Raw genomic sequence first — 72,089 nt, forward strand, 5'->3', positions numbered from 1 at the left:
ATGACACCACTCTCTCTCTCTCTCGCTCTCTCTCTTGAAATACAAGTCCCAACATGCACCGTTTAGGTTTACCTTCTCTCACACTCTAATGAATGTCCACTGCTTTTCTCTATTGATAATTACAAGAACCACTTTGAGGACTTCAAGGCATCTGCCACATCTCCAATCGGTCAATCGGGAATACAGACTGGATAATGACCAATTACAATTTTGGGCAAGGCCAGTTGTACCATAATGGTCCAGTCGTTTGTATCTAAGGCAAATTTACCTATGCAGACCCAATCATAACTAAAACTGATCTAGTATGAACCATCTCTGTTAAAATATTTTGATGCTGCGCTACAGCTCTTACCCTTTGTGGCATTGATGGACTGGGAGCGGTGTTAATCCCTTCAGGATTTTGTTGCTCCCTGCTGGACCTGTGCTTTAATTTTTAACTTTAGAAGATGAGGATTTCAAATTAATGTGTAGAACCCATTTGGTCCTACAAAAATGACAGATAAAGAAGTCTGAAACCTTAGAGGTTTTTTTTCTCCAAATTTGGTCATACAAAAATCAGTTGGAATTTTCAACATCTGTAAATCAATGAATCAGAGTGCAAAGCTCAGTAAAAGTACAGAAAGCAATCAAAGATCTCAGTTAAGTTCAGATCAACAAGTATCAAAGTATATAGGGGGAGAAATCCAGCATGAATTCACCTCCCAGGATCAGGAAGGAAAAGGTGCATTGTACAAGCAAATGAAAACACTTTTGTAGGATTCTAAACAAAGAATGTCATGCATTCATTACAGTTTTATATAGTTCTCATGAACTAAACCAATTAGAATTAAATTGAGTACAACTGTTGCAAATGATTCTGCATCATAAAACTTCTCTTGGATGCTACTTGGGCTGGTACAAATATTGTTACATTCTGTGCAATTCTCCCATCTAGATGCAACCTGGCAACTTTGCAACTCAGAATGGCTTGTTACGGTTGCTGGTCCTGCCCATGAAAAACATTTAAACTTTACTCTATGGATACATGGAAATGCAATTTTATCCATGTGGTGCAAACGTCACAAACATGATGGAATCTGAAGGCTAGAATCTCTATGTTAACCCGAGCTCAAGTTTTCATCTGTGCAAAGCATTATAATACAGAAAAAAACTGCCAAATCATTTGTTAGTTATTTTCTTTGGTCAATTTTGGGGGCCCATAAAGCGCTAGCAGATGAATCAAAGTTTGCTGCTGAGGCTTGTCAACAAATCATTACATTCAATAAATGTGAAGCGCATTAGGCTGCACAAGAAGCACAGAGAATAATTGCGATTTCAAACCATAAACATTTATTAAGTGTTAAAAGGTTGACAGAAAGCAAAAATCTGATTATTAATTGATTAATCAAATAACGATGCATGAAATAATATGAAGTTCAAATCAAATGAAACTCAAATAAGAAAGAGAACAACCTGTTATAAGGTTGCCTCAAAGGGAAAGGGCAACAGAAAATAGGTACTCCCATTTTGAGAGTACTCTAAATCTTCTCCTTTGAGCACCTTGAAAACCCAGTCTGAGCACTAACCTATACTGTACTAACTTAAATCACACAATTCTAATATTTGCTATACCTACACACAGTTTTCATGAAAAAAATCCAATCAGGTAAAAGCGAGTTGATACAACTATATGCTTGCTATCTTCTCAGAACCTTCCATAATACAGCTTCTCTCAACACCCTTTAAAGTTGTGTTATCTATAACAAGATGAGGTACTGGAACTAGACTGAACCCTGCAGGCGTCTTTGCTAATGCACTAATCATTAAAACATTCCATGTTAATCACAAGGAAAACAGAACATTTCAGGTGGGAAAGAAAGCAAGAGAATATTGCAATCGATAATTAGGACTCCAGCTCCACCTAGAAATAAAATGTTCACTGGTCACAAACCAAGATGGAAAGCAACATTAGGCATTTTAAAATGTAGGCCTACATTAGTTAGGGATAATCCAAATGTGAACAAATCATAGATAATAACACCTTCATGTCTATATGTTACTATCATATTAATGCAACCTTTTAATATGTGGAGAAGACCACACCACTTTGAACTGGAATAATAAATGTAGCTCAAAGGCATTCAAATATAAAATAATTTACATTAAGAGACTTTTTAACAATCATCTTATTAATGATCTACAGCAAACCAAAAACATGCTGCCCATCCTTGCAGTGCAATAAACCAGTATCACATATGAAGCATCTTATACATAGCAATTGACCACTCTAACATTTGTGTGGAAACTACCCCTTCCCAAACGTGGCATGGCCCATAGGCACATTAAGATCAGTGCACCTCCCGTGTTGATATATACGATTTCCAAATATTTTCCCATTACTTTAGGCACCCTCTCCTTTCGTAATCTTGTTTTTCAGCCAGTGAGCTCCAGTTCATGTCCATTTTCCATTGATCCAGGACTTGCGAGACTTGGGAGCCCCTCATCGCTGGACAATGTTTGTCCTGGCCACCATGAGACCCAACCTACAAAGACTTTTAGCATATTGCTGTAGGATTACATCTCCCCACCTGCCAAGAATGACCAGCTCAGCCTTGAGGGGCCCCATGTACCAGTTATGTCTGTAAGGCATCTTTCCACCGTGGATCAAAATTCCTTTAGTGCTGGACATTCCCATAATGCATATAGGAGACTTCACTTCTGCCCAAAGCTGCATAGGCAGTACATTCAAGAACGTTTTAAACAGGTAACTATGTTACTGATATTGGCTTGTTTCTTCTAGGTAATGGCACCACATTGAAGTCAATACTTTTGTTAATCACAGATCAGAAGTCACCTCTTTCCTTGGCACCTGTCCAAGACTTTCTGTTCCTCCAGATGATTAATGTGTACTCCGCAAGGAGCAGAATCTTCTTCCAGGTACTGCGTGTTTTTTTTAGGAACTGAAACAAAGAGAATTATAATCACTTCCAAAGATGAACCCACCCTAATGAGATGAACTGTCGCTCCCAAGAAACATGAAGCTGAAACCCTCTGATAGACAGGTGGGTGTAACAGGCATCTGTGCAAACCTCAGCATAAATCAGTTCCTCCTTGGCATACAGCTCTGCTGCTGGCGCGCACTCTGGGAAGGAGCAGATGCTTGGGGTGCCACCCACCGGGATAGGTATTTAAGGAGGCTCTGGGGCATTTTTCTTTGCACAGCTCAGGTGAGGTATTCGGCTGCCACACTGTACTCTGATAGTTCTTCGACTTATTACCACCATGTCCCAATACTCCGCTATTAGATTCGGTGGTTATCTTGGATATAAAAGTGCCGGGGATCATGCTAGTGATGGGGGCAGCACTGGGGTTGGTGGCAGATCTGCTGGAGGTTTTAGTTCTGGCGGGGGCCTTGGGGCAGGTGGCGCACAAGCGGTTCAGTTTGGCTATGGAGCTGGTGGAAGGTACGGATCTGGTGGGGGGTCCGGGGGTGGCTATGTGGAGGGAGATGAAGGTGGCTTTTTGCAGGGAGGTGGAGGTGGCTTTTTTCAGGGAGGTGGAGGTGGCTTTTTGCAGGGAGGCGGTGATGGCGGCCTCCTCGCTGGGAGCAATGAGAAAGCCACCATGCAGAACCTCAACGACCGCCTGGCCACCTACCTGAATAAGGTGAAGGAGCTGGAGGATGCCAACACTGAGCTGGAGCGCAAGATCCGGGAGTGGTATGAGAAGCACAAACCTACATCAAGCACAGGAGGCGACTACAGTGGCTACTACAAGACCATCGAGGAACTTCAACAAAAGGTAGACAATGCTTTACTCTTCCCTTAAATGTGATTGGAGATTCCCTGCACCACGTGACGCATGAGATCCAATGATATGCAGGATTCTAGTCTGTGCCAGTTTCTATCTGTGTACTGTGTATGCAGCTATTCGACTTTACTCTACCTCAGAAAATGAGCGCGTCCTTTGTGAATGATGAACTTTGAAATATGCATAAAGACGAGGAATGTTTTTTAGCACGTTTGTGAATATGTCTCAAGGAAAGGATTGTTTTATGCTAAAAGCTGAATTGGAGCAGTGCTTCTATAATGTTTTATTTTGGTGGAACTTGTCCACCATTGACGAATATGAGGGTATGATGTCATAAAAGGTTTTCTGACATACTAATGTGCAGTAATTGCCAACAAGATGAAACGGTGCCCCTAATTGGAAATTCACATTTTGGTGACAAAACCTTACGAGAACCCAGTGAAAGAATTTTACAGATTTTGACGCGAGAAGAATAGCGTGATTGTGAATTGTCTATAAGAATTGTCAACAATTTAAATACAAAAATGTTATTGGTTTGATAAAATGTGACTTTTGTCAACAGTGGAATTTCACTCGTACAAAATGACGTGAAAAAGCTAGGCGATTCGGGGTTCCATTTACTGTCTCTCAAAAATGGCTATTTTTGAACCTTTTACCCTTCTTCAACTCGGCTCCATTCTACAGCAAACGTTTGTGGAAAAAACTTGTTATATTTCTAGCAGCCCCAGAGCCGGCCCTTGCTCGAATAGCGCTCTGGGCGAAATAAAGTTGTCGCCCCCTCTGCAGCTGCTGAATAAAATTGGGTAGCAGGGGGGGCGTTTGTGTTCATGGGTCATAGACACTTCAGGGCAACAGGGCCCCCCCACCCCACACTTAGCATGCATCCCGCAAATAACACACTAGACACCAGTGTTAGGTTGGGGAAAAATTGCTGCAGGTTTATTTTATTACATACAACGTTATGTAATCATAGTGGGTTATCTTACGGGCAATCCAAGGGCAGGCCCCATTCTCGCCACCTGCCCACCTGATGAGCCAGGCAGCACCGTTGCGAACCACCAGGTTCTTATGGAAAACATATGGAAAGCACCAGGTCCTTATGGAAAACATAATACTCATGCCCCTTGCGGGGCGTACTAGGCAAAAACCCGGTTGCACAGGCCCACAACCACCCGAAGGACAAATGGGGCGCCGACACGAGTTCCCGGAACCTCCCATGAGGCCCCAGGTCTTAGGCTCTGGCACCCCTATGTGCCCGCTGAGGTCCAGTGCTGAACTTCTCTGCTAGCTCCCCTCGGGCTCCGCCTGCCCAGGGGAGGAGAGAGGCTAGAGAGGGGCGGGGGGAAGCCCTCAGTGTCTAGGGGGCCGCCCTCTTGATGGCCACTGCGTGGCCTCGGGTAGCCGCATAGACACTTCAGGGCAACAGGGCCCCCCCACCCCACTCTTAGCATGCATCCCGCAAATAACACACTAGACACCAGTGTTATGTTGGGGAAAAATTGCAATCCAAGGGCAGGCCGCATTCTCGCCACCCCCGGTTGCACAGGCCCACAACCACCCGAAGGACAAATGGGGCGCCGACACAAGTTCCCGGAACCTCACATGAGGCCCCAGGTCTTAGGCTCTGGCACCCCTATGTGCCCGCTGAGGTCCAGTGCTGAACTTCTCTGCTTCCGGATTGCCCTGTAACTCCGCCACAGCCCGGCCGTCGGCAACCGACGCCGGACGGGCCCCCTACTACTTAGCCTCCTTCCTACCTGCAACCTTTGTACGTATGTCTATCCAATAACCTTTCTCAGTTAGCAGTGCATCCAAAAACCGGACTGCTTCCTGCCAGTCAGAAGAAAGGTCCCTCCCACAAGGGGGGAGAGAACCTATCCCTGCAAAATAGTCCGACTGTTGCCCAGAATATTCTTGCCGGCCAAGGCCACTCAAGCTGACATAGAAGGACTATGTAGCCCCTACGCAGTGCACACTTTATTTACCTAAGACTGAAGGGTTGATACAGCTGAGTTGCCTAGGGATCATACTCTGACCCCCGTGAGAAGTGTGTAGCACACCCTGTCATCTCTAACATAACTGTGAGGTATGCGGCATAGCCTACGTTTTAACGTTAATGCCTGCACCGGCATCACACTTGTTCCAAAGCAAACGGCGTAGAGAGCCCAAGATACTGTCAGTCCGCGCGAGCCGGGGCATTATGTACCCCTGCTGCGCTCGAGCCTCTTACAGTCAACTGCCCACCATGCTTGCTTGATTCCTGTTAAGCAGACCTTATCGCCGGCCAAGGCCCAGGCACAAGTGCCTCAGGGTGAGGCTGTCGTACACAGTGCTTTAGTTCAAACGCTTGTGCTTCTATACTCAAGAATACAGGCGATTGTTGTAGGGATAAATACCAGAGTATTTGATAACTAACTCGTGAGGTGTATCTCCATCATATAAAACCGTATAGAAAGGAAAAACAGCTGGCTCCCCATGCCCTCCTGAGTTTCGCCTGGGGACTGCTTAGTCCGTGCTACCTCTAAGATAGCTTGTCTAAAGTTGACTTACAACCACCCGCGAAAGGGATTGCTTAGACTGGTACATGTTGCCTCCAGGAATTGGAGACATCAAAGATCAGGCCAACAGCTCACATTTGGGAGGGGCTCCATGAGACTAAGGTTACTCCAGTATACACACGAGGCTGTTCTGACACAGGCCAGGGGAGCCCAGCCACACGCAAATGTGTTTGTGACGCCGAGCGTCCCATTCCTGAAAAGAAACCCACTAAGCAGAACCACCCCCCCCCCCCTCTGAGAGAAACAAGCAAAGGGGTGAAAAGTTATCAGACCGAGCAAACAGATTCCCCGCACCAGCTGGGAAAAGTGTGGGGGGCCACTTCCCAATGAGTGCCACAGGCAAAAACGCCCTGACGCCCTGACGGCAAGTAAGTTAAATGTGTAATTTCAGGTGGCCAGGAAAATAATGCACAGCAGTAAAAGCTGCAAAAAGGCTGATAAGCGCCATACCAATAGCTAAATACACAGGAGTAACCAGCATTAATGAACCTCCGTGTACACCTGAGAGAAGACCGCGTGGTGTCCTAGGGGATTACAGGTCCAGGCTGGCCTCCCGTCTGCTCAGGCAAGGACGCCTCACACTCCGTTACTCATGGTGAGGCTGCCAGAGTCAGCATGCTTGGCCCAAGACCGCGCTGCTTGCCGACAGCAGATGCAATAATGCCCAGTCAAGCAGCACAATACCTGACACATGCAATGTTCTATAAGAGTACCCATGGGATATAGTACATGAGCTACCTCTGAACTCCGGGCCCGCATGACTACACAGTAATACTCCCAGGGGTGTAACCTGTTTACCCCACCCCATGGACCTAATGACACCTGGGGGGAACCAAAAGCAGACCCAAAACCTGGCGGGCAGCCCCTAATGAGCTAACCTTACACCGGATGGTGGTTCTGTTGGCCCCCCCAAGGGTAGGGCAGTTCTCCAACTTTGGTCCTGTATTGTAAAGAAAAAACCTCCATTAGAAGCACCGCCCACCTTCAAAAACCAATCTGTAACACAGACGCGGGAAAGGGTGCCGTAGATGCCCCCACGCTACCCCAGGCCCGGTCTGATTGTCGGTTACAAGTACTAGTACTAGTACTAACACCTTACCCTCCCGCAAGGAGATGATTGGGCAAGTGTTTACGTACCTCCAGCGCCTGATGAAGAGGTAAGGTAAAGGCGTGGCCTTCAAACTGACCCAACAGTTCTCCCCCAAAATGACACCTCCAATGATATTACCTGCCCTCACCAATATCTGATGGCAGACCTTGCAATCTGGAGAATTCTACTTGCCTACAGTGTGGAAGTGTCTTCCCAGCGAATTCCTGTTGCAACAGAGTCCGTAAAAATAGTGGAATACTCTTCTACCAGTCTAACGGACTCATAGTAATATGCACCTATTACTAATCTTTTGTCACGCCTGTGTGCTACCTATGCAATGAGATGGTTACCTGCAAAGCACCAGTGACACCCACGCCTACGTAACCTCCGTTCCTGGGTGTGCCTGTCGCCAGCAGTGAGGATTGGGATCACCATGCGGCCCAGGAACCCCTCGAAGAAGTGGACCACATGCCCAGCCAACAACTACCTATAAACAGCATAAGGCTGTTCTCGCAGGGCTCATAATTAGCCAATGATTGATCCTATCAAATTTTTTAAAGGTCCTAGGAGCAACCACATAGGGGAAAGCCAAAGCACGACTTAATGGCTGTTGAAGTGATGGGAGAAAAAAGGCCGGAAGCCGAGGCCAATGTGGAGCCGGCCAGACATGCGCTTGAGCTATTTAGCCACTTATATGCCAAAACTATTCTTAGTACTAATCACAGGGAATTGCCACACCAATCTACAGGGCGCTGACCTTTCCCCTCCTAAGAAGCGATTTAACAGCTGTCAAGAGAACTCAGAGATAATTCTCTTGGGGGGGGCTGGAAATCCGCCACGATTACCCATAGTTACCAGCGCATGTTGCATACAGGAGTGCTAGGCCTGCATGCCTGTCAGCGACCCCAAACACACTTTGCCATGAGGAATTACTGGTGTACAGGTAACAGATGAGGATACCAACCAGGATTATATTACCCATATCTAAAATGCACTATGCTCAGATGGCAAATACTTGCCGAAAGAGTATGGTGCCCTCGACAAACCTATGTGTGGTACAAAATTGGAAGACTATATCTATGGTATGCAAGTGAGCAGTGTTTAGTGCATTCCATAACTCGAGCTCTTAAAAAGAGGATCAGATTAATACTCTGTAAAGCTGGAGGGTATACAAAATATTCTGGGTAGAGGATAGGTCATTGAGACTTGAAGTGTTAGATTAATAGCAGTGGAACCACTCTCACCCTCCAATGCCGACAGTGTGACTGTTTTGCTCAAATTCCTGCTGAAGCTGAAGAATATTCAATATTATCTTGGATATTTTGATCGTGGACATGTCATTTGTTACCTAAATGGCTGATATTATGGTGTAATGGTTGGACAACTTACAGCAAGATACCAGTGGGACATGATATTGCACATAAACGTCAAATTCCCACTATGCCGTGCTCCCAAACAGGACAAGTTGGCGTTCAGGAGACAATGAATTTCGATAAAATTCATGACGGCGCATCCTACCAAATGAATACTGGTGACGTTTAGAGCTTGTGCACTCGCCCCAGTACCTGTAAGCTTGAAAAGGGAGGCACCACCGTTATGAGATGAGACTTTGGAGAAGTAACAGGTATAAGGATTAGCTCAGTCACAGCTGACCCTCCCACTCCGAACATCAGTAGCGCTCTGTCAACCCTCATTCAACCTCGTATTGTGCCTTTCTTATAAATAGCCTGTCCTTTAACCCAGGTGCATGGTAACAATACCAGGACAAGTTATTTGAGCAAACCGGTATTCCCCAACATAAGTACAATGTTGTGGGGAAAGGGATTAGGAAAGCAGTCGTTCGCAACTGGAACTTGGTGCATAGTAGTCTAGTTCCTCATCTGTAATTAAATGACTTTATTACGCTTACCCCATAATAGATGAGATGTGGGGAGAAGGATTGTTCTGCTACAGGTATGACTGCTGCTGCTAAAGGGCAAGTCTGACGAGTCCCATGTATGAGAGCATGAGGAAAAGGGGCTCAGGGTGTGTAGCAGCGTGTTACAGATGACTCTTCATGTAAACTAGTGTTACCGTGGCATTGAGCGCTTTAGCAAATGTAGAGCTTCTGCTACAGCTTACGTTATCTGAACAGGAGAAGAGGAAGATATATTTACCATGATTGCGTATATTATCATTGAAATGCCATCATAAAATGCATTTAGCCATGAGCGCGTCCTGCGTTCCCATTAATAAAGCGAGGCTGCAGTTCAAAACCCCTTTCGCAACGTACTTGGAGGTGGGCCTGCTAAAATCGCCTTACCCAGGAGTTGCTACAACGGACTTTTGTTATGCGGTGTACCAGAAATGCTTGCTGTCGCGTATAAGGCTGGGGCCTAGAATGAACCTTTACCAAAGACACATGTGCACCTTCGAATAGTCCCCCCCCACTCAGTGTCGGGGCATATGTCTTAGATAAGCTAGAAGACCAAAGAAAACATGGGGGGTTGACCATGGGTGCGAGGGCCGAAAGCCGCTCCATGAACCGCGGGGAGCAACTTGAAAATTGGCCAAAGAGAGGATTTGCAGAAAAGCGCCCGAAAGGCAGCAACCCAAAAAGTCCTCACGGCAAGCGCAGCGAGAAAACCCGGCATGCTCCGGGGCGGGATGTAAAGTGGGTCGCATACGTGCCTGGCGGGAAAGCCCTTGCCACCACAGCACATCACCTAAATTATGGTTAGGGAAGGGCGATCATGACGAACCCCCTCCCACCTGGGCGTGAACAATGAATGCTCTCCGAACTGGGCTAATTCTGGCACTTAAAATTGCATTCCAACCATAGTTGTTTATTTATATAGCGCAAAATAGGACCGAAGGTCTTTGCGCGCATAACCCGATCCCCGGTTACCTACCATTCAGGCGCGGGCTAAAAGTGTATGATTTATTTTCACTTCTTGTCGGCATGTTAATAATGGTAGTGATCCTTGAACGGCAGCTGTAGAACTCAGGAGCCACCGTTTACTACCCCTACAAGGTTACCCGAACAAAATCTGTAGACTGCAGCGGGATGCTTCACGGCCCCCGTGGCCAAGGCAGCTCCTCCTCACAGTATGGGTAAAGGAGGCCATGCCAACGTAGCGCACACCCGACCCAGATACTGGACGCGTTTCGATTGTGTCCAAGATGCACCATGCATATGTGATCACAGATAGAGGGAGCAAATACGAAAATTACAACTCAACGGGGACTAATAGAACCATGACTGAAGTACCATGTCGGATTGCGGCGACTGCCGGGCGTACAACCTAAAATTGATCAAAGGTTTACACGCATCTTAACGGTAGCTTCTGATATTGATACCAAGGGTATTACAAGTATGTATCCATCATTAACGAAATTATATCACATGGTAAACAGTGTACCCTGCAGGAAAGACATGACCCTCCGAGTCAGGGTGGAATCGTAGCAGCATGGCTCGACTTTCTCCCTCCTCCCCCTCCTACTTTGCCCCGCATGGGGGTGGGGCGGTCAGGTAATTGCTCCGAGGGAGGGGGGGAGGCGAAGCCCGGACTAAATGCTCTCGCCGGCCAGAACACTGCACTGAGGTGGCTCGCACAGAATATACATGTGCTGGGGGGGGGGGGTCCGAAGGCCATGCATGCTGCACGATGACCACCACTGCTAGTCCCGCAAGCAACCCACACTGCAACGGCTGGCCGTGTACTCTTGGAGTGCGAGGGGGGGCAGGATAGTGTTCCACCCGCTTGGCTAACACCCACCTGGCCCCGGTGAAGTGCCCTGACTCTCGGCGCTGGTGCCGGGATAGCACTGCCGCTTTGCCCACGCCGCTGAATGAAGACTGGCCTCTACCCACGAAAATTAGACGCCAGTAGAATGGGGAGGGGGGTCAAAACCGCCGGTGACTGTGGTCCTGTGGGCCATGGCAGGGCTAGTCTCCCGCTGGCCAACTTGGTAAGGCATCCCAATGTGATGTAGTGTGACGCGCTCGTTCTCCACACAACTACCTCATGTTAACATTTTAAGTGTGGAACAACTTCGAGGTGTAAATCCATGGTCCCCCATGCTGGAGCTTGCCTAGTACGAGGAGCAGTGACACAGTGCCCTCCTGTGGGCTAAACAACAGCGTAGCATCACTTTAGAGAACCCTGCCCCCCCCCCCCGGAGAAGGCCGGGACAAACCAACTGAAAGAAACCGTAAACAATGACGAGGAGCCCAGGCAGAACCAGGCCGATCTTGCTCCCCCCGTATAACCGAACTGCGCTGAAGAAACAGTACGGCATCCTGTCTGCGGTAGTCCCATGGCACTCTGAATGTACCTATGAAACCTGGCAGTCGCATGCAGGCTGCGAGGGAAACTGAGCACTGGTATATGTAGGGGACAACCACCGAAACACTAAGGGGGGCCTCCCCCTTAATTCCATTCATATCATATCCCCTCAGCACCCTTACGTGGTGAGATCAGAGGGGGAGAGAGGGGGACCCGTGGAGGACTCTGCTCAAGCACGAAAATAATAAGCCTCGGTCTAGTGGCAGACACCCGCCCAGCCCCCCACTCCCCCTAATAGGAATGCCCGAACCGGTAGGATCGGCATGCCACACATGAAGACACCGCCGGAGCTTAATTTTTTGTCCCAGCTATGGCGGTGCAAGCAACCTAGGTAGCCTGCACGTGGGTCCTGGCAGCCCTCCCAAGATGGCCACAGGTGGAGGGAGGGGGGCCCGTCGTAAACCTTCGTGCACACCGCAGTCTCGAGCCAGACAAAATTGACCCCGCTATCCGACAACGATGCAAGTGTGTGGACTCAACCCCTACAACAAGCATGCAGTGAAACCATCACCGATCCTGGGACCCCACATACGAAACCCTTTAAAACAATTCACATAAACGCCGAAGCAAAAGGGGGATCGCGGGCCTCCCAGGCCCCAACCCTGCCCAGCACTACCAGTGCGCCCAGACTCCCACAAAGAGCCATGGACAGGAAGGGGGAGAGACTCATGCCTACAGTGCCCACACTCACCGTACAAAACGACGCCAGACCAGATACGGCGCGTCACCAGGACGAGCCACGACATCAGGGCAGCAAAGACAAAATGTGCCCCCCCCGATGAGGACACTACGACGCGTCCGGTGCGGCAAAGCTCCCCTCGGGCTCCGCCTGCCCAGGGGAGGAGAGAGGCTAGAGAGGGGCGGGGGGAAGCCCTCAGTGTCTAGGGGGCCGCCCTCTTGATGGCCACTGCGTGGCCTCGGGCAGCCGCAGTCACACATTAAAGCAGTGACTGGCCTCTGAGCACAAACTACTCGGCATCTCCCCCAAATATTCTGAGTCACTCGCAGCTGTAGCTCAAGCACTCTAGTGCCAAGGTGCTGGTGGTGCGAATGGCGGTGTTTGTGTGTCAGCAGGTCGAGAGAGGGGGGTGGCTAGGGAAGTAAGGGATACATGGCGTTGACCCTTCCAGGTAGGTCGCTCCCCCTCCGCACAGCACCGCCTGTGCCTGTTCTCTCCCTCGCTGCCCCCGTGTCTCTCTGCCCGTTTTTTCCTTCTGCTCCCCTCGCGGCCCGTGTCTCTCTGCCCGTTTTGCCTTCTATTGCTTAGCTGCCCCTATATTTCTGTGACCTTACTGCCCTTTCTTGGGACCTTTCTGCCTCTGTGCCACTCGTTTCCCCGTTTTTTTGTAACCTTTCTGCCCTTTCTTGTGAGCTTTCTGCCTCTGTGCCACTCGTTTCCCCCCATTTTTTGTGACCTTTCTACCCTTTCTTGGGACCTTTCTACCTCCTGTGCCACTCGTTTCCCCCGTTTTTTTGTGACCTTTCTGCCCTTTCTTGTGAGCTTTCTGCCTCTGTGCCACTCGTTTCCCCCCATTTCTTGTGACCTTTCTGCCCTTTCTTGTGACCTTTGTGCCTCTGTGCCACTCGTTTGCCCCAGTTTTTTGTGACCTCTGTGCGCTTTTTTGTGACCTTTGACCCTGCTCGCAGGCCCGTCGCCCCCACGGCGCTGCTCGTCACCTGACTGCCTGGTTCCTTCCTCCCTGCTGCCTCCTTGTTTCCTGGGTTTTACCTCCCCTCTGCCCTGTGCGCCAGTTCCCCCTGCCCCCCGCTGCTCTTGATCCGGCCCTTTCCCGCCGCTGCTTCCCTGCGGCCCCGCCCCCCTGCACACCCATTCGCCTCCCCACTCCCGCCTCTCAGCTGCTCCTCCCTCCCAAGCCACCTTATATGCAGGCCAAAGGCAAGCCGGTCTGCGCCCGTCCGCGCCTGGACCGCACCCAGGGCCAGAACCCCTGGACCCCGTGAACGCCACGACACCAGAATCCACTACGATGCCAGCACCCTCCACGCACTCAATGCCAGCCGAAACCACACCTGCTTCCAGGCCACCCCGAAACGGACGCTTCTCCTGCCAAACCTGCAGCTTCACCTGCGACAGAACCACCAAACCTCCAAGGACTGGACCCAACCACCTCCGCTGCATACTCCTCAACACCCGCTCCGCACGCAAACACGCCGTCGAGCTCTGGGATCTGCTCGAGTCGACACCTCTGCCCAAGACGTGGCCTTCCTGACCGAGACCTGCTGGAACGACTCCTTGGCGCCAGGCATCGCCATAGCCATCCCAGATGGCTACAAGATCACCCACAGGGATCGCGCCAACGGAATCGGAGGAGGAATAGCCATCGTCCACAAGTCCACCCTTAAGGTCGCCACCCACGCAGACGACACCCTCAACACCGCCGAACACCTGCACTTCCGGATCCACACCGACCCCAACACCACCCTACAGACCCCACCGGACCCCGGGCTCAGTTCAGCGACTGCATCGCCAACCTCACCAGCACCCAAGTACTCGCCTCCGCGAACTACATCCTCCTCGGGGACCTGAACTTCCACCTCGAGAACAACAACGACGCCAACTCAGCCACCCTGACCGACAACCTCGCCAACCTCGGCCTAAGACAACTCGTCACCGCATCCACCCACGCCCCCGGCCACGCGCTGGATCCCGTATTCTCCACAGGCTCCCATGTCGCCTTCGACCACACCACCGAACTCCACTGGACCGACCACCGCTGCATCCATTTCACCTTCAAGAAACCAACCACGCACCACCGCACCCAACAGCTGCCTTGCCACTGCTGGAGCAAAGTCACCGAAGATCAGCTGATCACCTCCCTCGCCAAGAACCCACCCACTGACCCCACCAACCCAGACACCGCAGCCCGAAACCTCAGACAGTGTATCAATGACTGCGCAAACACCCTCCCCCCGCTCAAGAAACCCTCCAACAGCCACGACAACAAGAGAGCCACCTGGTTCGCCGTCGAGCTCCAGACCTCTAAATGCGCATGCCGGAAACTGGAGAAGACATTGCTCCACGAACGCACACCGGACAACCACGCAGCCCAGAAGGACACCACCCGCAGACACCACCACCTCATCAGATTAGCCAAGATATCCTCCTTCAAAGACCGCTTGGATAACAAGACACACGACAGCAAAGAGCTCTTCAGCATCGTAAAGGAACTCTCCAACCCCGGCACCAACGCCAACGACATCCCGCCCTCACAAGAACTGCGCGACTCACTAGCCATCTTCTTACACCGCAAGATTGCTGACATCCACGACAGCTTCAACACCACGATCGCCCCGACTACGCCAGACTCCACCTCCCCTGTGAACACCACCAGCGGCAACCGGCTGACCTCCTGGTTCAACATCAACGACAATGAGACACGCAAGGTCATGAACACCATCCACTCAGGATCTCCGTCTGACCCGAGCCCACACAACGTATTCAACAAAGCAAACGCAGCCATCGCACCCCAACTACGAAAGGTCATCAACATATCCTTTGAAACAGCAACATTCCCGAAAAGCTGGAAGCACGCCGAAATCAACACCCTCCTCAAGAAGCCCAAAGCGGACCCCAAGGACCTCAAGAACTTCCGGCCCATCTCCCTGCTCCCGTTCCCGGCAAGGGTCATCGAGAAAATCGTTAACATGCAACTGTCCCACCACCTGGAAGACAACAACATCTTGGACCCGTCCCAGTCCGGATTCAGACGAAACCACAGCACCGAGACAGCCCTCATCGCCGCCACAGATGACATCAGGCGCCAACTAGACAACGGCGAAACATCAGCCCTCATCTTCCTGGACCTGTCAGCTGCCTTCGACACGGTCGGCAATCACACTCTAAAGACGCCTCCTAGAAGCTGGAATCCAAGTGAAGGCTCTTGACTGGACCACGTCATTCCTCTCCGGCAGAAGCCAGAGCGTCTGCCTCCCACCCTTCCGATCCGAAGCCACCAACATCATCTGCGGCGTCCCCCAGATCTCATCCCTCAGCCTAACGCTGTTCAATGTCTACATGGCCCCCCTCGCACAAGTGGCCTGCCATCACGACCTCAACATCATCTCCTACGCTGACGACACCCAGTTCATCCTCTCCCTCACCAAGGACCCACACACCGCCAAAACCAACCTCCACGAGGGAATGAAGGCTGTCGCCAACTGAATGAGGAGCAGCCATCTGAAGCTGAACTCGGACAAGACGGAGGTCTTCATCCTCGGACCCACACCCTCAGCCTGGGACGACTCCTGGTGGCCGACCATACTGGGAACAGCACCAACACCCACTGACCGTGCACGCAATCTAGGATTCATCCTCGACTCCTCCCTCTCCATGTCTAAGCAGGTCAACGCCATCTCCTCCTCCTGCTACAACACCCTCCGCATGCTCCGCAGGATCTACAAGTGGATCCCGACCGGAACAAGAAGAACGGTGACACCGGCCCTCGTCAGCAGCAGACTGGACTATGGCAAAGCACACTACACAGGAATCCCAGCCAAACACCTAAGACGACTACAACATATCCAAAATGCCTCCGTCCGACTGATCGTCAGTGTCCCCCACCGCACCCACATCACCCCCACCTGAGAGACCTACACTGGCTCCCCATCGACAAGAGGAGCCCCTTCAAGCTCCTCACCCACGCACACAAAGCACTCCACAACGCCGGACTAGCCTACCTGAACAGCAGACTCAGCTTCCACATCCCCACCCGCCAGCTCCGCTCTGCCAGCCTCGCCCTCGCCGCTGTCCCCCGCATCCAACGAATGACCTCCGGCGGCAGATCCTTCTCCTACCTCGCTGCCAAGACCTAGAACACCCTCCCTACCCACATACGGGAGACCCAAGACCTACTCGCCTTCAGAAGACTCCTAAAGACCTGGCTCTTTCAGCAGTAGCAGCAGCCCCTCTCCCCTCAGCGCCTTGGGACCCTCACTGGTAAGTAGCGTGCTTTACAAGTACCCCTATTGATTGATTGATTGATTGATTGATTGGTGTTCAAAATGTCAACTGCAGCAAGTAAAAAAATTATTAAAAAGACTAAGAACAGTTTAGTCTCATCCATTGGAGTCAAGTAAGAGAGGCGCTGCTGTCTGCAGGACTTTAATGCAGACAGCTCTCTGCGCCCCTCTGAAGATTTGCGCCCTGAGCCATGGCCCAGCTCGCTCATGCCATAAGCCGGCCCTGATATTCACCCATTAACCGCCAACCATCATTCTTTTGCAGTTCTCATGGCACAGGAGACCCAGCTAACGCGGCGGGAAAAAGTAGAAGCGTTGCTTACCTTGGGTGACGTCACAGGGGTGTTTCATCTCGTCGGTTGATTACTGTTGCGACGTCACTCCAGTGAATAACCAAATTCCAATCTGGTTGTTCTTGCTAAAGGCTTCAGGTGGGAGCCATGTACAACAATAATAAGTGATAACAGCACTTTGCATGCTGGGGCTAAACACTTCATTTTGTCTCATTAAACGTTTGGCCTATAAATCCCAGCATGCAAAGTGCCCTTGGCTAGAAAGTCACCACTAACTAGGATTGTGGCTGTTCATGCTATAACATCTTGAGTTGCTTTATGGCGAGTGTGTGCTCAGTTGTGGCTCTGTGGTATATACAGTATTGATTCTTCCATCCATTATAAAGTCAGGATATCACTTTGCAAAATGCCCTGACAAAACAGAACTCACACCAGACACTGGACATTTGAAATCTACGACCCCATTTCTCAGAAGTGTACATAATATACAGCTGCCAAGTTTACAAGGTTGTTACAGTCAGCTACTGTAACCCAGGTAGTTACTTTGGATTCTGGGACTTGTACTCTTGGTTTTGTAATGGCAGAAACCCGACTACAAGAACCTAGTCTACAGCAGGTAGTAAGTCATTCTGGAAGGGCTGGGGGAGTAGTTCATATGACCGTGAGGCACTGATGTGTCTAGATAAGTGTTTCCCAAACTGTGAAGATTTAAGTTGCGCAGAGTTTTAGTGGGTTGTGAAAGTCCAAGGAAAACATTAAGATGTCCGTCAAATTCGGTATTAACCTTTTCACATTTGCTGCTTCAAAGACAGGTCAAATGCCAGTCTCTGTATATTGATAAATAGCTGCATTTCTTTTTTGCAAGGGGGTTAGTGTTTACAAACTCCTCTCACTAAGCAGTCAGAGAATGAAAAGTAAGGTGAATTATGTCACAATCTGTTACATAATTCCCTTTATTGGTGTGAAAGGGAAGGCTGTATAATGTGCGTTTTTTAGGTCTCGCGCCGAGCGTTGCAGTGCGCAGCATTGTGGTGCAGGGCAAGACATTTAGTACCTGAAAAAAAGGGGTTTCAGCACTGACCTAGGAATCGCAAACGCTTGTGCATGTGCTTTTCCTTTTGTGCGACGCGATTGGCCTTTGCGTGCGTCTGTTTATAAAAGATTGCACGCAGTTGGCCAAAGGCGGGCGCATTGCTCCGCCCATGGCCTATTGGTGTCTACTACGCACTTGGTGCACGTAATAGACACCAAGAGGCCATGTGGTTTCAATTAGCGTGCCGAGACACAGGCGCGATAATTGAAACCGCGGCTCGTTTTAACAATCTCTGCAGAGGGATCGAAACCGCAAGTGGTGGACAGTTTGCCGCCCTCTGTAATTAATGCGTGATAAAGTCCGCTCCTCTGCATAAACTTCTGCTGCTCGGGTCAAACCTGGAGAAATTTGGTGGTGGTAAAATGGTCTAGTAAATACTGTGCGATTAGTTGAGAAAAGCACCAATATTTGCATGTTATGTCCTATTCTTTAGGTAAAAATTGTGGTGTTTACAATACCCAATGAATTCTAAGTCCCGGGGTATTAGATCTCATCGGGTGCAATAAATATTGCATCGCCACTTAGGCTCTCGTGAGGGAGGCCTTAGTAAAAGTCGATTTTAACCGCCAGTAAAACAGGCTGGGGCAGCTGTCCCGTGTGCTTTGTGGTGTTTGAAAGCTTTGCACATCCCCAGCTGCAAGCGGTAGCCTGAGCCTCCCTGGGCGGCTGCAGGTCGGTCAGAGATGGGGGCGAGGCCTGCAGACCCCCGGCCCCTCAGCACTGACACTCCCAACTCTCTCGCCTACCACCATTCTTCTCGGTTTCCGCTACCTATATGTAGTACCGCCCACACTCAGCTCCCAGTACTGCCAGCCCCCCTGCACCACTTTCGTAGAGGCAAAGACTAAACCAGCAGTACTATCTCCCTGAACTGCCCCCTCTCATCCAAGGTTAGACCCTCTGGTACTCAACTCGTGTATTTACTCTCTCCTCACCTCTGACTTATAGAACATTATAAAACCCTCAAAGCTACCCACACCACGAACCCACACCCTGCCCAGCTGTGACCTGCAACCTTGGCACGCACCCCCTCATTTAAAAATCCCAATACTGCCCCCCGCCGCCCCCTGCACTGTGACCTTCCAGAGCCCCTCTTCCACCACGGTCCACGGACTCCCACAGGATGGCGACGTGGGCTGCTTCACCCTCTCTGCCCGTACCTGGGTCCCCCGCTTGTTGCCCCTCCCATTCTCCCCGCCGCCCATCCTAGGCCTCTCCATTGCCGCAACAGAGGAGGGGGTCTCAGGATACTTCATACCGAGGACCAGGTCTCAGAGCGACCCCAGCTTCCTCCATCTTGTCACTACCTCCGAGTCCAGGAACAGCCCAGGCAAGGCTTGCCTGCATGCGGCACAAGGTGTGGGCGTCAGTGTGTTGGGCCAGCACCCGGGGTAACTGTGCGGGAGAAGTGCGCATGTTTATTCACAGGTTCAGGGGCAAGATCGTCGTGCCACAGATCACTATGCAGGGTAAGCGCGCCGTTCGGTGCCCTGTACCCATCTATAGTCAGCCTCCGGCATCAATGTGCTGGGTGGCGTCTATGATCAGTCTCTGTCATCAGTGGGCAGGATAAGTGTATAGGCTCAGTCCCTGTGAACATTGTGCAAGATAAGTGTGCAGATAATGCCATGCATCAAGGTGCTGGTTCAGGGCCCTGCACCAATGTGCATTGTCAGTGACTGACACCACTATGCAGTATAGGCGTGTGTGGTCAGAATAAGGATGCAGCTTCACTCCCTGGAATCAGTGTGCATGATAGATGTGTAGGTAATGCCATGAATCACTGTGTGGGATAAGCATGCTAGTTTGTGGCCTTGCACCAATGTGCAGATCAGTCTCTGGCATTAACGTGCAGTATGAACACATGGGGACAGTCTCTGGGATCAGTGATCAGGATAAGTGTGCAGATAGGTGTACAATGGGTCATTGTGTGGAGTAATGAGTGTGCAGGTTCATGGCCTTGCACCAATGTGTGTGATCAGTCCCTGGCATCAATGTGCTGTATAAACACACAGGGACAGTCTCTTGGATCATTGATCAGGATAAGTGCGCAGGTTCAGTTCCTGGAATCAGTGTACGTGATAAGTGTGCAGGTTCAGTCCCTGGAATCAGTGTGCAAGATAAGTGTGCAGGTTCAGTCCCTGTAATCAGTGTACGTGATAAGTGTGCAGGTTCAGTCCCTGGAATCAGTGTGCAAGATAAGTGTGCAGGTTCAGTCCCTGTAATCAGTGTACGTGATAAGTGTGCAGGTTAAGTCCCTGGAATCAGTGTACGTGATAAGTGTGCAGGTTCAGTCCCTGGATTCGGTGTGCAAGATAAGTGTGCAGGTTCATTCCCTGTAATCAGTGTGCAGGTTCATTCCCTGGAATCAGTGCCAACAGCTCAAACATTTAAAATGCAAGACCTATTGCATTGCAAATGCTTGTTTGTAATTTACAACAACAAAATGTAAATACCTGTGAATGAAGTGTACAGATTTATCAGTTCGGAAAGCAAAAATGAGGCACATTTTTTTTGTAATTCTGAAGTGTGTTTGAAAAACACACTTCAGACCAAGACTCTTTACTTGGTGAATCGCAAGTGATAATATTCACTGAAACCTGATTTTCATACATTACGGTTCGTGTACAATATAGAAACCAGCTGTGCCCTCATGCAGTGGTGAATAAGACGGAAGGATGTGGTACTGAAGCTACTGAAGAATACTTGTATAACCCGTCAAACAACAGGGAAACTGACAAGGAACTCGGTGTCACGTCGATGTTACTATCTGGGATTTATGTAGCGCCCATTCTCCCATTAGTATAGCTTCACAGCGCTTCCGGAGTAATTTTGACACATTCATAATATTATATCTCCATTCACAGGTATACAGCATTTTCGAGGGTTTCTTTTTACAATAATTATTTTTAGGTATGTTAGTTCTTCATTTCAAGTGAGCCAAACTGCAACTCCCAGAAGGCATTGAGAAGTTAGCTGAATGTCCTGGAGTGAAATCTGGGTGTCTCCGTGACATGGAGTCATCTGGAATATTTCACTTTCAGGTGCCCCTGGCACTGTAACCACCAGCACTTAGCATTTCCGGATGTACAGCCCCACAGATATGATGGGAGAAAGCAACCCTACCCACAGTGCAATGCCCGCAGATTTAAAGATGGCGGGCGCACACGTGACGTGGGGCCACTTGGCATCATTGCAGATGTGCCCTTGGCTATGGAGAAGACAGCGAATAACCCAACAGAAGGAATATCTCTTAAAAAGGCCAGTAGGGCTGGGGAGGATTCAGTCACGCCAGGGCCAGGGACGCTTCTCCTTTGGCTGCTGTATTGTGGCCTAAGCTAGAACAGGAAAAAAGTCAAGCCCTGGAAAGGAAAGGCACGTTGGCATAAAAAGCAAGGACTGCTTGAAGGGGGCACATGCTGGCATCTATTCTTACATGCTGGCTCCCAGTAATCCTCGTTTCTCCCTTTAGATTGGCAAGCAGAGGTGCACACAGTACAAGAAGGGCTCCCATGCCCAGAGATGCCAGCACATGTCTGTCTGATCTCAGCCTCACACAGTCTTTTGCTTCCTAGATTTTGGCCGCCACTTTGGACAACGGCAAGGTTATTCTGACTCTTGACAACGCCAGGCTGGCTGCGGATGATTTTAAAATGAAGTAAGTGTTGTTTTTCCCAGCTAAAAAAATGTAGTGCATTATTTAGAAACTTGTTTTCTACGTTTGATGTCCATTGTGATTTTGCGATAAAGCAAGATCTTGTGTAAGCACAAGAAATTACACATCAGTACAAAGTTATGATTATTACATTTTGCTGAGCAATATCCATTTCTATTTTTTTATTTGCCTGGGACTGAGCTTGAAGGGTGGGCTTGAGTCACTGTCGCTCTTCTATTCCCCTCCAGACCTGGGGTTGACTGTAAACACGCCATGCTGCACAACTCATGCCCTGCCTCATACCAGACCCAGTATGACATCATCATTCAGATGACATCTGTGCCTGAGCTTGGGCGGGGCCTGGACAACCGACAGCACAGACAGGGGATTTGATCAGGAATGCTGCTTGTTGTACAATGTGAGAGTCCCAGTGGGCGGAAAAAACAGCGGGTGGAGACCAATGGCTACCACCAGCACAAATTAGCTACTAACCAAGGCCAGTAATGTTTGACTGGCTAGACTGTCCAACCAGTAGGAAGAGAAAATGTTTAATTGAGGGTGTTGTTGTAGCTTACCTTTGTTGTTTTCTGCCTCCTATGGCAGGAAAGCCTGATGTAGCATCTTGTCTGAGAAACAATTATCTCATCTGGATTGTTGGGTTAGGAGAATTGCTGGGGTAGTCACGTGGAAGATGTGTGCCCTGCTGTGTGTTGGTGGTGCTGCCTTCTAGGACTTAATGAAAATTAAACATTTGAAGGAGCCATTGCTTTGTCTGGCTCCTTCAAAAAGGAGATTGCACCTGGAGTCTGAATAGGGGAACCTCTCTCCTGCCCACTCCTCTTAAGGAAGACACTGTTATGCTTCTGTTACAAATAAGATGAATTGTTGCAAGTTATAGATGTAGGTTTATTTAGTTTAGTTTCAGGTAAAGTCCTGCCAGGAGCAGCATCCTTGCTGCTCAGCCCATCCACTCCAACTCCATCGGCACTAGTTAAACAGATCCAAGGGTTGCCTGCAGGCGGTCAGATGTAGTAGACAGAGGTGGGCCTACCAGGCGTTCTTCTTCATTTCCAGCTTCAGTTTCTTGTACTCTTAGTTTCTCAGTAGGTTATTCTTGGTACCTCAGTTTCTCTCAGCAAATCTTCTTTTTCAATTCGCCTTTCACACGTAGGTTCATTCTTAAATCATCACCAGTGTTACAAATATGATGGCTCCTTGTAAGTTATAGATGTAGCTTTATTCAGGTTAGTTACTGGTAACGCCCCACCAAGAGCAACATCCTTGCTGCTCAGCCCAGCATCCTTTCTGCTCCTGGTGGGGCCTACCTGTAACCTGATATAAACCTAACAAACCTACATCTTTTATAACCTGCGAGTATCGATCCTTGATTACAACAGGTTCTAACCGTCTTCACTGGATCTTTGAGGCAAGCGAATACGGAGTCAGCAGAGGTAAGTTACCACTTGTAACTTGGCTGACTTTTGCCTGGTGTGAGTCACCAGCACTGGGGTATCAGTGCATCTCAAATTCGAGGTTGGCATGCTGGGTAAACTTCACTCAAGTAAATAGTGCGGAGAGGAGACAGTGAGAACCCCACATCCCAGATGTTCCCTGGAAGAAAGGAAGAGTTAAGTGCACTCCATTAATGTGCTGTTTGTGGTCAAAGGGCATAGAGAAGTCTGAAGACAGACTGAATCAGTGTTTGAGTGAGCCTGTACTTGGGATGCAATTCTAGGCATTAAACGGTGGATCTAGGCAGTGAATGGACAATGTTTTGGACCAATGGTCCTATGGTAACCACTGGACTCAAAATGTCCCTGCCTAGACAGCAAGCACTTAAGTCAGGAGGAGCTAGGCTACTTGTGATGTAAGTATTTGTAATCCCTCCTTTGTGTGATTAGAACATACCATTCTTGTGGAACAATTCGAAATCGTTTACTTCTTCCTAGAACTTAACCAGGACATGGTGTATCCTTGGGTAATTGATGTTTGCGTTGTTGGCACCCCGCTAGCACACCTCTATATATGTGTAGGCCTCAGTGTGAGGGTTGAGTTCCTTCAGTAGAAACTTACTGCTGATTCTTGCTGCTATTGTCTGTGGCCTCAGTGAGTCAATCATTCCAGCCTAGCTGAGCCCTCAGCCCCTCTCTCTCTCCAAATATTGTTCCAGGTATGAGAATGAGCTGATACTTCGCCAGAGTGTTGAGGCTGACATCAACGGGCTTCGCCGAGTCCTGGACGAGCTGACCCTGGCCAAATCTGACCTGGAGTCACAGATTGAGAGTCTGACGGAGGAGCTGGCGGCACTCAAGAAGAACCACGAAGACGTAAGACCATTTCAGTTTTGATTAGTCCTGTTAGTTCATGACTGCCACCATGAAGGCCTACATTTGCTTTAAATGTTTTTAGACAACTACTGTTTATGTAGATGACTTCCACTGAGATCCGTATTAGGCAAACGTATTGCATGAGCCAGGTCAAGTCAGACAAGCTTTATTCGACGATTGTCATAAAAGCAAACAGTACATACAAATAGAGTTTAGACATATAAATAAAATTGTACAAATTTTTTAAAAATTGTGAATATTTACATGTAAAACCCATAAATTCATTATGCAATTAAGACCATTACAGCTATGGAATTAAATAAGTACATACACAATTAAAATTTGATTTCGGTACAGTGAATACATATTAGTCTTTGAGCATTCTACTTCTGATAACCCAGGCCCAGGCCAAGTATTTTGCCACAGCTATACAAACTACCATATCAGTACAGGAACGGATAATACGAACTGCCACCGACCCCCGGTCGGTACCCATTAACCTGCACATTGGGCGAAGCCACATCCTCGGGGGCTCGATGTACACTGGGCATTCGAATAGCAGGTGTCCAATGGTTTCCGGGCGAGCTAAACATGATGGACAAACAGTCGTAGCCCCCGGAGACCACCTACTAGTGAATGCCCCTTCTGGTAGGCTCCCAATCCTCAGTTGGAAATATAATTTACGATCAAGAGGTTTTAAGATAGCATCCCAAAAGGCTTCCAATTTTGGGACATCCTTAATATCCAAAAACATTCCGGTCAAAGACCCAGGGTCAATAGACCTATAAGCCCCTGAGGCCACAAACTGCCAATAAAGGGTCTTTAAAATCATTTTGGGCGGGAACCTTGAATTTGTAGGATCCTCCCACAGATTCCGTAAACGCATGCTAGTCAAGAGGCCCCGAATATGCTCTAACCCCTTGATCTTATGAAAGATGTCCCTACTAATAATATCAAGCAGGCCCCTTGCAAAAATCTCAAGTTCCGGCGTGGTCCAGATCCTCCTCCAGTATAGAACTGGACGAAAGGATGCTATGAGCGCTATTGGGGATAACCCTGGATCATAATAGAGGGGATTCATAGGGGTACTCTGTGATAGTTTTATTAAGTTCCTTAAAAAGGAATTTTCAGAGATTGACATCCCCCTGAGGCTTTCGCATCCCCACATTTCAACCCCATATAGAGCGGAGCTGACTGCTTTACCATTATAGACCGCCAGTACCGGAGCTATTGGCTTGGTAAGCGACTTCTGATGTTCGAGGCACAAGGCTCCAGTTAACTGCCTATGTCTTAGAGTGGCCAATTCAATTTGTTGTTTCCAAGACAAATTGCGGTCTATACAAACACCCAAATAGGTAAAGGCTTGGACCCTTTCCAGAGGACACTGATTCATGTTCACAGTACCCTTAAAAGATTTAGAAGCATTAAAAGTCATAAACTTTGATTTCTGTGCGTCTACTTCTAAACCCCGAGCGGTACAAAAATCTTCAAAAAGCTTCAAGCCTTTTTGAAGCCCGCTAGGAGTTTTTGAAACTAAAAGACAATCGTCGGCAAACATTAAAATAGGGACTTTTGCTCCAGCAAGAATCGGTGCATCAATATTGGAGTCAATTAAAATCTTTGCCACATCATTAATATATAAGGAAAATAGTGTTGGCGCCAGGACATAGCCCTGGTGTACTCCAGTTTCCACTGGGAACTGCGGCGTAACATTCCCAGGACTCCCCCCCTGATTTGCACATAGTTTTTTTACCAACGATAAGTGGGGCCCTGGCAAACCCATGCCGCTAAGGACACTCCATAAGGTGGAACGAGGAACCAGGTCAAATGCCGCTCTTAAATCTATAAAAGCGGCATATAAACTTCCATGTCCAATCAGCACGGTCTTCCAGTACAGCATAGCAAAATGCAGCACCTGGTCGACCGTGCTGATTGAAGTTCTAAAACCTGCCTCAAGTGGGATAAGATCTTTTTGTTACATTCCCAATCAAGAATTTTATTTAGAACCAGCCTGCCAAATATTTCTTGGGAGGTGTCAATCAGGCTGATTGGGTGATAATTACCTGGCTGCGACTTATCTCCTTTTTTAAAAGCGGGTATAATCTCAGCCCCGTTCCAAGAGCTTGGTATGGGGGCTCCCCTGGCAACCATATTTGCCAGAAGAAGTATATAACAGCCCCAAGAATTATGGTCTTGTAAAAAAAGATCTGCAGGTATGCCATCAATACCTGGCGCTCTACCAGGGACCACTAGATCTAGTGCACACTGAACATCCTTCAAAGTGAAAAGATCTTCGGTCTGGGGTTCAAAAGGGACTTCCACTATTGATTGTGTGTCCTGACCCTTGACATATTGGGGCTGAAAGTGTTCTACCCACTTTTCTTGGGGGACCCAATTCTGTGGCTTATCCGGGTTACCCTCCACACCCCACTTGTAGACATTCCAAAATCTACGCGTGTCTTTACAGGAACCTGCTTCCTTCAATCCATCTTTTCTCATCCCAGGCACGCTTGGCTCTTGAAACAGCGTTTTTACACTTCAGCCTGGCTCCTCTTACATTCTCGATAGACTCAGATTTAATTGCTTTTCCCAAATCAAGGCGGGCCTTCCTGCATTCACCAGAGTACCAACGTGGTGCTTCCGGTGCGCGGGGACCTTTCCGCCTACAGGGCTTGACAAAAAGACTTTTTAATTCACCAAAAAGAACCTCATGGATCCTAGTTCCTTTTTGTAAATTTAAAATATTATTGTTCCCTTCCGATATCAATAATAAATCTAATTTCGCCTGACCAAGCTTACTAGTTATAAAATCCAAATTCTCTTTATAAAGGGAAACTTTGGGCCATCGGACGTGGCGCATGTCGTTTGATATCACAGTATCATGAGTGGGAGTAGGAGCCATTAAGGCCCCGGGATAATCGGGAGATTCCCAGTAAGTGAGGTTCATAGACAAGGGGTTGTGGTCACTCTCGAGCCTATCTATAATCTTCATGTCCTGAAGATATTTCACAGGCCCAAGTTGAGCAGAATATAATCTATTCTACTCTTACGTATGCCACTTCTAAATGTGAGTGCCCCAACCTTATCACCTGCGGTCCTTCCATTTGCTCAGGGGCGCAGCTAGAGCTCGTGGCGCCCGGGGCTATCCTTCAGATTGCCGCCCCCCGGCGGGTGCTGGGGAAAAAGGACGGCGAGCACCTGAAAGAGGTCTGAAAAACACATAGTATCGCCGCTGATAGTCAGGTGAAGCTCACAACTTCACCACAGGCAGCCCGCTGCTAAGCTGAGCTCTAGAATTAGGTGTGAAAGAACTTACGTAGGACGAAACAAGCAAAAACAAATCACTTCCTGTGCTCGTCCTTGAAAAATGTACAGTAGCTTGAGGCATGTTACCTACCTATGCCTTCCAAAGCTAGAAATGGAAACATTGAAGCGCAGGCACCCTGTACCAGAGTACCTGCTTGTTTCTGAGAAGTGCTGGTACTTAAATGTACTAGTCACTCTTTGCTGGTACTCTCCAATTAAACGTATTGCGCATAGCTGCCAATGTTTCAGATTACTTATGTGTGACATTTTCAGAATTTCAATGTCATTATGAGTGACATTCAACGACTATGAGTGACACTTTCTCGCAAGCAAAATCAAGAAATGAAGACGAGGGAAACAATAATACAAGAAATTACACCCATTTGAGCAATGAGAAACTTTAAGATTATCTTAAAACTGCTGCAAAGCACCAGAAATGGAAATGCAGTTCTCCTCAACAGGTGCCAAAAGCAACACAACACCATTCTTCTGCTTTCTCCCATGCACATACTCCTCCAAAACACTTCTTCAAAAACGCACTCAGACTTGTGGAATCTCCTCTCATCCTACACTTTACACCTGCAGTTAAAAAACAGTCATGTGCAAAAAGCTAGGAGCAGCAGTTTATACACTTCCTAAAATAAAATAGCCCGAATGGATTTTTTTAAAAACGGAAAGCAGACAAGTGGTAAAAAGTTTTTGTTCATACGTTTCTTGGGTAAAATGACCAGGAGTGGAAACAAACCATGTGAAGTGCAGGTGGAAGTTTAAAGATTGTTATACTTCAGCAACCTAGCAAAAGCAGGTTGCTGGAAGGTATAATAAGGGCAACATGGTATTCAAAATCTAAATGAAATCTCTAAATAAATCACCGGAATGGAGCGGAGCCTAACCCACCGCGGCACCACCCATGAGCCTGGAGAGCAGTGAGCAGAGCTACAGGCTCGGTGTTTCTCAGGCTGTTAATTTCAAAAATATTTATTAATACCTCAGTGAGCCAGGCAGCGGCCTCTCTGATGACATTCTGTGACCTCTCTTCTCCAAACAGGTCCAGTCGGTGGCCAATTTGGCACAGGCAGCCCTGCGAGCAGTGAGAGGCTGCCACTTAAACTACAGAAACAAATCGTAACTACAGCCCGCTCGCACTGGGGCCCTGCCTGTCTCAGGAGTAACTGAACTTCCTGTCACCCGACTCCAGTCCCTCTCAACACGCTCTTGCAGTCCTGATGCCATGTCACGTGAAAGCAGCTAACACTCGGCTGCGCAAAAGTCAGCATAATGACTTCTGCGCAGTCAGTTCAGCCCATGGCCAAATAAATTATTACAGGCCAGTGCCGCACGACCGCCGCCCTTAAAATCGTGCTGCCTGGGGCTGACCGCCCCCCTTGCCCCCCCTAGCTACGCCAGTGCATTTGCTGCTCTTAAACCTTTATTTAAACAAATAGAATTCATTTGAAACACTATATCTGACCATTTACAAACCGGTTCAAGATCCAATTTGGGAATCCCCCACTCTCTGTCCTCCTCCTCCGGCACACATTCCAGCTTCCCTTCATAAGAGGCTCAAAATTTACATTCAAATCCCCCCCCACAATTACATTAAAAGGAGAACAATGGCTTTCTAGTGAATCTTCCAAGAGCACAAGAACCTCTGATTTTCTGCCCCCCGTACTTCTCACATACATGTTGTAGACATAAACTGGTACAAGATTTGGAAACTTAAGTCTTAGGACCTGGAGATATCTGTGGTTAGTGGGAATAGATTTTACTACTACCCCCAGGTCCTGTCTTAACCAAATAGTTAGCCCTCCAGATGGTCTCCCCCTCCCTTCCTTCACTGCAGGGATGCTATAATTTAAATAGCCAGGTAAGTGTACTTCCTCCATTGCCCATGTTTCCTGGAATAGGCATATTTCATGTTCTTGAATAAATAATGCCCACTCAGGTGACTCTCACTTAGTCTTTAGGCCAGCTATGTTCCATGAAAGAACGGATCCAGGGTTACTGACACGAGGCACAGAACAGGCCTACCCTGAAGACTCTAGGTAAATAATGGGGGGATAGATTCATCAGTGGGACAGGCCCCGAGAGTTTGATTTATAAGGGAATTTGCTAAGATACAACGAGGATCCTCTCCTGTTGTTTCATTTTTGTCTTTTTTACTGGCTAGTTCAATAGGGGATAGGATAGATTCATCAGTGGGACAGGCCAGTAAAATTTGATTTATAAGAGAATTTGCTAGAGTACAACTAAGATCCTCTCCTGATGTTTCCCTGTTGTCTACTTCACTGACTAATTCAATTGGGGGTAAGAATGGGAGTCAATCGTTCAAGTCTAGTCTCGAACTTTCCCCATATGAACTATCGTCCTGATTCCCTCTTATAGGCTTCCAGGACTGGCAGGGGGGTTGCTCTCATCTGGATCCTGGAATGATCTGGGGAACAGAATCTAAATTCTAGATTTAATAGTTCTCCAGCTACCATTGGGTTTTTTAAAATAAGTTCTATGCAGTCGTAGGCATCACCCTGGGAAGTTAGCCTGCTTGTGCACAGGATGTCCTCCCTGATCACTGATCTACATCCCCTTACATACCTAATCCAATGGATAGCTTTGTTAGTCAAAGAATCGGGAGTTTCGTGTTCCCTGCCAACATGGAGCTTAGGTATGTTAATCAAGTATACTGGTGGTGATTTGGCAGGGTTACGATTGGGTATGGTGAGACCAGTGTTTGATCCTGTATAGCCCATTTGATGCCGGCTTGATGGGGGATTGTACCCAGCCTGAATTAGTCTGGGTGGTCGATTATCCACAGATTGCCTTGTTGCGCCCCTTGTTGGAATTAAGTTGTACCCATGGGATTGGCGATTCTCCAAAGGCACTAGATTCCCTGATCTAGCAGTCTCGTTTGTTCTTGAGCTTTTGGGTGCAGCTGCATCTGGTCTTGATTTTTTATTTAAGAAGGAGATACCATTTCCTGCGTGAGTTGATGCGCTTACCTGGTTAGAGCTAGGGGCTTTAGATATTACAGCAGCTTTATTTTGTTTCACCTTTAGACTGTTTACAACAGTAGTTAAGTTATCAATCTTAACTTGCATACCCTTGATTAGGGCCCATAAATGGGTTACTAAGTTGAACAGAGGCTTATCACGATGATCAGCTGCCTCTGGTAATATCTCAGGGGTATTTTCTGCTAAACTTAAACCAGATCCTGTCATGTCCAGCCCACTATCTAGATGGGAATTTTCGATATGGGCTAAAACAGTAAACTTATTAGTACAGGGTAGACTTAAGAAGCGTTCTGTAATCTGATCTACATTTGATCCACACACATCTAAATTATCCTCAGTAATCTTAGGTGCTGGTGGATTTGCCTCTACAGGTGGTTTACCCATAAACATTCTAGGTATAACTGCTGGCCCCCTTGTTTTGCTCTTTCCACCCTTTGTAACCCCTAAGCTAGCTACCTCGCCAGCATCTCCCCCTGGATTGGGTGTGGCTACTAGCAAATCAGTACAATCTAGGATCAGTTCATCAATTCTATCAATCCGGTCCATAACACAATTTTCCCCTGCGTTTAGCTGGCGCTTTCTGGCGGGCTTGCATTTCTGTCTCTTAGCGCGTTTTCCTCCCTTGGTAGCCCCTCCAACAGAGTCAATAGGGTCCTCCGGGATTTTCCTTTTCACCATTGTCCACAAACTATTGGAAAGCAAATAAATGTACAGTACCTTTTGTTGGTAAATGTAAGGGGGGGGCCCAGCCCTGCCTCCTCCTGCCCTGGACTGTCACAGACTGTCCCGCCCTTGTCCCGGGCTTCTCCCGGGCGCGTTCCCGCTCGTGTTTCTCGTAGCGGTTACGGGTCGCTGCTAAATAATTGGCTGAATGGGAGGGTGGGCGGGCCTCTGGCACAGGTGGAAGGCGCACAGACTCCTGGGAAGTGGAGTCCCGTGCAGGCATGCCTCTATTGCCCCCACAGCAACCTCCAGCCGGTGAATGGAAGCGGCTCTCCCCGCCGCGGTCTCCTGATGCACTAGGACTCCCTGGTGTTAAGCCCGATGTCCGCTGGTGCAGCGATGCATGAGCATAAACCAGTGACAGTGAAATCCATACCCACAAGTCAACCCAATCCAGTCAGGTGAAATAGCAACAGATACACAGTGAATGATATGGTATGTGATGTGCTGAACCTTGCGGCGTTCTGGACCACTCAAATCAGAAAGGTGGTTCCAAGAACGAAATGCGTGACACAAATGCCACGGCACTACTCAATTAAACTCAGAATAACAATTTAGCAATGCTGTACGTTTAGTCGAGAAGTTAATGCAGATTTAGGAATAGAAAGTTTTATTATACGAAGAGAATTTCCATCTGTTGCACAATGAGCAAATGCAGCGACCATAAGATGTCCATATCATGAATAATAAAAAACATAAGAAATGTTGCATCTGTGCAATCTAGTAAAACATTAAGGTAAAAGTCTGGGGCTAGGATTAGGCCTCTGCTGAATTTTGATTCGGCTGGAGTAATCAGGGTAATTTACGTAATTCTGTGTTATGCTGTGACATGAAATTACCAGTAATTAAGTAATTGCTCCTGCTCGCCTAATTAAGAATCATTTGGGGGAAAATCATAAGATTTCCATATCATGAATAATGAAGAACATAAGAAATGTTGTGTCTTTGCAATCTAGTAAAATTGTAAGGTAGACTTCTGGGGCTAGGATTAGACCTCAGCAGAATTTTGATTGGGCTGGAGTAATCAGGGTCATTTCGGTAATTCTGCATTATGCTATGGCATGAAAATACCAGTAATTACATAATTAAGAATCATTTGGGAGATAATCCTGCTGCAAGCACATTTAGAGAGCGCGAGCAGCAACTTTGCACTCAGTATTCCTTTTCTGCTGCATTTAGCATTGTTTCTTAGGAAAAAATGCATGCTTGTGTCCATTTTGGTTGAGCGGGTGCATTTCGTGCTAAGAAACTAGCACTATATGCTGGTAGTAAATTGGGTAAAAATCCTACCCCCAGAGCACATTAAGTGTGCTCGAGCATCTGCTTGCACTCACTGTTTGTGTTGTTGAATTTCATTGTATTTCTTTCAGCTAAATTCCTCCTCATGTCAATTTAGGATGCAAAAGGGCATTTTTGCTATAAGAAATGGTGCTAACTGCAGAATTACTCTTCTTGTGTACTTCAAGCGTAATCTTGCAAACTTCTTAGGTTATTCTGTATGATTACACTACACAGAATTACGCAAGCTACACCCACCCTTAGTTAGGATCAAATAGTTGTTGATCCAAAATTTGCAATGTGGTGATGGTTCATAGACTTTAAAGGGTGAGCCCGCATGTGAGTTCGTCCTGGCGGAACTTTTTAAAGGCAAGAAAACTGTATCCAAAACAAAAAATCAAAAGCTCTCAAAAAGGTAGGGCAGCAGTTGACTAAGTAGGGGTTCTCGAAGAATATGATGCTTTGATATTCTGAGAATTTACTGTATGGTCAGGGAAGCTTGAGTTGAAGCACTAAAAGTGTGTTGAAGAAATATAAAAGGACTCTAAATAGAAGTTCGAGGTGGTCAAAACAGCCTAGTATTTTTGGATGACAATGAGAGCAAAAATGGGTATAGTACTGCACAAAATATAGACCGGCGACTCGCTTTCTATATTTGGCTTGGCAGTCTGTCACTCTTTGATGTCATTGGAATCTCAAGATACTGTTTTTTTTACTATGTCATGAGAATATCCTTGCAATCCTTGTGTGATCACAGTCCTTGATGACTGAAGTGTGGCAAATGTAAATAGGACCATGCACCCAACTATTGTCACTAGTGATGCACTTCGATTCCTTGACCGTCAGTACTTGAACTAGAAGCATAAAGGTGCAATTACTCAATATCGAAAAGTAAATTTTTGCTACTAACAAGTACTGGTACATTCCCAATAAAAGGGTTGCACCCCTACTGAGACAGCTGGTATGCACATTTTCTTTTAAATTAGAAAACACTGTAGGTACTCAGTACCTGTCAATTTAAAGCACAGACTACTTTGACTGCCCGCTCTCAGGTCAAAGCACCTTTAACAAACCTAAAGGATGGCCAATATCTATGTCTATTCCAATGTGATTCTCTAGTTTTATGGCTATTATGTACTTCTACAGATACAGGCAGTTTTTTTCTTGTCCTGCCACCCTATTCTGTATGGTATGTTGCTTCTGACACCTCCTATTACACAGCAGTGACACACACACTCGCCCAAATCACACTGTGCATTATTAGCAGAGATTTCTATTTGGCCCATCCACTGGTCACAAATCATGAGTGTCGCCTTCATCTAACATCCATCTGCCTGCCCTGATTTGTAGAGCAGTGTTTATGTTGTGGGAATACGAACTACACATCCCAGAATCCAAAGTGCTGTTGGCTCAAAAGTAGTAAAGAATCCACTCACTGTGACAGAATCTTCCCAAGCTGAGCCACTAGCAATGTAAAGTTTCAAAACAGAGCCAGAAAACTATCAATACACACTAGAGGTATTTGAAGAAAGCTTGAGTGTAGGAGATTACAGATGTCAGAGAAATGACACACTAGAAGTGATGTCAGAGGGTGACATCACAAATGTTACATCACCAAAGTGCATGTTCTCACAGATGCACTACCTATGCTTAACCAGCCCTTAGTCAGGCAAATGACCCTCTGAAGTTTCACACAGGAAATGAAGGGAGCCCAGAACCAGCAGGCCGGAAGCCTCAATGTTGAGATGAACGCGGCACCAGGAGCAGACTTGCTGAAGGTTCTGAATGACTTGAGAGTGGACTACGAGAAGCTGGCTGAGAAGTATCGGAAGCAGGCGGAGGAGCAGTACCAGGCTAGGGTGAGTAGACAAATGAATTGCTTCAACTATTTTATCTTGATCACCTTCACCTAACCTATTGGTGACATAACCCACTTGACATGGGCAAGGAGCACATTACATCACGGTCTTATTATCTACATATTTGTTTTATAGTAGAGATTATGTGTTGAGGTTTCAGTGGAAGACACCATTTTGAATATTTAGTTCCCTGGCATTTCAGTGTGTTTTAAAGGTTAAAGCAACCAGCTAGCCATGCTTTTGGGATACCTGGTCCCATGCTGGTGCACGAGCATTGACAGGGGATCTGGGGATTGAAGGTACAACAGAGATAGGGTCTATAAGAAATTAAAGAACACCATTGCCAAGAAACTCTTACCAACATTTTTAAATTATTTATATCAGATTTGCTTCTCTTATTTCAGAGAAAAGCTTTTTTACCATCTCCTCCCCCCACATACCTGTTAGTCACATCTGCCCATTCACACGATTAAAAGAATGGAATTTGGGAATGAAACTTTTTCTTGATTATGTTTATTGAGCTCATGAGTTTGTTGGGTATAGGGTACAGATTTTATATATGACACTCATAAAGCAACGTCAAGGAAGATTGCTTAGAAGCGAGGAACACTACATACTATTGGTCTTGTGTTTGAGAGAGCTCTATGGGCCAGATGTAGGAGGAAGGGGCCGGCCAAGAGTGGGTGCAAATTACGCATTGACTTTTTGAAAACCTGACTGTACATTCCAATTTGAAGAGGGATCATAGAACGACAGGCCTAAGGGATGCTAAATAGCCATTTTGAAGTTTGCAATGCCCTGAGATTGGCTTTGCACCTAAAAATGGCTTTCTGATTTACAAAAGGAGTTTAGTACATGGACAACATACGTTTTTTGCAAATCATTTTGCTTATCACAGGGTTTGCAAACGTAATATATTTGTTTGCATTTGCTATAGTAATGAGCAACCTGGCGCGAAGAACAGTAGAATGCAACACAATTGGTGTTCCTAGCAGTATTCATTCTTGGTGAAAACTGTATGGTAATCGGTGGCACTGAGCAGGCGATGTCTAGCCATCTCACCCAGCAGTCATTGGCCTCTGCATGATCCATCACATCTGTTTCATGAAAGATGAGGCCTTACAAATGATGCATTGTTTTCTTTGTAGAGCAAAGAATTGATTCAAAGCGTCTCTGCAGATACCCAAGCCGTCCAATCATCGAAGAGCGAGATATCGAGTGTCCGTCAGAGCTTGCAGAGTCTGGAGATCGAACTGCAGGCACAGCTCAGCATGGTGAGTTTATAGCATTGCTGTGAGCTTATGCTCCTCAGGAAGGCATTATGGGTAAAGCCACAATTCTATAATCAGTTTCATGTTGTAGCCAGTGCTCTGGTTTGGTTAGAGAGTCTTTGTAGAATTACTTACTCTTTTATAACGTTTTTGGTTCCAGAATGTAACCACTATTTTCAAACAAAAAATAAGACTCAACGTAGGTATATTGCACAAAACATGCAGAATCAGCCCATGAAGATTGCCGTTGGCGAATAATGTGAATACTATTCATATCTTCAAACTGAATAATAATCATTCCTTTGACCTTGGAAAGGCGAGTCGGCCGTCCATTGAGAAAAACATGTGGCCTGCATTAACTGGACAAAAAACTGAAACAAGAGTCTGTGATGCTAAGTCAGCTGCCTTGCTAAGCATCCACAGAAGTTCTACTGGAAGTTATGAGAGGAAACTTGTTAAAATAAAACTACCCATAGAATCTCATAATGCCCTCGTTGATAGAAACCCGAACCCATATTTGTGGCAAGTGCTTTAGCTGCTCTGTGGCATTCTTTAATACTGTAGGACAGGGGTTGCCGCTGTGGGTCGCCGAAACATCGATCCAGATTTTAAGGCTATCTATGTAAGATACATTTACAGTCAGCGTCTATAAATAGAATTTGCTTACATAGTAATTATACTGAAAATATGCCCTGATCCAAACCTCCTGGATCTACGCACCTCTTTTCTAGGAAAAAAAGTATCTCTTGGTCTTCAGGACATGGTAGCTGCCTAATTTTAGTAGAGTTTCGAATTATTGGCTTTAAGTAGACTTTGAAAATAGTCCCTTTGATTCTTTGTCATTAAGCAAAAGCAGCATGAAATGTTCCTAGTTGTCCAAAGTCGACCACTTGAGTGAGTGCATTTGCAATATGTGTGTCGACAGTGTGTGACAAGGTCTCTATTTCTGAGCACAGTCAAAGATACCACAATAGTACCTCCCTTAGAGGACTTTTTCCTCTTCAATTTCTCCCAAAATGTGTATTCATCCAAATAATCTGTAATGTGCTTCAAGGCAGATGTCAAAGCTGTCCTTACTTCTCTCCTAAAGTAGCTCCACAACCATAGGGAATAATTTTGCTATATATAGGCATATGTTGTATTTATCACCCCCAGTGTCTACTGTCCCATGATGCATCACCAGTAACCTTGGACGACATCCAAAGAGTATGTATGCACTGAATTAACACAATGCGTAAATAGCATTTGTATGATGCACAACTTTAAGTAGTCTCAAATAAAGCCTTCTTTTTGTAAAAGTTCTATACCCAAAGTAACCTCTGGAAGAGGGGAGCCTTTTTCGATACAACTATAACAATAGGAGACATCTGACCATCCTCAGTGGCCAGGCCCTCCGAATTACCTGTACCACCATCATTCTTTTTAGGGCAAGTGGATGCAACTAAAACTTTTCAAATTGTGGATACTCACACTAACTCATAAGAAGATCCTTAGTCTGCTTAGGACAACTCTGGCCTTGAGGATGAAACATTTTCAAAGTAATTATTTTAAATAATGTTTTCTCAGTTACTGACAAAATCAAGAAATGTAATGTAGTAAACAATGTGTAAGATACTACCAGGTGTTAGGGTAGATAAATGTTCACAACAAAGTCCATGATTAGTATGGGAAGCTTGGCCTCCTCATTACATGTAACATGACTCTCCACAGTAATGAAACCCAAGACTTTAAGTTTATAATCTACTTCAGGCACCTTTCCTGTAAAGGCCAATGCAGTGCGCATCATTCCACAAGGACGAGCCATAGCTCGTGTGACAAAGTGCCATTTAAAAGGTGGCGAAATTGACCTAGACTCTTCGTATTGACTTTGAATGCTCTGTTTTCTTTCTGGTCCTTGTTCCCCTTCAAAATTATATTGTATTGTATAGTTATTCAGTATATATGAGATTATCTCCCAAAAGAAAGCTGATTGTATTAACACACTACATTATACCTGCAATTGGTTAATTGAAGTCAATGCTCAAATGTTCAAAAATAGATCTATATTTTTCGTGTTATATAAATGCATTTTTTATATTCAACATTTAACAAAAAGTGGGGAATGTCTGTTTTAACACCGTACCTATCCCTGGGATATTGAAAGAAGCTGTATTTGGAAACCGAATGTTTTCTTTTTTCCTTATAACAGCTACTAAATGTTGGGGGAGGTTGTTTGTTTGGATACCTCCTCTACCTCACATTCTGTATCACTATAAGCCCCGGGGCAGTTCTTGCACCTCACCAATAGGGGGTAATAAGTGTAGCTGTAATGGCTTTATAATTGGGATGGCAAATGTTAAAGTAATTTTTTAGATAGAGCACTTATTGTTTGATCTTATTTGTACCAAGAATGGTTGCTTTTTTGCTTAACATCACCTCTCCTCCTACTCGCAGAAAGCCTCATTAGAAGCCAGTCTAGCCGAAACAGAAGGGCGCTATTGCATGCAGCTGGCGCAGCTGCAGACCAGGATCACCAATATTGAATCAGAGCTGAGCCAGATGAGATCCGACATGGAACAAAACAGCATTGAGTACACGACCCTCCTGGACATCAAAGCGCGCCTGGAGCAAGAGATAGGAAAGTACCGCAGCCTCCTGGAAGGGCAGGACAGCAAGTGAGTGGGATGGAATAACAACAACACTGAGTGGCTCCTTTAAAGATGGTTACTTAAAATGGCTTCTGATTGAGCTTTTTCATTGGTAATGTTGTATGAAAAAAAGTGTACGGTATACCCCAGCATACCAGTACAGAGGAGCTCTAGAAGGTTATTGCGGTTGGAGCTAATCTGTACATACAAGGATTAGCACTTCATAAATTTACTTTGCCTGAAAGGAAATAGCTCAAATTCTGACTCAAAATGTGCTTTGCATCAGGCTGCAAATCATATCAAAAACAATAAATTAATCAGCAAAAAACTATTTTAAAAAAACGACAATTGTGCTCATTGAAACTTGAGAAACTCTGTATTGAAAGCTTTCACACAATAGTTTGGATTAATTATACTCCACATCTGCTCTTTCAACAGGGACAAAAGCGATATCTTCTTGCCCCAGGTGAAGAAGACTTGTGGTAGATTACTCGTTTATGTTTTCTTACTATTAAGAATTGTGTAAATCCTGGGACAAGATTTATTCTAGAATCAATCTGGTCTGCAAATCTAGGTATCAGCACTCCTCAATCCTCCTTATTTTTGGGTGAGACTATCAAGGATTAATATTAACTGGTTATCAGCTTTTGATAGCTGATGCAACCATGTTGTACAACTAACTATTGCTTAGGCATTGATGAAAAGGGGCATTCCATATTTCAACTACCTGCCATCATCCATCTAGTGGTGGCAGGAGTATATCTCATGTTTCTGTTTTGAACAGGCAACTGCAATGATGACTTATAGGCTAAGTACTTCTAAATGTAAATTTGATCCAATTACCAAGTTCTTACATTTTTAGAATTTAAAGAGAAATTAGCTAATTAATAAAAGCTTCTGCTACTAGGCTGAGGGTCTCCTTTTTGAACTGGTGTGTAACATAATCAATATCATGATATATTAATATATCAAACTGTTAATTATTTGTGTCTTTTCAACTCCTCTTAATATTTCCATACTTTTTTCATTTTAAGTGTATTTGTATATCGTTTTCCCAACATTAAAATCAGTAACAGAATATTTTTTCTTTGACAAAAAAACATTTATTTTTCAAAAAACAACCAGTTCATTGGAGAAACAAAATAATTCTCTCCCAAAAAAGATTCATTAATTGTAAATCTGAATCAGAATGAAAACGTACTTATTTAATATTATGATGCAACAGCGATGTTTTTTAAACTTTCAGCCTGATTCGCCTTTGCAGACCTACTGAGCTTCAAATGAGCTTTTTAATTTGGCATTGTGTATTTCTTTAGAATGTTAAATATTTTATCTTAATACCTCCCCACTAGTTCAACCTTTAGGTTATATTCAATAAAGTAAGATATGAGGTTATTCTTTTTATGGGACAATTAAATTCTGTTGATGAAATCAAATTCACTAAAATCTTACCTACATCATATTAAAATGTGCTTCGCTTAGGACCACTAATATGAGAAGATTCCTAGTTAAGATAAAGATGGTAGATTGAATGTAGCAGGGATTCAATTGTTCTGACATTAACTTCTCACATACTCCTGTCTCATAGGGTACCGGGTGGAGACAAGAAACCTGCTGATCAGACCAACAGAGGAGGTAAGTCAGACAAGCGCCATTTTGTGCTTTAATTCAAAGAATGGAGAGGGGCTCAATCTCTCCAGTATTATTGTGATTCTAGAGATATTTGGGAGTTCTGGTCATACTCTCCATGCATGCTGAAAGGTACTCTAGGGGGATACTTGCTGACTGTAGCTTCTTTTCAGTTTATGGGGCCTTTACTCTGTGTCTGGCACAGTCAGTTGTTACTGTGAATTATCTGTAATGGGTGCTGTTGTTTTACCATTGGTGTCGGCGTTCTTGCGGTGCTGTTGTACTCCAAGTGTATCACTAAGTTACTCACTCATATATTCCACTCCCCAAGGATACCGATAGCGAGCATTCAAGTACTATCAAGGAATTGTCGTTAGAGCCTGATTTTGAGTTTGTCATGTGGTTCTCGGTCACAAAACATGAATATCCCATCTGCCTTAACCCTTTCCATGCGTCGGATGGCCCCCGGCCGTCCGACGTCATGGTGGGCATGTGCGTCAGACGGCCAGGGGCCGTCGGAATCGCGCAAGCATGGAATTCACCCACACCGCTGGGGAATTCCATGCGCGTTCAAGGGGTTAATACAAGTGGCATAGTAATAAATGCACTTGCAATAAGGCAGACGCGTTATTCATTACATTTGTGATGGAGTACCCATCTGCCAAACTCTAAATCAGGCCCTAAGTTTGAATACCAGACTCAGAAAGGCACTACTATCAAAAACAATAAAGTCGATGTAAAGTTAGGGCTATTATGCTCTTTATTTTCTGGTTATAATGAAAGAAGGGCAGTCATGTGAACGATATTGAAAATAAACAGAAGAACCTAGAACCTTCTCTAGAGATAAAATGACACTAGAGAGATTTCCAGCTCTTAGAAACCCCTTCCAGCAGCATTAGCACATCTGCTAAATGTGATATTATACTGTCCTCGATTGTTTGAGTGGGGGCAATCCATAGCTCTGTTTTCTGTCCTTGAGTAATCATTTAGCTGTGTTAGTAACCAAAATGTTACAGTTTACCTTTCTATGTAACTAAAGCCATCTTTTCAAGTCTGGTTTAAAAATAGGTAGCTCAGTGGGCCCGCCACAGTGGTATATTTATTATATCTCACACCCCATTATCCGCCACCTAAAAGCGAACTGTATGCATGTCTACATGTTGAGATGTGCTAAATGTGTGTACTTGACAATGCCTTGAGACCGCCGGTGTTTGATTATCATGATCAGCAGAGTCCTTCTGGTTGATGGGAAGGGACACCAGAAACAGTTCAGGGAGACCAGACTCTTTCTCTACCAATCGAAATGTTCATGTTCCGGGGAGCCCCTGGTGCAGGGAAATAAACCTGCACACACACAGTGAGGTCCCAAGAGCCAAACCAACTTTAGGGGCGAGATCTTGTGAATGAATGGATGTGTTTCAAGTTTTCCGGTGGTGATGGTAATCCCTATGTCACCTGGTCCCCTCCCCCCCCCCCCAGCAACTGCGGGATGCACTAGTTTTGTCTTAGGAATGGGTAAGAGGCATATTTAGCTCTCTCTTTCAGCCAGCCATGGACTAAGGGTAAAAAGGAAATAGCCTCATATGTCCCTCACTTGGGCGCCATTGGTCTACCCAACTCATGCAAAATGTTGGGCAGATCCAAGGGCGGTATATGCTCAGCCACAAGTGCAGTCCATGGATGGTCCGAATGCATCTTCCCCCCTAAGGAGCAGCACTGTTTAACATATGCTTTGTGAGTTTGAGTCTGGCCGGTTAATCTGTAGGGTTTCGTTACCTGAGAGTGGCTCTAAACATGTATTACTTCAGCTGGGCCATGCTCTTGTCCTGCGGGTGATGGTGACCATTTTCTTCTCTAGTTCGATAGTTTAGATTCAGTGGCAGATGGGAAGTCTCACAATGCTAGGTTTCTTTCTTAGATCTGGCCTAGTGGCAAGAGCTGCTGCTCAGAAGCCAGGCTCGCACCCCCGATTTGGCTCAACATCCTGTTATTCTGAGCAAATCACTTTCTCCTGTGCCTAAAAAAATGTGTAACGTTTTTTGTTTTTCTTTTAAAGCACTCTAAAACCCTTGGGCCAGGTTTGTGCTGCATACACATGGAAAAAACAGCCTGAGCATTCCTGGTCCTGATCAAGCAATTTAGCTCACTTGGTGCAATTTTTTTGCAAAACTTTGAAACCTTTAACATGCTTGTGAAGTTAATGCCATGTTTTACCAATACTCGACTCAGGGTTTTCATTTCACAAAAGGCTTCCTTAAACCACCAGCATTCAAGCCTGTGACTAGAAAATTATATCCAGATCTGGGCAGCAGGCACATTATCTCATTGAACTATTTAATGCGGATATTGGCTCGATTCAGCAGTGATCATGATTGAGTACAAACAAAAGTAATGCTTAAGATCTTTCTGCAAGAAACTTGCAACTATAAATATAATCAAAAAGCCATGTCTGGAGGCTTAATCGACTAATGCTTCCACTATAGTGGCCTATTTTCGAGCTCATTGTCACAGGTTCGAATCCTGGCAGGTCCACTCAGCCGTTCATCCTTCTACGGTCGATAAAATGAATACCATTGAGGTGGGTAACAGTAAACATCTGTTATTCTGTGCAGAGATACACTTGGGTGAACATGCTCTTTACAAATACAGGTTATGTTTATGACATCAGACCAATAACAAAGAACCACAGTTTATGCTTTTTTTTTTATTATTATGCCATTTTGTTTTCAATGTTGTCCAAATGAAACATTTTTTTCTCTCTGTCAGTTACAAGGGGAAAATAATCAGACAGCTACCCAAACACGAACAGCAGCCTCCTAAAGTGATTCTGTCCGAGAGGCGTCCGAGTGCCCCCGACCCTTCTGCCACAGGCTGTGGCCATTTTGAAAAACTCTCCATGTACAGCTTCTGTGGGCTCTTCAAGGCTTCTTCAGCAGTTTATGTCAGTCTTTTGTCCTTGTCTTTGATTGGTCTTTTTTCCTCTGTCTTCAATGTGAATGTAATATGTGGTCTCAGCTCCCTTAGTCTTTATGCACATGTCCCTGATACCATCCTCTCCTCTCTGCACCCATACATGACATACCATCTTCTCCTCTTTACACTTCTCCTTCCTACCTTCTCCTCCTCTCTACACTGGACCCTGATTAACAATGTCCTCCTCTCTGAACTTCTCCCTGACGACATCTTCCCCTCCTTGCCTTGATTAAGCCTCTTCCTCTCTTGGTTGTCTTCCTCTTGGCTGTTTCACGACTTCCATGGGCGTGTAATTTTGTTTTTGCAAGAAACGTACATTAAAGTTGTTAATTTGGCTGATGCAAATGTGACTCCTGTCTCTGTAGTGTAAACTATTTACAATGATCAAAAACGGTTTAAAAAAAATTCGAAGACTCAAATGACAAATTAGGCAGCAATATTTTAAATATGTTTAGTGTTTTGTTCCTCCAAAAAATAATGCATGAGAAATGTAAGTTTGCACTTATAGATAAACTGCGACATGTAAAGCGCTGCTGTTTTCACACAATGAATACATTGGAGGAAAATGCAGTTAGGATCACAGAATACCCTCCATGATTAATGCAACACAAGAATGCTTTGGTCTCTTTATACATTTATATGAACGAAGCATGTTCCAGTGACACTGCTCTGCTGTGCTTGTAGTGAGTGACGTCTTTATTGTTTATTAACTCCACATTCTGAGTCAGAAGGGCGACAGACCCTCACCAAGGCAAGTGCCATGCTTCACCATAGGATCAGCTCCTTACTGTAGAAGGATGTTGTAGGTCACTGTGGGATTGAGAGGAGCCCTTTAACAATTTATATCAGTAAATGGAAGCTCTTGCTTGTTCCTTGTGTTTGATATAACTTCGGGGGCAAGGGGGGGGGGGGTCAGATCAACATTTCATGTGTTCTACAGATAGTGGACCTCAAGAATACAATTGCCTCAAGTTAGCATTGACTCCAGGTCATTGTTCCTCCCTAGCACAAAATTAAAAACAAATGGGTTTTAACTTAAGACCTTTCATGTCTTAATGGTCAACATGTTTCTACCCATCTCTATAGCTCACAGGCATTCTTCAGGTCTAAGGGCCAAAAGTGCACAACTTAGTATTTCTGAATGTGAATTGTGTAGGTGAAGGAAAGAAGGAGAAATACTATTTACCTTAATACTCATTGAAAAGTGAAAGCAGTGAGTGATGTGAGTGACAGCACAGGGAGCTACAACTCCTTGCTTGCTGAGGACGAAGTCCAATCAATCACATTAATAAACTACCATGTTTTTCTAGGTTTTTCTACTAATCTGTGGTAATCACATTTCCCTTTAGCAAAGCAAGGGGTGGAGGCCATAAAGCCATGTCTAAAATAAAAGCTTCTGTGGAGGAAAAGGGAGAAGCACTGCAAGGGAATGATGTTTTTTTCATGATGCTCCAAGTGAGAGTGAAAGGCTGCAACTCTCTGTTTAGGGTTATAAGGTGTCAACATCCTCATTTCCGTAAATGCAAGGTGTTAATAGCCATTATTGCCTGCATGTGTGGGTAATAATGCAAAATTATAAAAAAGAATGTGCCCACCCAATTTGTCTAAGAAAATAGACTAATACCAGAGGCACCGATCTACAAAGGTATCTATACAGCTAATAAATACTAATAATCACAGAGTCGTGGCATTATAGGTGCACTGTTATTACAACTGTAATATCACAGCAGTACGATTAGCATATAAAATACCCCCTGACATTATAATATATCCCACTTCCTTTTTATAGCGCGCCATGGAAATTTGGATGAGAAACTAGTAATTATTTCTAGTGTAGAAAGATATCACACGGGATTGACTTTTCGAAATGTACAGCGAAAAATATAGCAAACACTGAGGTCTCCCCCAAAAAACAAAAACAAATTCAAGATGGCCTCCTTATGTGCGACGGCAATATTTGCAAGGATAATGGCCATCTTGGAATACTTTATCAACATTCTTACAAAACTAGTATTCAAGGGTGGATGCAAGTGTATGCATGCATAGAGGGTATTAGAGAAAACATGCCAGCATTGGCCTGGCATACCAGCTTCACAAGCAAGACGTAATGGATGTCCCACTGCTTGTTTGAAATATGAATATTTTTTTGTAGAGTAGGGGAAATGAAAGGCAATGACACAAATACATTTGACAATATTTTTTTGTGTTTACATTTGAAGAGGTAGGAAGAGACATGATGAAATGAGCCAGAATTCTGGAATACAGAAGCTCCCCATCACTGAAATTATTATGACACACTTTCTCTTCCGTTTTATGAGAAATAAGTATTTGAGACGCCCAAAAGTCCATTCAGCTAAATAGGTTCGGAAGAGAATAAAAGTCGCACTGAGCGAAGGACTTGCAGATAAATCTGTATTTTGTCGTTTTATAGAAGATAAAACATGAAACTACACACATTTTGAGGCTGTATCAAGATATTTGCGGTATCGCCCTTTGTGCTGTTGGGCTGGGACTGCGGCCTGGGCCTTCTGACGCGTACCTCAAAATGAGGGGACCCCCTGCAGAATGGAATGAGGGGCCCCCTGGGCCTCCCCGATCTCAAAGGTATTCAGGCCCTGTACTCAAAGAGGGCCCTAAACCTGTGTGCGCGACGTGGTGGTGTTGCCTCCAGTTACAGCGGCTCAGTTTATTTCTCGTTTAGCATCCATGAGATCTGATGTGATGCATACGAAGAACGGTGGCCATCGCCCTCTAGCGGCCGGCAAACCCGGCGCACTCTCATCCACCGCCACCGGCTGGAGCGCGTGCAGACCGTGGCTGCTTTCGTGCCGGGGGCGTTATGTTTGATGAACAACGAAACGCTGTGAAATCTGTCTGTGAGTAGATTGGTACTGCGTTCGTCTAGGCCACCGTGGCCTTCATCACGAGCTTGAGGACTGGTGCAATCATTGGAACCATCTAGGATACCAAGGATCTAACAGGTTATCAAACGCAAGCGCCTTCCCCAGGTTAACAATGGAGACCAGATGTTATCATGCATTTCCAGTCCACCTTCTTGCTCTAAACATGCCATACGCAGTGCAGCTTTTAACCAACTTTCTCTGTTCGGGGAGTCGGGTCTTTCCATCTGATACAAATCTCCCTCCTAGTCAGAATGATAAGATAGAGCAGCAAACCAATGTGGCACTGCGGAAGCACCCCATTTATAAGATTGTTTATACCAAAAATCACCAGATGGAGATTGATCTCTATGTCCGCTTCAAAAATGGCTCTCAGAGAGTCCCCCACATTCTTCAAAAATAGGCTTAGTTCTGCGCATTCAAAAAACATATGAAGGTCGACGGCATTGACCAGATTACACCTCGGACACACCTGGACAGGAACTGGTGCAAATTTGGCTATTTTTGCCGGAGTATACTGAACCATGTTTAACACAAGGAAGAACATTAATCACAGGATTTATCCAGACATATTTTTGATGGCCGGAAATTGCAGGAGGAAACGAGCGCGGCAGCAGCTGGTGCTTTAAAATAACAATAAACTTGCACGCATGCTGCCCCCTGGAAGGCAGCACCTGGTGCGGTGGCTCTGGTCACACTGCCCTAGAGCCGGCCCTGGTCAGGAATTGGCATTACAAATGCAAATTAATACCCACTATTCAATGCCGCGAACTGTCCAGCCAATCGGGAGGCTTACTGGAGTGTGCCTGCAATCTACGCCATCCTGAGTTGAGGTGTGTGACGGTAGCACATGCAGCAGATGTTGACAATAGACCTGTGTCTACAGTGTGCAGCGTGGGGTTGGAGAGATGGGCATAAACAGTGCAAAAGTCCTAAAAATCAGAAGTGGGGAGACTAACTAAGTGACTTCATGGCATTGCACGTGACAGCGCATGATGTTATGGCACTGACGGTGCACGTGGCATCACAGGAAGTGACCTCACAGGAAGTGACATCAGATATTAAGACCACACAGATATGTTTCTCACGTTTAGTATGAGTACATTTAAGCGTATTACCAGATTTACCAAATGAGATTTTCTGTCGAGGTTGAGCCAAAAACATGGCAGAACACCGACACAAAATTTGGGCTTCAAATAATACATATATTTTTTTTTAAACTCTGCCACAAAGAAATTGGCAACAAAGAGAAACATGGCAGTAGATGTGTTCTGCTTAATTGGTTGCAAAGTCTGCATGTTAAAATATCTTATGGGGTTAAGGCACCTGCTGCAGAGATCTGTCTGTGCCCAGTAAATCTCAGGGAGTAATAATAATGGTATAATAACTCTGGAGGTTAATGCATTTGCTGGAGAGATCTTTAATTTTTCTATTTCTAGTCCTAGACTTGAAACAAACTAGCATAGATGGCTAATGTGTCACCTGCGAAGCACATCATGAAACATGTGGATGACATTTTTATTGTACGTAGCTAGGTAAGTGGGTTACTGCTTTTAACATAGAGATCCTTTTGTTACTTTCAGTTCATACATTTTAGTAATTATAATATAGCACAGTGGACTATGAAGGACACGAGACTCCTACACCTTGTAACCCTCACTGTCTTGTATAACACATCTTGTACGTTGATTTACACACTTACGTGATTTATTGTCAAAGTATAATGTTTACATGCGGTGTAAAAGATTCTGACACCCTGCATTGGGATGAGTAGTGCTATAAAAGAAATAAAATGTTGATATTTAAATTCTTATTTGTGTAAATATGGGGCAGACCAACACATTGCATTGGGATGAGTAGTGCTATAAAAGAAATAAAATGTTGATATTTAAATTCTTATTTGTGTAAATATGGGGCAGACCAACACATTTAACATTTTTACAGTACATGCATATGTCTTATATAGGCCTGGGTGTGAATTTCCAGTTTGTGGAGTTTTTCCCACTCTGAGCTGTGTGCAGAGTTACGACAACCTACACTCCCGAAGCAGAGTTTTTTCCTCGCTCGAGCTCACCCAGCTTTAAGGTGGTGAGCATGAGTAAGGAAAATCTTACTCCAGACCACCTCCTGGCGAGATTTCTCAACGCAAGCGGTCGCGGATGGCTGCTACTGTTCACGTTAAGAAACCTTCCATTCGTGTTGAGGAAGCTGCCACTCGAGTAGAACATCTATTTGAATGGCAGTAAGAAGTAGCGCACACTTGCTTTGCGCATGGTGCTGTTCTCACTGATTTTCTTGCGTGGGGCAAACACCCAGCGCTAAAAAACAGCGCGAATAGCACAACCTAATGCACTCTGCCGCTTGCAGAACTCCTTCTTAGTGCAGCACAGTTTTTACACAGAACTCCGCCCGGGCCTAGTCTTATATACACGGACTGTACAAGGTCAAAAGCATGCCTCTCTTAAGTACCTGTGAAGTGATATGATAGCAAGCAATGTGTTTTAGTGTGCCTTCGTTTTTGTTTCATTGCATTTGAATCAAAGTGTGAGGCACAAGACCTAGTGGGCCCTTAACTTCAGACTTTATCTTTGGTCCAGCTGGAGGTGAACATAACAAAGCCCCATCCTCGCCTGCACGTTGCTGCTGGGAATGGAAAGCAGACAAGGTGCAGGCACTGATGACAATGTTCTGGTGTCTGAAAATGACACCGGGACAAGTTCAGTATATTTCAGTGGGGCCCTCTTGGCAGGATGGACGGTGTCTACCCTGTGTAAATAGTGGGTGGACACCTTCTACTTGCGTGTACCCACAACTTGTGCCCTGATCATAAACCAAACTTTTGCCCACACGCATTTGGACTTCAAGGATTTAAACGAGACAAAAGTTGTTTGTCATGATTTGAAGGTGAGGCAGGGTAGTTTCAATGTGAATTCAAATTAAAACAGGAGTCAATGCAGGTATCCAAACAATGATAATATTGTCACACTTATGAATCGTTTGGTTTATGGTACGCCAACATTTCCAAAATTTCGGAATACACCATGAATTTGTCACCATTACCTTAGCCTCATGCATCATCAGGCGGAAGCAATGACAAGATCTGCAGTCACACTTTCATGTTATTATGCAGACACATATGCTGACTGACATAACTTCCAACAACCCACAGCCAGCATCTACCCCTGAAGAGGCTCCCGTTCCATCACATTCAGAAGATTCACTGTAGCAATCTGAGGTATCAGGACTATGAGCCTAATGAAGGCGATGCTCCCCCTTTGCATCTGAACCGGAAAATACATGAAGCTGCTCATAAAGCCCATATGCTGACCCACAGCAACACCTAGCTCTTATGAAGGTGCTGGCTGTGGATTCCCTCCTTGGTCGTCACCTACCCAGTCGGCCTTTAGACAGATTTCTTTTCGTCTCTCCTTGTTGTCTCTTCCCCTATCCTCCCTTTCTCACCTGCCCTGTTCCCTCATTTCTACGCTCCAGGTATTTTGCCCCCCATGTTATTTAAATGTTTCCCATTGAGACCTAGCTATTTGGCCAAAGCCCGGTGGAGCTACCTGATAGCTATAGAGGAGATGGGTTTTGGGACTTCCCCCTCGACCGTCACCTACCCAGCCGGTCTTTGGGCAGACTTTCCTTCGTCTTTCTGCCGTATCTCCCTCCCATCCTGTGTTTCTGCGAACCTCTTCCCCCGACACTTGAGACCGAACTTCTTTGTCTGATGCCCGATGGAGCTACCTGGTTTAGCTATAGGGGAGATGGACAGTGGATTCCCTCCTTGGTCGTCACCTACCCAGTCGGTCTTTAGACAGACTTCCTCTCGTCTCTACGGTTGTCTCTACCCTTACCCTCACGTTCTCACCTCACCTACCCCCACTCCTTTTATATCTCCTTTCTCGCCTCTTCTACTGTATTGCTGATTGTTTGATGTAATGTGTAATTGTTGATCTTTTTCTGTAATACTGTTAATACCACATTGTTTCACTTCCTTCATCCCTCCTGCCGTCTCCTCCCGCAACTTCCCTCTATTTATGTCTCTCCTTCTCCCCTCTCTCAATGTACTGAGACTGAACTTTTTTTGTCTGATGCCCGATGAAGCTACCTGGTTTAGCTATAGGTGAGATGGGCCGTGGATTCCCTCCTTGGTCTTCACCTACCCAGTCGGTCTTTAGACAGACTTCTTTTCGCCTCTCCGTATTGTCTCTTCCCTTTTCCTCCCTTTCTCACCTCCCCTGCCCCCTCCACTACTTCTCACTCTCCTTTCTCTCCTCTCCTAATTGTATTGCCTATTTTTTGGGAGGATTTATTGTGTAATTGTTGTACTTTTTATGTTACATTTTTGATTCTCATGTAAAGCGCTCTGATACCTCCGGGTCTAGCCAGCGCTATATAAAACTCTTTAAATAAATAAATAAATATGTAACCTTGGGACCTGCAGAGGTGACCTTTTTTGGTTCAAGCCCATGTAATCTGGAACTCCTCGCACTTAGACATAAGCTCATTCTGGAACTCTTGCCACTAGGCATTAGTGCGCTCTGGAACTCATTGTAGTTAGACTTATGCTCACTCTGGAACTACTTGCCACTAGACATAAGCTCGCTCTGGAACTCATTGCCACTAGACATACGTTTGCTCTAGAAGTCCTTGTCACTAGACATAAGCTAGCTCTAGAACTCCTTTTAGTTAGATGTAAGCTCACTCTGGAACTACTTGCCATTAGACGTAAGATCGGTCGGAAACTCCATGCCACTAGACATAAGCATGCTCTGTAACTCCTTGCCACTAGACATAAGCTCACTCTGGAACTCCTTTGCACTAGACATAAGCTTGCTCTAGAACAACTTGCCACTAGACATAAGCTAGCTCTAGAACTCATTTTAGTTAGACGTGAGCTCACTCTGGAACTACTAGCCATTAGACATAATTTTGGTTTGAAACTCCTTTCCATTAGAAATAAGTTTGCTCCTGAACTCCCAGCTGTTAGACGTAAGCTTGCTCAGGAACTCTTTATCATTGGACATAAGCTGACTCTGGAATTCCTTACCATTATACTCAAGCTCCCTCTGGAACTCCTTGTGTTGGACTTGGCCCTTTTTGCAGGGTAATCCAAAAACATTTTACTTCTTCCTCCTATTTTGTCCTGACCTGTTGTTGGTTTTAGGACTTTGGGCACTTTACCACTGCTAATCAGTGCTAAAGTTCAAATGCTCTCTGTGTAATTGTGAACATTATTGGTTATCCATGATTGGCATATTTGACTTACTGGTCAGTCCCTAGTAAAGTGCACTAAGTGCGCCAGGGCTGGTAAATCAAATGCTACTAGTGGGCCTGCACCACTGATTGTGCCACCCACATGAGTAGTTCTGAAAAGGTAACTCAGACCTGCCACTGCAGTTTCTGTGCGCAGTTGTTAATTGCCATGTTGACTTTGCAAGTGCACCACTTGCCAGGCCCTAACCTTCTCTTTTCTTACATGTTAGTCACCCATTAGGTAGGCCCAATGTGCCCCTGTGGGCAGGGTGCAGTGTATGTGAAAGGTAGGACATGCCCTCATGTGTGTGGCATGTCCTGATAGTGAATTACTGCCAATTTTGTTTTCCACTTTTGCAAGGATACCAGTTCCCATAGGACAGAATGGGGAGTTTGTTTATAACAGCTTATAAACATAACTGCCCCTGGGAACAAGGTAAGAAATTAAAGTTTAGTATGCCTGAACCCTGAATGTTAAAATGCATATTTTAGTGAGGGTGATTTTTACATTCTGTGAATGAAAATACCACTTTTAGAAAGTAGGTATTTTCTTGTTTAACCATTCTGTGTGCCTCTTCCATGTTTGTGTATTGACTGTCTGGTTTTGGAGAGACAGGGGCTGGGGGGGGTAAATTCTCTCAGACAGCCGCCCCCCCGGGGGGAGGGGGTTGATGTGTGTCCTGGCTTTCCTGAATGAGTCACGGCTGGAATGAATAGACCTGAACTGCATTCAGAGTAGGGGGAGAAGTTCTTACTAGCAGCTGAATATGCCAGGTCTGCATGTAGAGTGGTGGGGTGAGATTTCCCTTGCACCTAAATAGGACCAGTCTGCCTTACACAATGTTGTCTCCACTTCCTGCCGCCACAGCTGCAAAAGAGAGGACAGAACTGGTTTGGATTGGGATCAGAGACCCTTGCACAAAGAGAATAAAGACATTTTGGGGTATGAGTATTAGACCTAAAACACCTGAACTTTAGACTACTTCTGGAATCAATCAATCAATCAATCAATCAATCAATCAATCAGAGTTCTTGTAGAGCGCGCTACTTACCCGTGAGGGTCTGAAGGCGCTGAGGGGTAGGGGGTGGTGCTGCTAATCAAGAGGAACCTTTGCCAAGGAGAAGAGCTGGAGAAACTGAGGAGAAGTACTGCCCTTGCTGTCTGTCTGGGGTTGGCCTGCAGTTGCGGTTTCTGCCACGGAAAGGAAAAGGACTTTGCTGTATGCTGTGTCTCCTGCTTGAGGAAATTCTCCAAGGGCTTGAGTAGAGTTTGCCTCCTGTTTTGAAGTCTCTGGAACAAAAAGACTTCACCCCAAGCTCCCTTTAATTTCCTTGCTGGGAGTTTTGACCTTTATAAACAACACAGGGCCCCACTTTATAGACACTAATTTCCATTAAACGTGACGCATTAGGGTTTTCAATATTATTCCATTCCCTTATCTATATAAATTCAACTATTCATATAGGTCACAGTGTCAGGTTTAAAAAGAGAGTTTTGACCTGTCAGGAGTACCTGTGACTGTGTGTGGCTTCTGGAGGTTGTTTCTGCTGCTGGGAGATGGAAAGCAATGCAACAACAAGAAAATCGACAATCGCTCTTCTTGCAACAGTTTTTCTGACTCAACGTCGTGGTGCGAGAAGGATCTCACCGCCACGCTGCTGCTGAAACCGACACAGCGCCTGTCACCGCTGCAAAAATCAACACATTGAGGGATCTCGGTTAAAGAAACCGACGCAGCTCCGCTCAATAATGCCGCATCATGCGCTGACGCACCCCGGATTTCCACGCATCGTCCCTGTGCGGAAAGTTTTCCCCGACGCATCACCCATGGACGGGAGTTGCCTCAGAATCTATGCATCGCTTCCACTTACAGACCGGACCTGACACACCCCTTCCCTATGTCCAGTGGAACTGACGCACAGCATCCACAAAGGTCTCAGGAATCTACTCATCTCTTCGTTTTTCAACGCTTCCCATCGCTAAGAATGTTTGGCGTGGTGAATTTTGTCACCACAACAGGTACCTTGCAAGAAATCATGCATCCATATTTTTCTATGGACCCAGTTGCTAAAACCTTTTGAAAGTCATTTTACTTAATACTTGTATGTTGGATTTTTGTCATTTTGATCTTATTATGTTTAGATAAAGATACTTTATTTTCTAAACCAGTGTGGTGTCCATTTGTGGTGTTATCACTGTGTTACTCTGAGTGTTGGTACAAATACCTTACACATTGCATTTGGGAAAAGCCAGTCTGCTTGTGCCAAGCTACCAAGGGGGTGAGCTGGGATTATCTAAAGTGTGTATCCCCCATACCCTGACTAGAAGCAAGTGTCCCTATTTGGACCCTATTGGACAAAGGTACCTACCTTCTGCCAACAAGAGACCCCCATTTCTAACACCTTGTCATTAGACTTAAGCCTGCTCCATTCTTGTATCTTTTTAAGAAACAACTGATGACTACTCTAAGTGGCCAGGGAGTGTTAGTAAGACACTTTCTTTACCCATTCATGCAAAGCACTCTGAAGTTGCCTCTGGCAAATGCAATCCAAAAACAATAAATGCAATTTAGAAAATGTATTTCAGAAACAGATCTGCCTGTTGAACTTTAGACCCTCTTCTTTTAGACAAAGTCATAATCAGAATGGCCAGCTAGTTGTGGTCCAAGAGATCAGATTCATTTTTAGACCGTTCAGTGTAGGATCACTTGCTGCTATGAATTTTTCAGGAAAGCAAATCATACTCCAAAGGCAAAGAGCGTTCTTTTTTTATAATCAAATTTTTTTATTTTGTGGACTGTAAGAGCAATGTACACAACTTCCTGGTTACATCTCAAGGCTAATTTCAAAAAGGGGGTGGTGATGGACAGAGTATTTGAATTAATCAGAACACTCCCACCCAGTCAACAGATCAGGGCTTGATCCATCACCGTTTTTTAGCTCACTGCACCATCCCAGTTCAGAACCTGGCTATATGCAAATTAGTCTGTCCCTGGCCCAGTGCATCATGGGAACAGGGCAGACCAAACTACCAAGCCAATTCTTTACTGGAAAGGAAACAAGCTTACGGGGACCGGTTTCTGGCATTACAGCCGTCTTCGGCCCGGCTTGTTTGAATCCTGATGGTGCAGTGAGCAAGGGACTCATGTCTGAGCATACCCTTCCACACTTATGGTGGCCAAAATAATTTCAAAAAGGGGGTGGTGATGGACAGAGTATCTGAATTAATCAGAACACTCCTACCCAGTCAACAGATCAGGGCTTGATCCATCACCGTTTTTTTAGCTCACTGCACCATCCCAGTTCAGAACCTGGCTATATGCAAATTAGTCTGTCCCTGGCCCAGTGCATCATGGGAACAGGGCAGACCAAACTACCAAGCCAATTCTTCACCGGAAAGGAAACAAGCTTCCGGGGACCGGTTTCTGGCATTACAGCCGTCTTCGGCCCGGCTTGCTTGAATCCTGATGGTGCAGTGAGCAAGGGACTCATGTCTGAGCATACCCTTCCACACTTATGGTGGCCAAAATAATTTCAAAAAGGGGGTGGTGATGGACAGAGTATCTGAATTAATCAGAACACTCCTACCCAGTCAACAGATCAGGGCTTGATCCATCACCGTTTTTTAGCTCACTGCACCATCCCAGTTCAGAACCTGGCTATATGCAAATTAGTCTGTCCCTGGCCCAGTGCATCATGGGAACAGGGCAGACCAAACTACCAAGCCAATTCTTCACCGGAAAGGAAACAAGCTTCCGGGGACTGGTTTCTGGCATTACAGCCGTCTTCGGCCCGGCTTGCTTGAATCCTGATGGTGCAGTGAGCAAGGGACTCATGTCTGAGCATACCCTTCCACACTTATGGTGGCTAAAATAATTTCAAAAAGGGGGTGGTGATGGACAGAGTATCTGAATTAATCAGAACACTCCTACCCAGTCAACAGATCAGGGCTTGATCCATCACCGTTTTTTTAGCTCACTGCACCATCCCAGTTCAGAACCTGGCTATATGCAAATTAGTCTGTCCCTGGCCCAGTGCATCATGGGAACAGGGCAGACCAAACTACCAAGCCAATTCTTCTGAACTGGGATGGTGCAGTGAGCTAAAAAATGGTGATGGATCAAGCCCTGATCTTTTGACTGGGTAGGAGTGTTCTGCTTAATTCAGATACTCTGTCCATCACCACCCCCCTTTTTGAATCGTTTTGGCCACCACAAGCGTGGAAGGGTATGCTCAGATGTGAGTCCCTTGCTCACTGCACCATCAGGATTCAAGCAAGCTTGGCCGAAGACGGCTGTAATGCCAGAAACCGGTCCCCGGAAGCTTGTTTCCTTTCCAGTAAAGAATTGGCTCGGTAGTTTGGTCTGCCCTGTTCCCATGATGCACTGGGCCAGGGACAGACTAATTTGCATGTAGCCAGGTTCTGAACTGGGATGGTGCAGTGAGCTAAAAAACGGTGATGGATCAAGCCCTGATCTTTTGACTGGGTAGGAGTGTTCTGCTTAATTCAGATACTCTGTCCATCACCACCCCCCTTTTTTAATCGTTTTGGCCACCACAAGCGTAGAAGGGTATGCTCAGATGTGAGTCCCTTGCTCACTGCACCATCAGGATTCAAGCAAGCTGGGCTGAAGACGGCTGTATTGCCAGAAACCGGTCCCCGGAAGCTTGTTTCCTTTCCAGTAAAGAATTGGCTTGGTAGTTTGGTCTGCCCTGGTCCCATGATGCACTGGGCCAGGGACAGACTAATTTGCATGTAGCCAGGTTCTGAACTGGGATGGTGCAGTGAGCTAAAAAACGGTGATGGATCAAGCCCTGATCTTTTGACTGGGTAGGAGTGTTCTGCTTAATTCAGATACTCTGTCCATCACCAGCCCCCTTTTTGAATCGTTTTGGCCACCACAAGCGTGGAAGGGTATGCTCAGATGTGAGTCCCTTGCTCACTGCACCATCAGGATTCAAGCAAGCCGGGCCGAAGACGGCTGTAATGCCAGAAACCGGTCCCCGGAAGCTTGTTTCCTTTCCAGTAAAGAATTGGCTTGGTATTTTGGCCTGCCCTGTTCCCATGATGCATTGGGCCAGGGACAGACTAATTTGCATGTAGCCAGGTTCTGAACTGGGATGGTGCAGTGAGCTAAAAAATGGTGATGGATCAAGCCCTGATCTTTTGACTGGGTAGGGGTGTTCTGCTTAATTCAGATACTCTGTCCATCACCACCCCCCTTTTTGAATCGTTTTGGCCACCACAAGCGTGGAAGGGTATGCTCAGATGTGAGTCCCTTACTCACTGCACCATCAGGATTCAAGCAAGCCGGGCTGAAGACGGCTGTAATGCCAGAAACCGGTCCCCGGAAGCTTGTTTCCTTTCCAGTAAAGAATTGGCTTGGTAGTTTGGTCTGCCCTGTTCCCATGATGCACTGGGCCAGGGACAGACTAATTTGCATATAGCCAGGTTCTGAACTGGGATGGTGCAGTGAGCTAAAAAACGGTGATGGATCAAGCCCTGATCTTTTGACTGGGTAGGAGTGTTCTGCTTAATTCAGATACTCTGTCCATCACCACCCCCCTTTTTGAATCATTTTGGCCACCACAAGCGTGGAAGGGTATGCTCAGATGTGAGTCCCTTGCTCACTGCACCATCAGGATTCAAGCAAGCCGGGCCGAAGACGGCTGTAATGCCAGAAACCGGTCCCCGGACGCTTGTTTCCTTTCCAGTAAAGAATTGGCTTGGTAGTTTGGTCTGCCCTGTTCCCATGATGCACTGGGCCAGGGACAGACTACTTTGCATGTAGTCAGGTTCTGAACTGGGATGGTGCAGTGAGCTAAAAAACGGTGATGGATCAAGCCCTGATATTTTGACTGGGTAGGAGTGTTCTGCTTAATTCAGATACTCTGTCCATCACCACCCCCCTTTTTGAATTGTTTTGGCCACCACAAGCGTGGAAGGGTATACTCAGATGTGAGTCCCTTGCTCACTGCATCATCAGGATTCAAGCAAGCTGGGCCGAAGACGGCTGTAATGCCAGAAACCGGTCCCCGTAAGCTTGTTTCCTTTCCAGTAAAGAATTGGCTTGGTAGTTTGATCTGCCCTGTTCCCATGATGTACTGGGCCAGGGACAGACTAATTTGCATGTAGCCAGGTTCTGAACTGGGATGGTGCAGTGAGCTAAAAAACGGTGATGGATCAAGCCCTGATCTTTTGACTGGGTATGAGTGTTCTGCTTAATTCAGATACTCTGTCCATCACCACCCCCCTTTTTTAATCGTTTTGGCCACCATAAGCGTGGAAGTGTATGCTCAGATGTGAGTCCCTTGCTCACTGCACCATCAGGATTCAAGGAAGCCGGGCCGAAGACGGCTGTAATGACAGAAACCGGTCCTCGGAAGCTTGTTTCCTTTCCAGTAAAGAATTGGCTTGGTAGTTTGGTCTGCCCTGTTCCCATGATGCACTGGGCCAGGGACAGACTAATTTGCATGTAGCCAGGTTCTGAACTGGGATGGTGCAGTGAGCTAAAAAACGGTGATGGATCAAGCCCTGATCTTTTGACTGGGTAGGAGTGTTCTGCTTAATTCAGATACTCTGTCCATCACCACCCTTTTTGATACATCTCCAGGCTGGCAGAGAGAAGTGTATAGTTATGAAATTCACATCCCGAAGACCGGGCACTTAAACATCAATTGCGTAAAATGTATGCAGTGACTTCCACTTTAAGAACAATTCACATATTGTTAAAATAAAACAGAGAAATAGCAAGACAAATAAACCCCCGTCCCATCCCCTGACGCCCCCCACCCTCCTCCGCAACAGTTCCATCTTAAGATGACGTCCCTTAATACCAGGCCTAATGTTATCGTTTGCGTGTAGAAGTCTATTCAACTCTCTGGCTTCTGAGTGGCACGAAGGGTTCTAGTGGCAGTAATCTGAGAATCTGTAACTACTTTGGGCATGTCACCTCTCTCATATCTTTTGTCAATAGATGAGAAAAGGGAGCCCACAACTTTGGAAAATCTTTGCCTTTCCCGTCCACGCTGAGCGACAGGCGCTCCATCGCTAATAGAAGCCATAAGCGGTGTATCCATGTTAGAACATCTGGTATTGTGGGTGTACCCCATAGGGCTAGGATACCCTGGCCGGCCACTAGCAGCGCCAGAGCAATTTGCCTACCTCTAAGAGAACTCAATGGAAAAGCCTTTGGGTGAGAGAGCCCTAACAGAGTGTATTCTGGGGAGTGGGGAAGCGCTATTATTATTATTATTATTATTATTATTGCATTTGTAGCGCGCAACAGCTACCCACAAAGGGTTTCCCAGCGCGGGTTTGTAGAGTTGTGTATAAAGGGTAGGTAAAGACGAGTGCCTAGATGTTAAATAGCCAAGTTTTTAGAGCTTTACGGAAGTTGATGTAGTTGGTCTCGTTACGTAATGAAAAAGGCAGGGAGTTCCCATAGCAAGGGCCCTTGATAGGAAAAAGATTTACCGCCCATACGGGAGAGCTTGATTTTGGGGGTGACAAACTTTTTTAGTGTTGAAGAACGGACAGATCGAGATGGATGAAATGGGCGTACAAGCGAGTGAAGATATTTAGGTGCTTTGCCAGTATTGATTTTATGCATAAAACAGAGTGTTTTAAATTTAATTCGGTTTTCGACCTTAAGCCAATGAAGGTCCCGAAGATATTGGGTAGTAGAAGTAGTTTTGGGAATTTTGCATAGCAGTCTGGCCGCTGAATTTTGAATAACCTGTAATTTGCGAGTGGTTGCTTTATTTGAGCAAAATTAAGCACATTACCATAGTCAATACTCGAGGTAATCAAGGCATTGACTACGGTTTTCTTTTTTGGCTCAGGCAACATCCAGCAGATCTTTTTTAAACATTTTAGGTTGGCGAAGCACGTGGTTGAGGTTTTTTCAGCTTACTTTTTCATATTAAGAGAGTCATCAATGATGATACCCAGGTTACGCGCCTGTGAGACTGGGGCAGGGAGCGTGCCCATGTCACAAGGCCAGTGTTGGGGGAAACAAGCTATGGAATGCAGCATCAATGTCATTGAAGATTTGGGACCAATAGCATTCCAGTTTCGGGCAGTACCATAATAAATTAGCTAGTGTGCCAGTAGATCCGCAGCCCCTCCAGCAAAGATAAGTTTTGTTCTTGTCCCAACAATGAACTCTAGCAGGGGTGTAGGTAGTACTAGTATGTGATGACCTTAAAAGCAGATTCCTCCCTCACGGTATTATGTGCAGTGTGATGCTCTCTGTAAATGATATGCTCCCATTCTTTGGGTGACAGTGGCCTGCCCACTTCAGTTTCCCATTGCACCTGCGGTTTAGTACGCTGACGCGAGGCCTTCTTTTTTGAAAACATATTTTATTGAGTATGAAATTGAACCAGACTTCCTGGCCGACACAGCCGTTCCAAAATAATAGTATTACAAACAATAAAGCAATATCAAAAGAAAAAACTTGCCCATTACACTCCTCCCTCTCACCACCCCAGCTTTTTTTGTCATTTGTCCAAAGTCCTGAAGGCCACATTGGCCATCACACCCCGGCTACTCCTCGCCAAGGCCCCCCCCAGAAAGCTCAGATTTCACCTTGAAGCATGTGGTGAATAGGACGAATTGGCACCAGGTCTACACCCCTGTACTCCGCCCATCTCTTCCATATTTATGGGTGTTTTAGGGGCAACCTCTTGCCTTGTAGACTGCGATTTCTAAACCCATACAGCGGTCCATACCCCGCTTCTACTCTGCCAGCGATGAGGGTACGTCTGCCTACCACTCTTTGACCATACCATGTTCTGCGAGGGTCAACTCCAGGTACAGAAGGTACCATTTATATCTATTCCCACCTAGGTCATCCATGAGGTGCCGGAGGGCTAACCTCGATCTCTTGGGGTTCTGACAAGATAGAATCTCACTTGAGCATACTAACACTCCCCGCCAGAATATGTCCAATGCAGAGAAATTCCACACTGTGTGGAGGAATGTGCCTGCTTCTGCACAACACTGGCGACAGGCCGGGGACGCAATCCCTCCATGGACACAGCTGATGGCGAGTAAAATATACTTTATGTAGATATGGGATAAATCTAGGGTGACCAGAATTTTAAAGCCAAAAAACGGGACATTTCACGAAAATAGAAGAAGGACTACAGTTTTATTTCAAGCAAGCGCACAGAATGACAGCGCTCCACAGCAGAGATTTACAGAACAGGCAGCAAGAACATACATAAAATGCAATTTTTTAACCCAGAAGCTTGCCTGTTAATTCAATTGCTTTCTTGAAACAACTGCTAACTATCCCTGCTTTGTAAAACATAAAAGCACCTTCCACAGTTTTCAGTCGCCCCTCTCTAAAATCCAGGAGAGGAGCAAAATTTCCAGAAATCTGCCCGGACTGCAGGTGAAAAACCGGGACCGTCTGGCAAATCCGGGACGCCTGGTCACCCTAGATAAATCAGAGTCTGTCCAGGGTGGCCGCCTCCTGGAAAGAATCTGGGAGCTGCAGGTACTGCGGAATATTGGTCTATCATCTGTATCGGAGGGAAGAGGAGATCACGCCCAATTTAGGAATTTCATGAGACAAAGCTGAAGGTTGAAGGTACCTTGGGGCATCCTGCATGAGCCAGGAGACATCTTCAGTATGGGGCAGGGGAAGGGTCCAATTTCATCCATTGTAATATGCGAGAGAATAAGGACCTGCCATGCAGCAAGATGTCAGAAGACGTACCTGGGATTGTCACAAATTGTTTGGATCCAGAATATGATGAGATTCAATGAAAAGCTTACTTTGAGAGTAATCATGTTTCTTGAGTTTTCTGGATTGTCCGGAGAAGTCTGCATCAGGACAATAGTTTTCAGGTGTCCCACAGCCCAAGGAATGTTTGCTGAGGAGGAGGGTGAGTGGGGCTCCTGGAAGGTCCTAGTCAAGCTACTGCAAAGGCGAGAGGATATAAAGATGGCAGAAGGAGTTCAGACCAGGAAGAAAATAATGTATTGACAAGAGATACCAAGAGGGCATTCACAGGACATGTGAAATGCTAGGAAGGAGGTATGTGTATTAATCTTCTAGGACAGCTGTAAAGAACATGCCAGGAATGACTGTGGACAGTGTAGCAAGCAGGCTGATCAACTTCACAAATGAGAGAGAAATATTTGATACTATTTGAAATGGCAAGACATATTGTTCTGCAATTTTTGAGTAGAATATCATTAAAAGAGAACAGACTGAAAGAAGGAAAAAGTCCCATTGATCAGTGATGTAGTGTGGGGCAGAGGGACTGTTGTCCTGGGCACAAAATTCTTAGGTACATTCTTTGGCAGGCTCGGCCGGCACAGGTAAGAGCGGTGGGGGGATGGGACAGACGACTAGATAGGAACATTTTTTATTTAATTCTACCTATCCAGTCATCTGTCAACTTCCCCTCTCCCACCCTGCCCCACCCCACCCCACCACCAACCGCTTTTACCTGCGCCAGCTACCCCTGTTCTTAGGGGCACAATATTTAAAAAGAAAAGTTGTAGGACACTTGCATGACTGGCAAAGCTGGCAACCCATGCCATGCCTCTACCTTCAATCGACCATGTGAACCACCACTATGGAAACCCAGAGCAATCCTGACATCTTCCCTCGGTGTTTCAGTGTTCGTATTCTGTACTAAGGGAAAGGCTGCATCAATGTATCTTTGGTAGACCAGACAAGCTTTTCCATGAAGCCAAATATCAAAATAACGATGCAGTCTGTGGGCACCATTCTCACTTTAGCTGCTTCCGTTTGGTCCTAGATTCTCAAAAGATACCTCTATAATTAGAACCAACACCAGTCTCCATGAGTCACCTTCTGACAAACTTTAAGAGGGCTAACTTGTCATCCATTCACCTGGAAGTGCTTCACCACAAACTGCTGCTATAAAGTATATTCAATGACTGTGCACCCCTATACAAGAGAAAAATTGAATAACTTTGGAAAAATAACGAATAACATTCACTGGCCTTGAGAGAACTTGATATTCTCTAATGCCAGGAAAATTAACACCTGCCACCTTGTTGCAAAGCATCAGAAAGGGATGATTGTTGTTCTTTGTGGGTTCTGGATATCATTCCTAGGACTTATCTGCTTCCGCTTAAGGGCTTTTTTTCTGTTCAACTGCCTCTATTTAACTGTCTTAATAGAGAACGACCAGTGGAGGTCAGTAAAATACCAAAATTGCTTTCTGCTTGTTGAACTGCCTCTATTTAACTGTCTTTATAGAAAATATCTAGTAGAGTTCTGCAAAATACCAGAATTGCTTTCTGCTGAGGGGCTTTCCTTTTTTTGAAAATGTTCTGGGAACTGCCTCTATTTAATTTTCTTGATAGAAAATGACCATCAGAGGTCAGTGAAATACCACAATCACTTTAGTATTCTCTAGATTCCAGTCCATAGAATTGGTCTTCCACGAGCACCCATTGACAATAATATTTTTTTCAAATCTTGTATTTTCATTGATATGAACACCAAAGGCCCTGCTTTTATATTAACGACAGAGCTTTGGACTATACCATTTCCTTCAGCACCCAGGCAAATATGCTGAATAGCTATATACATATAAAGTTCCAAAGGCGAGACTGCTTGCATGCAAATGCTTGTTATGCTGACTGTTGCCACAGCATCCTTTGAATTCAGTGACGGCGCTCTATTATACAGAGGGTGCACTGTCCTGCTTTGTGCCATGTGCAGCATTAGCTGTGTGCGCCTGGGGAACCAGGCAGTGTACCCAATTACTGCAGATGCTCTGCTCACAGTACTGTGATTAACTCATTAGTGTGAGGAAGAGGAGGTGTTTGAAGGGACTGGTCTGGCTTTTACAGCATTCCAGGGCAGGTGCACTGAGAAGCTCAAACTGCCTGCATGGGATGTATGGGGGATCTCCTGGAACCCGTTTCCCACCTTTGAAGGGGCACCTTCAGGGGTCATACTGACTGAGTGCCACCTCAATTTGGTGCACAACCACTGCACCTCTTGACAGCTTCTTTGCCATTGGGCTCTCATCTATAATATAGCCCGGGAGCAAAGGTAAAGGGTTCCAACATTTAAATTAGGCCACACCCTTATGTGACTGAGAAAACACTTGGAAGAAAACTCTATCCTCAACCCCTCCCAATCCGAATTCTGCAGTAACCACAGCACGAGACTGCTCTACTCGCCACCACAGATGACATCTACACCCTCCTCGATCAAGGACACACGGCGGCCCTCATCCTGCTAGACCTCTCTTCAGCGTTCAAACCCATCTCCCACTGCACACTCACCGCCAAACTCCACAACGCCAGCATCCAGGGCACCACCTTCTAGTGGATCCGCTCCTTCCTCACCAGCAGAACCCAAAGAATCAGACTGACACCCTTCCTCTCAGAACCCAGCGAAATCAACTGCGGAGTACCCTAAGGATCACCACTCAGCTCCACACTCTTCAACATCCACATGGCCCCCCTCGCCGCCATTGACAGACATCAAGAATAGTATACTACACCAACGACATCCAGCTCATCCTCTCCCTCACCAAGGACCCGATCACCACCAGACTCAATTTCCAGGAAGGAATGAAGGACGTCACATCCTGGATGAGCAACAGCTGCCTGAAGCTCAACTCGGAGAAGACAGAGGTCCACGTCTTTAGACGCTCCCCCTCTGCATGGGAAAACACCTGGTGGCCCACAGCCCTCGGCAGCCCTCCCCCCCACTGACCACGCCTACAACCTTGGAATCATACTCAGCTCCCCCTCTCCGTGACCCGACAACTCAACGCCGTCGCCTCAAGCTGCTTCAACACCCTCCACATACTCTGTAAGACCTTCAAATGGATCCCACCGAATCAAGGAAGACTGTCACCCAAGCAATCATAACCAGCAGACTGGACTATGGAAACACCCTCTATGCCGGGATAAACAAGTCTCTGCTCTGCAAATTCCAGACCATACAGAGCACCACAGCCAGACTTATCCTCGGCATCTCTCGACACAAACACATCACCCAACACCTGCGGAACCTCCACTGGCTCCCCGTTGAGAAGAGAGTTACCTTCAAGATACTCACCCACTCCTACAAATGCCTCCCCAACACTGGACCCCAGTCTGTTTTTTGACACATTTGTGCTTCAGTACTACAGCCTAGCTCAGACACCTGCCCAGCTCAATAAGATTCAATCTACAACTTATGAAAAGTTACAAGCTTCACTAGAGTCAGATACTCCAACCCTCTCCTCTTTCTCTGCTATGACAATTGAGCAAACTTCAAAAATCATTGGTGCAATTAAATCTGTCTCTCCATCAGATCTATGCCCCCCAAATATTCAGCATATTTCTCCTGAGATTATAGCGATTCCACTCACAGTAATTTTTAACACCATTAGGACAACATCTATACTTCAGTTATTAAAAAAGCCTAATCTAGATGCGAAGGAGACTCTCAACTATAGACCCATATCGAGATTCCCTTTCCCTGCAAAAGTGATTGCGAAATCTAATAATATCGAACTATCCTCTTTTATCAATAAGAACGCTATTCTGGATTCTTCCAGATTTGGGTTTGTGCTTATCACAGCACTGTGCTGGCCCTTATTACAGCTACAGAGGAGCTTAGGCAGTCCTTAGACAGTGGGGGGGAACACAGCTCTGATCATTCTGGACCTGTCAGCAGCCTTTGATACGGTCAATCATGAGCTGCTGCTGGTCTGTCTAGCCTCCATCGGGATCAGGGATAAGGAGCTCTCCCTGCTGGGTTCCTTCCTGTCCGAATAGTCCGATTAAGTGGCACTGGGGAACATTGTTTTGCCTTCCTTCACGCTGCCTTATGGAGTTCCCCAGGGTTCTTCTCTGAGCCCAATGCTTTTTAACCTTTATGTTATCCTCCTTGCAAGACTAGTAAAAAGTTATGGAGTTGCACGTGTATTTTATGCAGATGATACACAAATTATCGTTGCGGTGAGAAGTCCGTCTAACCACACAGCTATTAATTTCCAGAACTGCATGAACCATATAGCTAATCAGATGACAGACAACTGTCTGAAGTTGAATTTTTTCAAGACTGAGGTTTTGGTACTGGCGAACAATTCCTCATTCTAGACTGATTGCTGGTGGCCGGTCTCACTTGGTTCACTACCTACACCAGTGCTCAAAGCCAAAAACGTAGGAGTTATCTTTGACACCAAGCTGTCCTTTGAAGCGCAAATCAATTTGGTCACCTCGCCCAGCTTTTTCATCTTGCAAACTTTGAGGAAAATTCTTCCGGCAACACCTATGAACCTGAGGAAAGCGGTGGTATCAGTGCTAATATCCTCAAGATTAGACTATTGCACTGCCCTTATTTCCAGTGCTCCTGTGCGTAGCATTCAAAAGTTACAGACTGCTCAGAACGGAGCAGCAAGAGCACTCCTAGGTATTTCTAAATTTGACTCAGTCTCCTCAGTGTTACTCTATCTTCACTGGCTACCGGTAGCTAAGAGGATCGAATTTAAATCACTTTGCATTGCCTTTAACTCACTCAACAGCCTAGGGCCATTGCAACTTGTTATCTTTTTTAAGCCTTATATACCTGCAAGATCCCTAACATCTGCTCAACTTGGAAACATAATTGTTCCTAGAGTTAGCAGAGCCAGGTGGGGTGGCAAGAGTTTCATGGCTACAACAACCAAGCTGTAGAACTCCCTGCCAACCTCGCTAAAAAAAGAGTCCAGCCTGTTAAAATTTTGAAAGGTCCTAAAGATCTGGCTGTTCAAGGCATAATTCTCACCCTCAGTCCGTCTTGATCTGTATGTGTTAAGGGCAGCACCTAGACACCCCAAGGTACTTGTTGCGCTTCATAAATTCTTCATCATCATCATCATCAGATGCCAGGGGGTTCCAAAACACGAGTTAACACTGCACATCAGAAATGCTCATGTAATACACATGTAATGTACACTAGTATTGAAATAGTTATTCTTGAGTAGAATATAGGTGTAGATATTTTACCACACGGGTGTAGCCATTACAATCTGGTTTGTCAGGAAGGGGGAAAGAACAGCTGCCTTTGGCTAGGTTCACACTACTCGAATCCCACATACAGAAATGCACGTCCAAGGATAAGATGAAAAGCTGCGCCGTCCTGCCCCTGCTCGGCCTTTTGTTATCTCCTCTGTACCATACAGCCCGGCTAACAGTCTACGTCATGTTGCTTATACAGTAGGGCACAAGCCTGCTAGACAGGGGTTTCCAAAAATATGCACCTCCTTCCATAGGGAAGGCCTACTACTGCCCCCCCGCGGGCAAAATGGGACTGGCGCTTCTGTCATTATTTAAGATGGGGGCCAGTGCAAATAGGCAGGTACTGTCAGGTACTAAACCCTCCCGTAGAAAGTCTGTTCAGAACATTCTAACCAGACGATTTCACTGATCCATGTGAAGTGTCTGCGGAGATTGCATAACGTGCGCGACTTGTGATGTGATTGTACTGGGATGGGAAAGGGCTCACGTGTGACAGACAGCACACGAAGTATCGCCTCCCCCTGAAACTTCCTTTAAAGTTATGGCCCCACACGAATATACCTCTGTGTGAGTAAACTCCATTTATAAATACAATAATAATCTTCAAAGATTTGAAAATTATTTTTGTCACGTTACGACTGCTACATGGGTCTGTAGGTCTCACTTGAACGAGCAAACGGCTTCTCAAATAAGGCCTCTTTCTTTCAATCGTTTCTATTTTTCACCTGCTTCTGCCTTCCTGAGACATCGTTTTCAGTGTCTTTGTGGTTCCGCTAGTGGACGCTAGAGGGAGCTCTGCCTCCCGGTGTTCTGCGCAGCAGCCTGCAGAACTCGAATTAAATCTAATGCTCCAGCAATGACGAGTGACTCTTGTTTCTTGTACCTGGGTGTAATGATGTAGGCAGACTCCAATGATGACTCTGAGCCCTTACTGTAGTTAACAATTATTTATTAGCTATAACTCTGATAATCCCAAAGAGCACCGAGCCTCTCGCTCCAGCGCCCGCTCTTTCTGTCTCTCTCGCGCTCTCGCGCTCAGCCACGCCCCCCAACACCAGCAGCCAATCCTGGCCGCCTGCACGTCACGTCCGCCGACGTGCCGTGCAACATCTAGAGCGTCTCTACATATCTCCCCTTTTTCGCACAAACATTTCAACTTACAGTCCGTCGCTCAAATCATAGTCTCTGAATCTCGTTGGCCTCACCACGGCTCTACCACTCCGTGTTCATCTCGCAGGGGTGGTGTTGTTCTCTTCTTCACCTTGTCTGACTCTGTTATCGCCATTCTCCTCAACTCTTATCTCCTGCTCTCTGTCCCTTGCTTCTCCTTGACCTTGCTCTCCTTCATTCAATGTGATCCCGTTCTCCTGATGTTCTCGCTTCTCACTCTCGCATTCTTCTGATTCTCCGCCTGCCCTTTCACAGTCCCACACTAGGATCTTGTTACATCTGGCCATGCGGTCTTGTGACCATATGTTTCCGTCACTCAGCCTGGCCGCTCTTCCCTTAATTTCCTTCACCTGCAGGGGCTTGCTGTATTTGCTCTCTCCTTTTCTTTGTAGAGTGGGCAGCTTGACTCTAACCCATTCTCCTTCTTTGAGTTCTGTGTCTCGCACGTTCCTCCGGGCATTATAATGTCTGGTGTATACTGCCTTGGCCTTCTCAATGTTAGCCCGCACCACAGCAGGGGACCATTCACTTACTACTGTCTTTTCCTTCCACACCCGGTTGTCCTGAGTGAACGGTTCTCGGCCGCGCAGCAGCTGGAAGGGGCTGTATCCCGTACTTGTGGGAGTGATCCTGTACGCCCACAACATGTGCCATATGTCCTTCTCCCAGTCTTTGTGGTCTGAGATGGCTGCTTGGATCGACCCCATCACCACCCTATTGAAGCGTTCGACTTGGCCGTTTCCCGCGGGGTGGTATATTGATGTGTGCTTCGCTTGGATGCCGTTCCTTCCTAGGAAGTTGTCCCACTTTTCCGATCGGAACTGGGGTCCATTATCGCTGAGGATAGACTTGGGTATGCCTTCCCTTACAAAAGTGTCTGCCAGGAACTTCACTATGGTGTCCGTGTCCATGGTTTCCTCGATCTTGATCTCTGGCCATTTCGAGAACCTGTCCACAAGGACACACACGTACTTCTGGACCCCTTGGGTGTCTAAGACGGGGCCTAAGATGTCGACAGACAGCTCTTCCCAGGGGTTCTTTGGAGTTTCGAATGCACCCAATGCAGGGCGCAGGGGTTTGAGTGTCTTGTCTGCGCCCTGGCACCTCACGCACTCTCTCACATGTCGTTCCGCTCTTATGTCCATTCCCGGCCACCAATAGTTCTGCTTGGACCTCAGTTTGAGTTTCCCTATGCCCAGGTGCCCTTCGTGCAGCATGTCCAGCAGTCGGGGTATGATGTTCGTTGGAGGGACAACTTTCTCTCCTCTATATACAAATGTTCCTTGATTGTCCAGGGAGAGTTCCTCCCTCACTTCAAAATAGGGGTTGAGTTCCTTCCGAACCCGTCTCTTATCCGGCCATCCATGAGTGATGTAAGTTTTCACCTCTTCCAACGTCAGGTCCTCTGCATACGCTTGTGTCCATTCCTGGAGGCTGATAACACTTTCATGATCCTCCATCAGTGCCACCCATTCTTCCGTGCATGCCTTGTCCTCTTCACTGGGTTCCATAGCCGCCGCTCGGCTCAGGTAGTCTGCTACCTTGTTCTTGCTGCCTGGTATGTGTTCCACATCATACCTAAACTCTAAGAGCTTTAGCGACATCTTCGATATCCGGGGTGTCGCCTCTGCGTGGCCACTCGATGTCAGCACTCTCAGTAGTGGTTTGTGGTCGGTCCGTAGCTGAAATCTGGTGCCCCACAGGAATTGTCGGAAGCGCGTGGTGGCCCACACCACCGCCAGCATCTCCTTTTCTATCACACTGTACTTCCTTTCCGTCTCACTCAGTGTGCGCGAGGCGAAGCAGATCGTCTCCAGCTGACCTCGCCCTCGGTCTTGCATGAGGACTGCACCCAGTCCCTTGTCGCTGGCGTCCGTTGTGAGGACGGTGTTGCCTTGAGGGTCGAACCCTTGAAGGGGTATGGCCCCTGCCACTTCCTTTTTGATAATCTCGAATTCCCTTTGTGTGTCCTCCGACCACTTGAATTCCGTGTTCTCCTTCGTTAGTTGTCTCATATGATGAGTCTTAGAGGCAAAGTGCTGTACAAATTTCCCATAATACTCTGCCATCCCCAGGAATGACCTGACCTCTTCCTTGGTGGAGGGGGGTGGTGCTTCGCAAATCGCCCTGACATTGTCGGCCTTGGGGGTCACGCCTTGCGCCCCTATCTCATGCCCCAGGTAGGTTACCGAGTCCATCCCTATCTTGCATTTGGACCATTCAGCCGTGAGTCCTTTACCTTCTAGGATCTTCAAGACTACTGCCAACTTCCTGTCGTGGTCTGGTATGTCTCTGCCCATCACCAGGATGTCATCTTGGAAGTATTGGACTTCCTTGATGTCCTTGAATAATTGGTGCATCATCCTCTGGAACACCGCCGCTGCAGAAGCTAAACCGAATGGCATCCTGCGAAATTGATAGCACCCAAACGGAGTGATGAAAGATGTTAATTTGCGGCTGTCCGGATGCAGAGCAATCTGATGATATGCAGAGGTCAAGTCTATTGTTGAGTACCACTTAATCCCCCTGGTGCTGGCTAGCATCTCCTCTATCCTGGGCAAGGGGAATCTTTCCACCACAATGTTTTTATTTAGTTCCCTCAGGTCAACGCACAACCGGACCCTACCGTTGGGTTTCTTGACCACTACCAGGGGCGCCAGCCACTCGGCGCACGTGATGGGTTCTATGATGCCCTTGTTTTCCAGGTCTTGAAGTTCTGCTCTCACAGCGTCTCTCACTGCCAGCGGAACATTCCTGGCCTTGTGGGCCACCGGGACAGCATTCTCCTTCAGGATGATCTTGTGGGCGAATTTTTCCAGCTTCCCCACTGTGCCCCCAAATACCTTTGGATATTCGGTTTTCCATTTGTCCAGACTTGGCCCGGCCACCTGGTCCGTCAGGAGAATTTGCTCCTTGCCACCCGGATCCAGCTTGATTCCTAGGTCGCCCTGATCCAGCCAACCCAAGACTGACGGGCCCCTCTCCGACACGTAGAGTTTACAGTGTGCTGACCGGCCTCGAAATTCGAAGGTCAAGGGTCTGAATCCTGCCATGGGGATCCGATCTCCGTTGTACGTGACCGGGCGGATGTCTAGCTTTTCAAGCTCTGGCCCGAGCCGTGGCACAAATTTCTCCTCCCACACTGCTCTCTGGATGATGGTGAAGGGAGACCCTGTATCTGCCACCACGTTGATCTTGACGCCGCCTATGGCCATCTCCAACACCGGTTTCATCGTGCGTCTACCTTCTCTGTCTAGAACTTTTCCCTCCGTGCTTAATACCTGATCCTCAATGTAGATCACCGTGACTTCTTCTGGCTCCGAATCGCTGTCCGGATGGTCATCGCTTTGATCCACGCATCTCACCATGCTCTTGGAGGCCTTCCTCCTGCAAACCTTCTCGTAGTGGCCGATTATTCCACAGAACGCACACTTGGCGCGAAACGCAGGGCACTTCCGATCGTGCGCCTCGTGCGACCAGCTTCCACACCTGTAGCATGACTTCCTGTTGCTTCCCGCTTGTTTACTCGACGTGTTCGTGCTGTTTTGCCACTTGCTGGGCCCTCTTTCTGTTGGTTTTCTGTTTCGGTATTCTCTGCTAGTCCCCTCTTCATCCACTTTGTTCACCATCGTGCTGGACGCCATATCCTTTTTTGTCACTTCAGCGCATCGCCGTGCTAATTCCGCTCTCTTCACGATGACCAATACCTCCTTCAGTGTGGTGTCTCCACTAGCCCACAGCTTGTCTTGCACATTCGAGCACGTGGTATGCATCACCACCTGGTCCTTGATGAATTCCTCTTCCCAGTTGGCGTACCTGCACGTGGCTGCCAGTCGTTTCAGTGCCGCCACATACTCCTCCACTGTTTCTCCTTGTTTCTGCTTCCTCTGTTGGAAATTAAACCTATCCACCGACACGCACATCGCCGGTCTGAAGTGTTCGTTGAGGTCTTCGAGCGCCTGTGCGTATACATCGTCGTCTGTGGATGTTCTCTGTTTCGGGACTAAGCTCTTGTAAATCCGGAGTCCTTCTGGGCCTAAGTTCAATAGTAAAATACGTTTCTTCCTCTGGGGTTTGAATGCCTCCTCGTTCTCATCTTCGAGTACACCTATGAAATTGTCGATGTACTCCCTCCAGTCCTCCCATTTCATGAGGGGTTCTCCCGGGCGCGGTAAGAACTGTACCGGAGCCATCGCGTAGCCTGCTTGCGCGCTCATTTTCTCGCTCTTCACTGCAGGTAGTGATCTTACTTGGCCACGGGGACTCCCTGGTGCGTCGTCTTGTTCTTCTCCACTTGCTGGGGTTCGGGGACTGTCCTTGTCAGCCCCCTCGGCTCCTTCTGAACCCTCCAGCGCGTGCTCACTGGTCTGCTGCTTGCTGGGTGGGCTGGCGCTCTCCTCCTGTCTTACTTCTAGGGTTCCTGGTTTTTTTTTTTCTCCCTTTTTCCTTCCTCTGCGCCACACCCTCCTGTGTGCCGGGCTCTGCCGCGCTCTTTGGGGTGCCTGTTCTCCTGCACCAGGTAGTCGCGCTCCTCTGTCCCTTGTGGGGTGGTTCTGAAGCTTCTGGTGCTTGCTTGTCGCTTAGGGCTGAGTCTGCGGTTCTGCCTTGCTGGGGGGTCTTCTATCCCACCCTCGTCGCCACTGTAATGATGTAGGCAGACTCCAATGATGACTCTGAGCCCTTACTGTAGTTAACAATTATTTATTAGCTATAACTCTGATAATCCCAAAGAGCACCGAGCCTCTCGCTCCAGCGCCCGCTCTTTCTGTCTCTCTCGCGCTCTCGCGCTCAGCCACGCCCCCCAACACCAGCAGCCAATCCTGGCCGCCTGCACGTCACGTCCGCCGACGTGCCGTGCAACATCTAGAGCGTCTCTACACTGGGGCCCTTCGGATTAAGATTTGGCGGCCGACTACGTTAAAAGGCAGAATTACATCGCATTCGTCGAATGCCGATACGGTCGAATGTG

The 72,089-nt window shown here is 46.4% G+C and overlaps 1 protein-coding gene across 1 annotated transcript; it reads left to right on the plus strand.

Annotated features, from left to right (window-relative positions):
* The first annotated feature begins 3,384 nt into the window (after nt 1–3,384).
* On the plus strand, nt 3,385–42,740 carry LOC144755993 (keratin, type I cytoskeletal 13-like). The gene is made up of 8 exons (XM_078645465.1): nt 3,385–3,780; nt 21,707–21,789; nt 23,957–24,113; nt 34,126–34,287; nt 35,436–35,561; nt 37,992–38,212; nt 39,774–39,820; nt 42,581–42,740. Exons 1-8 carry the CDS (start codon nt 3,604–3,606, stop codon nt 42,595–42,597), a joined length of 990 nt encoding a protein of 329 aa, XP_078501591.1. The 5' UTR covers nt 3,385–3,603; the 3' UTR covers nt 42,598–42,740.
* The last annotated feature ends 29,349 nt before the right edge of the window (nt 42,741–72,089 follow it).

This window comes from Lissotriton helveticus, chromosome 5_1 (genome assembly GCF_964261635.1).
Source record: "Lissotriton helveticus chromosome 5_1, aLisHel1.1, whole genome shotgun sequence".
Lineage (NCBI taxonomy): Eukaryota > Metazoa > Chordata > Amphibia > Caudata > Salamandridae > Lissotriton > Lissotriton helveticus.

What these genes read in the sequence shown, in the direction of transcription:
- LOC144755993 (XM_078645465.1), top strand. Translation starts at nt 3,604, where the DNA reads ATGCAGAACCTCAACGACCGCCTGGCCACCTACCTGAATAAGGTGAAG. An exon ending in AGGAGCAGTACCAGGCTAGG is followed by an intron (nt 34,288 to 35,435) that starts GTGAGTAGACAA and finishes TTTTCTTTGTAG; the next exon opens with AGCAAAGAATTGATTCAAAG. An exon ending in TGCAGGCACAGCTCAGCATG is followed by an intron (nt 35,562 to 37,991) that starts GTGAGTTTATAG and finishes TCCTACTCGCAG; the next exon opens with AAAGCCTCATTAGAAGCCAG.